Genomic DNA, 72,089 nt, shown 5'->3' with positions numbered 1-72,089 from the left:
TTTTTTATTTGCGTTGTCATGTGCACAGTGCAATAAGAATTTACATTTTATTTCCGGGAGAAGACGCCGGCCGTGAAAGCCTACACGCTATGATTACATTTTATTTGTTTATATGATGATTGGCATCCAAAACACTGCACATCTTGTAATGAAAATTACATTTTTGACACCCATACAGTCAATATGTATATATTATTTCATCTTTTGTTTTTAACCGATGAATCAGCATTTTCAAATGTTTAAATATTGTAATAGTAATGTCATATGGAATAATGTCATATGGAGTAATGTCAAATGGAATAATGTTCTTGGGTACTCATCCTTACGAAAAAAAGTCTTAATGCTTAAAAACGTGCTGTAAGAATAATATGTTGTACTACCCTACAGGCATGATAAAGATAATGATATTTCCAATTGGTAAAAGTGATAGGAAGAAGGAATGAGAGCAACTAAAGAATTATTAATATGCTAATGAAAATGACGGATCTGAGCGTGGTATGTCAGATCCCTTAATCAGGCAGGTAGGTTAGAAAATTTAAAAAGGGAAATGGATAGGTTAAAGTTAGATATAGTGGGAATTACTGAAGTTCGGTGGCAGGAGGAACAAGACTTTTGGTCAGGTGATTACAGGGTTATAAATACAAAATCAAATAGGGGTAATGCAGGAGTAGGTTTAATAATGAATGAAAAAATAGGAGTGCGGGTTAGCTACTACAAACAGCATAGTGAACGCATTACTGTGGCCAAGATAGACACAAAGCCATGCCTACTACAGTAGTACAAGTTTATATGCCAACTAGCTCTGCAGATGATGAAGAAATTGATGAAATGTATGACGAGATAAAAGAAATTATTCAGGTAGTGAAGGGAGACGAAAATTTAATAGTCATGGGGGACTGGAATTCGTCAGTAGGAAAAGGGAGAGAAGGAAACATAGTAGGTGAATATGGATTATTTTGCACAGAGCATAACCTAATCATAGCTAACACTTGGTTCAAGAATCATAAAAGAAGGTTGTATACCTGGAAGAATCCTGGAGATACTAAAAGGTATCAGATAGATTATATAATGGTAAGACAGAGATTTAGGAACCAGGTTTTAAATTATAAGACATTTCCAGGGGCAGATGTGGATTCTGACCACAATCTATTGGTTATGATCTGCAGATTAAACTGAAGAAATTGCAAAAAGGGGGGAATTTAAGGATAGGGGACCTGGATAAACTGAAAGAACCAGAGGTTGTACAGAGTTTCAGGGAGAGCATAAGGGAACAATTGACAGGAATGGGGGAAAGAAATACAGTAGAAGAAGAATGGGTAGCTCTGAGGGGATGAAGTAGTGAGGGCAGCAGAGGATCAAGTAGGTAAAAAGACGAGGGCTAATAGAAATCCTTGGGTAACAGAAGAAATATTGAATTTAATTGATGAAAGGAGAAAATATAAAAATGCAGTAAATGAAGCAGGCAAAAAGGAATACAAACGTCTCAAAAATGAAATCGACAGGAAGTGCAAAATGGCTAAGCAGGGATGGCTAGAGGACAAATGTAAGGATGTAGAGGCTTGTCTCACTAGGGCTAAGATAGATACTGCCTACAGGAAAATTAAAGAGACCTTTGGAGAGAAGAGAACCACTTGTATGAATATCAAGAGCTCAGATGGCAACCCAGTTCTAAGCAAAGAAGGGAAGGCAGAAAGGTGGAAGGAGTATATAGAGGGTTTATACAAGGATGAAGTACTTGAGGACAATATTAAGGAAATGGAAGAGGATGTAGGTGAAGATGAAATGGGAGATAAGATACTGCGTGAAGAGTTTGACAGAGCACTGAAAGACCTGAGTCGAAACAAGGCCCCGGGAGTAGACAACATTCCATTAGAACTACTGATGGCCTTGGGAGTGCCAGTCCTGACAAAACTCTACCATCTGGTGAGCAAGATGTATGAGACAGGCGAAATACCCACAGACTTCAAGAAGAATATAATAATTCCAATCCCAAAGAAATCAGGTGTTGACAGATGTGAAAATTACCGAACTATCTGTTTAATAAGTCACAGCTGCAAAATACTAACGCGAATTCTTTACAGACGAATGGAAAAACTGGTAGAAGTGGACCTCGGGGAAGATCAGTTTGGATTCCGTAGAAATGTTGGAACACGTGAGGCAATACTAACCTTACGACTTATCTTAGAAGAAAGATTAAGAAAGGCAAACCTACGTTTCTAGCATTTGTAGACTTAGAGAAAGCTTTTGACAATGTTAACTGGAATACTCTCTTTCAAATTCTGAAGGTGGCAGGGGTAAAATACAGGGAGCGAAAGGCTATTTACAATTTGTACAGAAACCAGATGGCAGTTGTAAGAGTTGAGGGGCATGAAATGGAAGCAGTGGTTGGGAAGGGAGTGAGACAGGGTTGTAGCCTCTCCCCGATGTTATTCAATCTGTATATTGAGCAAGCAGTAAAGGAAACAAAAGAAAAATTCAGAGTAGGCATTAAAATTCATGGAGAATAAGTAAAAACTTTGAGGTTCGCCGATGACATTGTAATTCTGTCAGAGACAGCAAAGGACTTGGAAGAGCAGTTGAACGGAATGGACAGTGTCTTGAAAGGAGGATATAAGATGAACATCAACAAAAGCAAAATGAGGATAATGGAATGTAGTCAAATTAAATCGGGTGATGCTGAGGGAATTAGATTAGGAAATGAGACACTTAAAGTAGTAAAGGAGTTTTGCTATTTAGGGAGTAAAATAACTGATGGTGGTCGAAGTAGAGAGGATATAAAATGTAGACTGGCAATGGCAAGGAAATCGTTTCTGAAGAAGAGAAATTTGTTAACATCGAGTATAGATTTAAGTGTCAGGAAGTCATTTCTGAAAGTATTTGTATGGAGTGTAGCCATGTATGGAAGTGAAACATGGACGATAACTAGTGTGGACAAGAAGAGAATAGAAGCTTTCGAAATGTGGTGCTACAGAAGAATGCTGAAGATAAGATGGGTAGATCACGTAACTAATGAGGAGGTATTGAATAGGATTGGGGAGAAGAGAAGTTTGTGGCACAACTTGACTAGAAGAAGGGATCGGTTGGTAGGACATGTTTTGAGGCATCAAGGGATCACAAATTTAGCATTGGAGGGCAGCGTGGAGGGTAAAAATCGTAGAGGGAGACCAAGAGGTGAATACACTAAGCAGATTCAGAAGGATGTAGGTTACAGTAGGTACTGGGAGATGAAGAAGCTTGCACAGGATAGAGTAGCATGGAGAGCTGCATCAAACCAGTCTCAGGACAGAAGACCACAACAACAACAATGAAAATGATGTGACACAGGAACAGAAATTTAAAAAATATGTTTAAACCAATTAATTGAATAAAAATAGTGACCAAAATCATTCTGAAAAAAAAATAATAAAAAAAAGACATTCTAAGCACCTGACTGCATTCAAACCCTTAACCTTTCGCATGTGAGGACAGCACAATAACCATTATACTACGGCAACAAACTGATTAAATGTATTAATTTTAAAGCTGTGGCGGATCACACAAATTCCTGAAATTTTTTTGTTGGTTACTCGTAAATATTGGGCCACCAGGGTGAGTGGCTTGTTTGTGATACCTTGGATCTTAACCTACATGACCATATAAATGGTTTCAAAAAGTCAGTCCCACCACTGGGGACTCCTCCTTGTTAGTAACTCAGCCAGTGTAGTTCAGAGACATTATTTGGACAGGTGAGAGATTACATAAGGAGCTCCACAAGACTCAATCTTAGGTCTGCTAATTTTCTTCATTTATGTAAACAATCTTCCATCCAAGTAAGTTCATCTAATTACTCCTTTTTTCAATCCTACCATACATATGGCAATGGAAGAAATGGTAAACAATGTTCTTAAAAGTATCAGTGACTGGTTTTCTGCAGATAGTCTCATGCTCAATTTAAAAAAGAAGCAAAATATTGAGTTCTGCACACCTGGAGTTGCTACACCAATATAAGCATAACACGTGATGAGGAAATAATAAATACAGTGGAAACTTCAAGAATCTTAGGTGTCCACATTGATGAGAATTTAAACTGGAAAAAGCACAGTTTGGAACTCCTGAAACAACTTAGTTCAGCCGCATTTTCACTTAGAATCATTGTCTATTCTGAGGAGAGAGAAGTCAGTAAGCTGACAGTGTTTGCATATTTTCATTCAGTGACATGACCTCAGAAGTTAAGTCCCATAGTGCTCAGAGCCATTTTCATTCAGTAATGTCATATGGAATAATGTTCTTGGGTACTCATCCTTACGAAACAAAGTCTTAATAGCTTAAAAACGTGCTGTAAGAATAATATGTTGCACTACCCTACAGTCATCTTGGAGACATCTGATTAAGGAGTTTTGACTATTTCAGTTCAAAAGAAACAATGATGTGCTTAGTTAAAAGACCAGAAGAAGAAAATGACATTCATTATGCCACATTAAGGTTGTATGTAGAACAAACAGGAGATGCAAAATGCTGCAACCAAAATTTTTGATCATTTACCCACTGCCAGAAAATGTAAAATTTGAAAATAAACTGAAAAGTTTCTCCTTGACAACTCTTTTTATTCCATAGAGGAATTTCTGTTATTGTAATGTGTAAAAGGTGGTGGGTAGGGATTACTATTTCACATCTGTATGTGTAGCGAGATTTACTTTTATGATCTGATGTGGTCACCATGTCTGATGGGTCCAGATTCAATTCCCAGCCGGGTTAGAGATTTTAGCTGCTCGGGAAGAGAGTGTTGTGTAGTCCTCATCACCATTGACACGCAAGTCACCCAGTGTGGCGTCAGCTGAAGAGACTTGCAGTTCAGTGGCCGAACTTCCCCAGAGGAAGACTCCTGGCTGTTGCTGCCACAAGATCATTGCATACTATGTCTTTTAGATCTAATTCAACCAAAATAGTTTTGTCTAAAAAGAGATAGCCATTACATTAAAACCTTCATTCATCAATGACAACTTTATTGTGAGAAACAAACAAAATTTGCACATAATTAACTCTTACTATACTCTATCAGACAGAAAGTGTTTAGAGTTACCAAAGCTAGTGAGTGTCTAGTTAAGTCAGTGTAGCCTATTGACATTCTCTTTAAATGCTTGATGAGGTGTAAGATAGTTCCTGCTGGTGGCTTGTGAACTGCATGCACTACTAGCATCTGTATTTGCAGATTGTTTGATTTGCCATATCCTTTGAAGAGCTATTTTAACACACTATTTCCTAGCGTCTATGGTCCAGTACTTAACACTGCTTTTCACATACAATGCCACTGATTACATTCTTGTTTTACTAGTGGTCCAGTAGTTCTATATTACGCTACATAGATCAGTTAAATTTTAGTAATCCCCAAGTATGTTTCAACTAGCATAACACATCTGCTGATATTCCACTTGTCATTTCATTCCTCTTTTGTAATTTCAGAAGCTCACACTTTTTATTTGTAAGCCTTCTTATATTTTGGTGTAAGATGTGAAATGAGCATTCTTTCAGATGTACTGATTTGTCCACACTTTAATATTTTGCTATGTTTTCAGCTGCCTCAAGCATAATTATGTTTATTCTGCACCTATTTCTTCTAGAATAATTTGCCTTAAAATGACTGAGTGATAACAATAGTCCATTCAGTATTATTTTAAGATTGACATCTACAAAGGATGTAGGGCAGTGAGGTTCACAAAGAAAGCACAACACGCTTTCTGACAATACCGTGATACTTGTAATTGCAGCTACCACCCATGGTTGCCAGATCTTCACTCTCATCAGTACAATATTGCAGCTTGGACTAAGCTTCAGGCTGCTTGCTGTCCTGTGGAACTGTTTGCTCCATGCTGAGATTTTATTTGTTTTCATTATTGTTGGTTTAATATTTTATCTAATATTGCTATTATTTGTTGTGTGATACTGAATAATGTCAGAAGCTACTTAGTAAGCCTTTACTCAGTGAAACGTTAGCCGTACGAAGTCAGTCAAGAGAAATGGTTTGCACTTTACATGTATGCACAATCAAGAATTGGTCTAGGGAATATTGCCAACCATTCTGTTGTTGTTGTTGTTAAGGTACCTAACATGCCAAACTGAGAGGATGAGATGATTGTCCTCAGCATTAAAATTTTAAAGTAACAGATAAATTTTAAAATGTGGAGCTTATGGATATAATATCTCTCCAAACACCACAGTTTTCCAGACACAAAACTGAAACTGAAGAGCTGGGAAAAGCATATGGGCATGGGGAAAGGGAGACAGAGAAGGGAGGGGGTGGGACTAGACTCTAGAGTACCCATTTTCTATATACCTGAGTTGGTCACTTTCAAAATATGTCACGCCACAAGAACTAAATTTTATAGGTGATACAAAAGGTCTGCACCTGCTTCGAGCTTAGGGTCATTATAAAAATGGAGCTGTGACAAAAGACATGGCATAATTTTTGATAAACATTGTGAAAAGCAAACAAATGCAAGTGATACACCAATTGCTAAGAGCAGAGGTTGTCACACTACAATCGATGATTTAATGCTACAATCACCTAAATAAGAGGTACAGCATAATCACTTTCAGAAGTGTGTGAAAATTCCATTGTTGTGGTCTTCAGGCCGAAGACTGGTTTGATGCAGCGCTCTGTGCTAGTCTATCATGTGAAAACCTCTTCATCTCTACATAGCTGCTGTAACCTATGTCTGTTTGAACCTGCTTGCTGTAATCAAGTCTTTGCCTCCCTTCAGAACGTTCATCCCCTCCTTCCCCTACCCACATTGCCTTCCATTACCAAACTGACAATTCTTTGTTGCCTCATGATGTCTCATATCAACTGATCACTTCACATTGTCTCATAAATTTCTATTTCCTCGATTCCATTCAGTACCACCTCATTTGTTTTTCAATTTCCCCAGATATCTCTAACGTTCTTCTATAGCCAAACATTTCAAATGCTGGTTGTCTGAACTACTTATCACCACATTTTGCTTTTGTATAAAGGTACGCTACAGACAAATACCTTCAAGAAATACTTCATAACATTTAAATTTATGCTGAATGTTAACAAATTCCTTTTTTTTTTCATAAATGCTTTTCTTAGTGTGGCCAGTCTGCATTTTATACCCTTTCTACTTTGGCCATCATTGGTTACTTTGTTGCTCAGATTGCAAAACTCTATTACTTTTAGTGTCTCATTTCCTAACCCACATACCACCGGTGGAAAAATGCTCCTGTTGGGAGCACAAAAAAGATGAATGTATGCCTATTTAAAAAAAGAGGACTCAAAAGTGGGGTACCAGCTGCCTCATTCTGCCTTCCTTAGCACCTTTAAATATCTTCCCAAAAATTTTGGCATATGAACATATTCACACTCTAATATGCAACTCAGCTGTCACTCCGACAAGCTCTCCTAACTGTAACCCACTCAGACCTGCTAGCCCATCGCTGAGAGTCATTCATACCATCAACTCCCATTAGCCCATTCTCACTCATTTATTCTGCCCAACTCAGTGTTATCTCTTTGTGTTTCTCTGTCAGTGTCTCACAGTCAGTCTTCTATGTTCTGTCTTACAACTACTGTCTCCTGTCACTGTCACTATTTCCCCCTTCCCCTCTCTCTTATTACTGGTATCTCATTCATTCCTGCCCACTAGTTCTATCTCTTCTCATTGTCACTATCTCTCTCCTCCTCAGGGTCATTGTCACAGACACATTCTTTCATTATCACTGGCTCTCACCCACTTCCACTTTCTTCTTCTCATTATTCCTCTCCCACTGGCACTGTATCCTTCACTCTTTTCTTGTCATTGTTCTGTCACTAACAACTATGTTCCACTGCCACTGTGCCCCTCTCTTTCTCTCACACTGCCATTGTGTTCTTCACTCTTTCTATACTATAACCACTATCTACTATTGTTCATTACTTTTCCATCTCTTTTCCACTGCAATTGTCTCCTCTTTCAGCATAAATTAGTGCAAATATGCTTCCATGCTAAAATTTCTGAGATTTTTTTTTTTAAAGTGCTGCTACTTTTCAGCCAGTGTCTTTTAAACAGGATCATATTTGTATCTTTTGTGCTCTGATAGGAGCATTTTTCTCATTGTTCCCTTCTTTTCCTTGTTGCAACAGGGCATGTCACTCATATGAAAAAGAAATTTGTGGATTAATTAAATGTTGATAGTTTACTTATGTGAAATGGAAATAACACAAAACTAATTTTATACCTCAGATCAAATTTTATGGACACAAAAAATTTTGCATGTGCTTCAGTACTACAACACGGAGTTTGCAGAACACTTCTGAGAATAACAAACACACCTAACAGCACATTTCTCTGTACTAAATCGCTTTATAAACTGCATTTTCACATTTCACCACATTTTACATGTGCAAGTAGGGTAATTTGAACTTTTGTTTCTCAGAAATGAGTAAAAATATCAGCAAAATTTCCAAAGTTGTTCGATATAAGGTTCTTAGGAACATATGGTAAAAACTTCAGCCATTTTCTGTACGTAACTTTCTTGGAATCCACAGCTCAGTTTCGGTACCCAAAAAACCAGCTTTTGGGGTGTTTCTTGGTAATGGATAAAGATGTTTGAAAATAAGTAGACTGCACTTCTAGATAAATGCCTAGAGAGTATACTGTTCAAATTCAATCGATTTGCTGCAGTTAGTTATTTAGATATCCGTTGCTGATGGTGAAAAATACTTTCCTCAGGAAATGGCCATGAATTAAACTGGCCCTCCATAAGCCTCTTAAAGCACACCATAAACCACATCTAATGCAAAAAGAACCAACCAATTTGCTCCATTTGCCAAAGCTGGATGAAGTGTGTAATATTCAGACTTTGACCCTTTACTGTAGGATAGTTGCAAAAAGACAATCCTTCTGCCAGGTGTACAAATGGTCAGCCCAAGGGGTATCCAAAAAAAAACTTGACCCAACCTTTCTGGCTCCAACAGAACACGAGGCAGAAACCCCTGAAAAATCCCATTTTACATGCTGTGTTTTGGAACATATTGGTAGTGCATGTTGTGATGTGCGTACCATCTACCCTTGTTTTATTTTTACTGGTGGTCACTGTATAAGATCTTTTCAAGGCTCTGTCTATTCCACTGAACTGCTTTTCCAGTCCTTGGCTGTCTCTGACAGAATTACAATGTCATACACAAACCACAAACTTTTTATTTCTTCTCCCTGAATTTTAATTTCTTTTTCAAATTTCTCCATTGTTGTACTCTGTCTCAACTACAGCTTTCCTTTCATATCCTTCCTTATAATTGCAGTCTGGTTTCTGTACAACGTACAGTTAATTAGTAAATAACCTTTTGCTCCCTGTGTTTTATCACTGTTCCCTTCAAAATTTCAAAGAGTGTCCTGTTCCCATGGATTTTACATGCAGGTGGCAGCTCAACTGTAGCTCCACTCAGCTCTGTAGAGTCAAAATGGTTGCCTGTCACGCCAGGGCCTACGAATCAACGATTGGCTGTCTCTGTACAGGTACATTTTTAAAGTGCTCAACAAAGGTGCACAGGTGGTGCTGAGATTGTTGCCAAACTAGTGAGATGGGAGGGCAATCTTAGAGAGACCCTTTGCTGTTTTATTCATGCGTATGTTAATGTCGGATTACCTGTGATCACACCACAGGCAGTTGTGAAACAGGAGGGCTGAAAATGCATAAACACCCATTGCAGCTACAGATCATATTACAATGGTTTTGAACAGATCCTAGTGGTAGCACCCTTTACACTAGAGCAAAATTTGTGGTTTTGCTACACTCCAAAAGGGTGCAGTCTTGCTCAGTGACATTGCAGGCCAATGACAATGTCCTTAGAGAAGGGTTGAATTGTCCAGGAGAGGGGAGCCAACAGTATCAAAGGTCATCAAGAATGTTGTCCTGCTGCTCTCTGCACTGGAAAACTGTTCTTTTCGTCTGCGAAAAGTGTGGAGAATCAATACCCTAAAGTGGTTTCATTGATGCCCTTTCTACCACCCCGTGAGCCCTGTTCATGTTGATATTGAGTGGTGGCATGTCTGAAATGTTTTCTTGGCCACCCATAAGAAAACTGTGTGATTTCAACAATGTTGGGCTTGTGATTCTAACCTCCATCACAGAGGTGTCAAAAGAAGGAGTATGTGATTACTCTCCCATTGTGTGATACGCCCACAGTGGTATCGGGCAGAATTGTGTTGAAATTTGGTGCCAACTTACACCTTGTAGAAGCATCTGAGCTCTGGCCTTTCTTTTTCACATGTTGACACCTTGCTGTCTGAAACATTGTGGAGCCTGAGGGTGACATTGCAAGGCACCAGGCTTTTGCACCACTACAGAGAAAGGTTGTAGGCACCTTTGAGTCAAATTTCAAACTTCTGAGTCACAGTGGGATAGAATTATAGGGTTTCGGAAAAGTGACTCTTTGTGTTGCACAGTGTCTTTTTCTGTGTTACAAGTAGAAAGTTTGATCAGAAAATGTAGTATCAGGTTAATTATAAACTTAGTCCTCTGTTTTCTGGAAGGAAACTAAACAGGTGGCTGCTGAGGTTTCCATGCACAAGTGCAGCTTCATACATCACACTTAATCCAAATTATGTATTTCTGAAAACTATCCTTATATCATCTTAAAAATTTGCTGCAAATAAAACTGAAACGAGAACATACTGCAGCTCTTCCATAAGAAACTGATGCCAGTTTTGTCTCTGTACATCAAATAGTTTGACTGGGGGATGAAATGTAGATTGCACATTTGTTGTGATCAGAACATGGCAACTCTTCTCCGCACATCCACGTGTTCCTGTTGAAATGTTGATCCTAAAGTATGGTACTTTTGAACAGACTATAGTATAGAACAGATATTACTTTGACCAGACTGGATGCTTCCAGTAATCAGCAGTCCAAATAGCTTCCTACCACAAGCATTCAGATGTAAACTACATTGTGTAGGATGCAATTCAGTGGCATCCATGTGGGAATGCTCCTCTCTTCTTTAGTGACTCTTGCATGTCTGCATTACCAAATTTCACAGAATATTACCTTCAAGGTCTCAGTTGTATAGCTGATGTCACGCTGCTGCTGAGATATCTAGTCTGAAGCTCTCAGTCTTGCAGCATCTCCAGGAACTTTCTGCTAGTTTAATATGTTTCTTGGCGTGCTGAATTCTTAATTGTATGTCTCATTTGGAGTCACACTGTTGATCTAAAATGGTGCCTATGCATTTGAAGACGGGCACCAGACTTCTGATATATCTCAAACATTACTGCTGCCACCTGAAGGTGACCACATAACAGCTAACTGCCAATTTGTTAAGAAGTTTCAAGATTAAGTGCTCTTTCTTGTAAAGCAATACTGAAATCACTTCATTGCCAAAAATGACAAGAAACACTAGGTTACAGCACTCCACATGAAAACAATTCTGACATTGGTATCACTGACTTTAAATCCTTATTATTTTGCATTAGTTTTCACACAAAAAACTGGTTGAGGTAAGTGATTAATGATAACTGTTCTGTCATCAACAAGCATTTTGCGATTCTTAACACCAGTAAATTGCCTAAATAGCTAAAAAAAATTAGAGTTGTCATTGTTTTGTTGTTGTCTTCCGGTTAGTCTGTTAACGTCTCTTTCATCTCTGCATAACTACTACAACCTACACCCATTTGAACTTGCTTATTACATTTGAGCCTTGGTCTCCACAATTTTTACACCCCACACTTCCTTTTATCACCCATTAATCCATTGGTTGCCATATTGTACAATGGAAAAGACAATTCATAGTGAAATGTGTGTTATTGTAACTGTATTATTCAAAATAATTCAATCAGTGAGACCTCAGTTATCACTGTTGATTAACTGATTCATGCTATCCTGCACTTCACCTCAAAGTAGTCATCATTCAATGATTTAACTGTCCAAAATGAGGTCCATATTTTGCACTTCTATCAGATCTAACTCCATTCACCAACTAGTTATCAACTATTATGAAAGATAAAATTGCTTTCAAAGATGAAATTATTCTCCTTTTTCTCCACGAGATGCCGTCTCTTAGTGAAAGTTGGTGGTCCACAGAACTTGCTCTGATCTTAACAGTGCAGCATGAAAAGCTTCTACTATACCATATTTGAATGTCTTTCAGCCACATATTTCTCAGTCTTCAATGGTCTTTTGCCCTGTATCATTCCTTCAGTAGTAAATTGTAATAATTTTTGTCTCGCCTCTCATATGTCACAAGTGTTGCGTCTTTCTTCCTTTTACAAGGTGCAGATGTTATTTTTGCTTTTTTAGCCAGTGAAGGACCTCGACATTTTAAATATCCCTGCATTCAGGTGACATTGATAAAAATACCTTTCAAGGGCTCCAGTTTCTTTTCCAGTACTTACAAGGGAACCTCCCCATCGCACCCCCCTCAGATTTAGTTATAAGTTGGCACAGTGGATAGGCCTTGAAAAACTGAACACAGATCAATTGAGAAAACAGGAAGAAGTTGTGTGGAACTGTGAAAAAATAAGCAAAATATACAAACTGAGTAGTTCATGGGAAGATGGGCAACATCAAGGACTCTAAGAACACAGGAGCGCCGTGGTCTCGTGAGCAGCTGTGGAACGAGAGGTCCTTGGTTCAAATCCTCCATAGAGTGAAAAGTTTAATTTTTTTATTTTCAGTTTATGTGACAAAATATTGTGTTTTCATCACTTTTTTGGGAGTGATTATCACATCCACAAGAAAACCTAAATCGGGCAAGGTAGAAGAATCTTTTTACCCATTCGCCAAGTGTACAAGTTAGGCGGGTCGACAACATATTCCTGTCATGTGACGCACATGCCGTTACCAGTGTCGTATAGAATATATCAGATGTGTTTTCCTTCCTGTGGAGGAATCGGTTGACCTATGACCTTGCGATCAAATGTTTTCGGTTCCCATTGGAGAGGCACGTCCTTTCGTCTACTAATCGCACAGTTTTGCGATGCGGTCGCAAAACACAGACACTAAACTTATTACAGTGAACAGAGACGTCAATGAACGAACGGACAGATAATAACGATGCAAAAATAAAGAAAGTAAAATTCTCACTGGAGGGAAGACTTGAACCAAGGACCTTTCGTTCTGCAGCTGCTCACGCTACCACGAGACCACGGCGCTCCTGAGTTCACATTGTCCATGATGTTGCTTATGTGGCCCATGGACTACTCAGTTTGTATATTTTTTCACAGTTCCACGCAACTTCTTCCTGTTTTCTCAATTGATCTGTGTTCAGTTTATCAAGGCCTATCCACTGTGCCAACTTATAACTAAATCTGAGGGGGGTGCGATGGGGAGGTTCCCTTGTTAGGTCCAAGGTCCAACTCGTGTATCCATCAAGCAGAACACAGAAAATGTTGCACAGAACATTCTTGTTCTCAGTTCTGACGTCATGAGGAATTTTCTCATGTTGAATTGCTTCTTCACCTGTTGAATTCTTAATTTTATGTCTCATTTGGAGTCACACTGTTGATCTAAAATGCTGTCTCTGCATTTGAAGGAGGGCACTTGTTCAACTGTATTAACTTTTACTGAAAGATCTGTTTGGATCTTACTTTTAGAGAAAACCATAATTTTTGTTTTGAATGGGTTAACAGAATATCTGAACTCTTCGGTTCTTGATATAAAGTAGAGTGGATTAAATACTATCAAAATATCCAGATAGAGTTGTCTGAAAATTCTTCGAACATGACAACTGGATAATATATTGAACACACAGGAAGATTTTAGGGCATTTTATTATTATTATCAATTGTATACTGTGCATGGCAAAATGGCACTATCCAAAACCAGCTCTGAGCCAAGTGTGGTGCACCATGGGCCATGTAGGACAGATGTTAACAATGGTTGCAAAGATATGCAAGAGTGAATAGACATGCAACTGATGAGCAATTGACCATGCAGATGAACCAGGGGGCTACCAACAATGTCTCCCCAATGACTATTCAGCGAACATTGTTGCATATCGGCCTCCAGAGCAGGTGTCTGGTTCACGCACCCAATCTGACTGCTGTTCATCATTGACGAAGGCTAGAATTTGCACACCAATACTGCAACTTGACATCTGCTGAGTGGTGACAGGTGGCCTTTTCAGATGAATCATGTTTTACACTTTGTTGGACAGATGGTCGGTGGTGTGTACAGTAGGAAACGTCTGCTAGAAAACTCCCTGCAACAATCAGCGGAAGGGCTCAAGTCAGAGTAGGGAGCATTATGGTCTGGGGAATGTTTTCTTGGCATTCCATGGGTGATATCATCCTTGGCGTGATCACATTCACCAGCAGGACAATGCTACATCTTACAGTGTTTGTGGTTCTAAGAGCATCAGGATGAGTTTACCATACTCCTCTGGCCACCAAACTTCTGTGGTTCCACCCATATCAGTCTATAAAAGCCATAGATCTTCAACTCAAAAATGTCACCGGCATGGCTCCATATTCCTATCGGTACCTTCCAGAACCTCACGGACTCTCTTCCTCCATGTCTCACATTGATCTGCACTGCAAAAGGTGGTTATTCAGGCTTTTGACAGGTGATTGCATCAGGGTGATGAGAGAGTGTAGTTGTGATAGACTACCAATCACCCACAACTTCCCATCCTACATAAATATTAATAACCACTTTCTTGAAGGGCTTTCTTGTTTTAACGCCATTCTCATGGGTCACATTTCCTTTTCCTCGCAAAAAAACAGGTGATGTTATAACACTATCAAAATATGCCATGATTCGGTGTACCACCATTGGGCACACGTACAAGAAAGTAAAGTAGCCATGACTGTGTTGTAGTTAACCTGATTTCAAGCAGCCATTGGAAATAAGTCAGGTAGGAAATCAAAGAGCAAAGTAATAATGTCACTTTGGAAATGAACACACTTTTCTATCATACTTGTGAGCGGGATTTGCAGCATTTTGGAAACAAAACGTTGTTAACACGATAAAAGAGACATATGAGAATGCGAGACAAGTAACTCAATTTTTTTTTTTTTCAAAAAGTGGTTATAAGTCACTCTGCAATTCCGTCTCACAATTTGTTATTTTCTCAATTGCATTTATTTATTTACGTTTTTAAACTATTTTTCATGTTAGGTTCACCACCTGTCACGCTATTTATGATACGTTATCTGGTAGGTTTTTTCATCTACCATTTTATTTTTTTTCCTTGCTCTTGTTAAGTTATCACTTTATCAGCCCCTACTACCATCTCTAAACAGAAACATGCGCAGTGTAATCTGAATAAATGTGTCCCAGCTATGTATGGAATATACTCCCACACTGTAACACAATCACCTCTGGCCTGGATTACTCCTACACAGTCTGCATGTTAAACACCTCGCTGGACCATCAGTGAAAAATCTGACACATAATTTGAAAATTGGCAAAATTGTGACTAATCAGACTATACTACATGCCTCCAGTCAGCTACTGTCCAGTTTATGTGTTGTTAAGTTTAATGTAGTGTTATGTGCCGCTGTGAGCAATGGCCTTATGCAAGGTATCAAACATCAAGTGATCAATGCAAGCAGTTCCCTCCACAATGTTCACTCAGAAATTGATTGTGATGGTCCTACATTCACTGACAACACTACTGGGTTTCAAACCAGTTGTCACTGAAAAATGTAACTCTCGTCTCCAGACTCTGTTGGTTATGATCTTTTCCTCTGATATGTTACACGGCTGCAAGTGATACACCATTCCTTGAAAATACATTACAAATGGTTCAAATGGCTCTGAGCACTATGGGACTCAATTACTAAGGTCATCAGTCCCCTACAACTTAGAACTACTTAAACCTAACTAACGTAAGAACATCACATACACCCATGCCAGAGGCAGGATTCGAACCTGCGACCGGTCGCGTGGTTCCAGACCGTAGTGCCTAGAACCGCTCGGCCACCCTGGCTGGCAAAATACATTACAGTCCACATTCATACAGCAAATAATTGGGAAGGTCCCCTCCTGGTGTGGTCATGAGCACCAGGGTAGTGTAGAATGGCCTGCTGCGCAGCACTCTTGAGCTCGCAGGATTCTCTGGCCCGACCTGCAGCATCTGAAGTGCCAGCTCATGGCTCTGTGCTGCCTCAGCCTGCCGCAGCCCACCACAGTGGGCAGGCTGCATCACGAGCAACTCTAGGTAGACATCCCGACTACTGAGCCCACGGGAGCAACACGTCAAACTTTACTATGCGGCATGTGTGTCCCACCATCACCTGCTCTCACAAAAAGATTTTTTTATTCACAGTTGCCTTGCATTTGTTAGATATTTTAAATGGCCACTGAGTGTGTGATGACGACTCACATGTTACTTTCCATTACTGGCCCTGCTGCTCAGTAATCTGACGTAAATCAAACATACATAACAAAATGTGCAATAAACAAAAACTTTTTCACCACTACAAACAATGGAGAATGAAACTTAATGTCCAAAAATAGTTTTAGTATGTTTTTTCACTTATTCTACTCTGATAGAATTATCATTAACAAAAAAGAGGCTGCAAAAGTGACCATCTTGCACTGAGAATGAAACCAGCAGAACTAAAATTTCTTTCAGATGCAGAGCTAGATGCTTGTATACAAAACCTTTTCCTCGTGAGCTTCTGAAGAGTTGGAAAATTTTGCCCACTCGTTTTCCAGTAAGAAGCCACATTTTCTTCCATTTTGCAGTTCTGATTGAAATATCTATCCAGTTTGTCTATCAGAGTAAGACTGCCTTTGACATCTGCCCACAAAGCACACTTCTTTACTTTCGCTGGTAGTGTTTTTGTGGAATTTGATGAAAGAACTCTCTCTTCATGGCTCATACATGCCTCTTTCACCAAAATGTCTTTTACATGATTGGAAAAATACAAAAATCTTCTAATATACCATTTTGCAAATCAGCAATAATGTGAGCCCTATTCCGAATATGGAAGTTTATTGAAAATAAAACCCAATGTCCTGTTGTTGAAGCTATTTGAAGTATTTCACTGAATTTCAGAGCTCCACTCAGGTCACTCACAAATTCGATCGGGTGATCTGATGACATTTTCTCACATATTCGGCTGTTCTGTAGACAAGGGAATATCGAATCTGAGCCTATTAGGCCTATACTCGATTCTGTGAATGACCTTGTTTTTGATCGGGAGTCTGTAATGCCCTTGAGAAAAGGCCACTGGGGAGCTAATGATGTAGCAATAAATGGACTGTATGTCTCACCTCTGCCATGACTTCATGTCTCGTCCTCAAATATCATTTTTAAATGATGGTTAGCGAAAAGTTGCTACTTCTTGGCACTTCTGTTCAATTATGTTTACCTCTGAGTAGAATTTGAGATGTCTACAAAAAGCTCCAATTTCAGAGGCTCATCTGTCCTGAGGTGCCCAAGCCAAATAATGTAATAGTGTCATCGTTCATGGCAACACAAGGTGCAGTGCATGTGAATTCTCCAGTTCTAATTTCTCGGATGCCTCCCTGAAGGGCTGCAAAAATCCTAATCTTTTAAAAGACTTGCTATAAATTAAATGATAGCGTATAAAAATTACAGTACAGTAAGAAGAGGAATTAGTTTGTTCATCAGCGTAATATATATTCCTTCAATTCAAGCCTTTCATAAGTTTTCACACACAGTCAAATACTGACTTTCCTCCTATTCTAACATTATCAGCCAGATATTCCAGAGAGTATCACAGGACTATTCCCATGATCTACCAACAATATTGAGAAGACCACTTTTCTTTGCATAAATGACAAGTTCTTCTCCCAAAGTAAAAATACAATGATCTTGTGGACAATTGATGCATATATACGCTGGGTTAAAAGCATTTCATACCTCTGTATTTAGCATATGGCAACAATAATTCAACTACGAATAATTACGCAGGGCAAAAACAATGTTGGAACCTTGATCAGTCGTAAAAGGCTTCTTGTCTTCCAAGCAGTGCCATGAATACCTAGTGGCATACATAGTCTTGACAATCCTCTTCAAATTGTTTTCGGTTCATCTGTGAACTGGGTAGTAAACAAAACACGATATCAGAGTTCAGTCAGCAAAATAGGAGACTACATGTCAGATAATGATTTCTTCTTGTGCTACATCTCCGCATGTCCGTAGTGGCTGAGCATCCATCTTTTAATATACAAGGAATTACCTCATGCATAACAACATCTCTTAGGCTTAGCACTATCTGCAGTGTGTTGTGACACAGTCAAGGGATACTTTTCCATTAGTTGCATGTGTTGACTAATGTCTCAATAGTTCCATATGACCTTACGTCTTGTGCACATACATTCATGCATTTATTGACAATTATCTTTTGAGCAGGTTTAGAAAAGCATTCGTCATCCTCACAAGACCTTTGTTTATCTCTCTCACACACGCACACATCACAAGAAATGTGCGAAGTGACACTTGGCCATTCTGCACGAGTGTAAATTTCACTGAACACTGAACAGCACATGAAGTTTAACGTTTTTCAGATTGCAGTGCTCTATAGGCTTAAATACTGTCCAAATTAAACTTCTGAGATTTGTTTCAGGATGTGAAGTTTGCACTCTGGATTGATTAATTTTTCTTTTACTTCCCTTTTTCTCAACATGTTCTCCTTCCTCCACAAACAATGTTTAGTTCCTGTGCTCATTTTCTGTGTTAAGGAACAAATGGAGAAGTTTCACCACTCCACTAAGCACTGCTGTACTCATCACTCATAAACCAAAGCTCACAGCAGCATCAAAGCTAACATTAGCCCGTAGTCTGCAGCATACCAGTGCTTGCGCACAGCACTACTCGGCCCACGTGGTAACATAATGGGTTTACTCAGTGCAGAGCTGTGCAGCCACAGTCTAAGGGCTACGTCTCTGTGTGTGAATACTGAACCCATAGCACACTGTTGCTTACGTGCCAGACGGCTCAGCCCATGCAGTGATGTCATGGGCTCGCCTCATCAGAAAAGGTTTTAGTCAAGTGCGCCTGCAGCTCACAGGCCAGGCCTCTGTGCACTACTCTGATGAGGACATCAATCCATGACAGCTCCCATCTATCATATTCATGTCACTTGAGAACTTATGGTTGAGTATGTTTTCTATATATACACTCATTGGTTAGACACCTCTACGAACAAATCACATCCAAATTAGTGGTAAAATAACAATTAATCAAATATACGAGGTATGTCCACAAAGTAAGTTCTGTTTGGTTATATACAACAAACGTGTACAGATACAGAAAAAATATTTATTCTATAAAAATCTACAACTGTTGAACTACTTTTCTACATAGTTTTCGAAATTTTGTAGGCACTTGTCATAGCGTGGCACAAGTTTTTGTATGCCTTTTTCATAGAAAGTTGCCACCTGCTCATTCAACCATGTGGTAACATGTTATTTCAGCTCATCAAGTGGTGACCACCAAGGACAGATTTTAGGTGTAAGAAGAGATGAAAGTCGCTAGGAGCAAAGTCCAGGCTGTACAAAGGATGATCAAACATGTCCCAGTGAACCAGTTCATCAGTAACCACAGACAGGCGTCCACTTCGTTCTTCGTTGTGCACTTGATCATGTCCTTCATTGAATAGTCTGACCCATCTTCTAACCACTGAATCACTCATAGCATTTTGTCCGTAAACCTCGCAGATTTGCTGATGAATTTCCTTTAGTTTAACTTTCTTTGTATTTAGAAAACAAATCACAGATCTGATTTCACATGCGGCGGCATTTTCAATTACAGCTGACATTACAAAGAAGCACTACAAAGCACATATCAGCAGCAGCAATCTGAAAATGGCGTCCATGTCTTCTCCTTGAGTCAGAGTAACTGCCGCATATGCTCAGAACTGCGATCGTAGTGCTGGCGCGGATAGAAATAGAAACGGAGCTTACTTTGTGGATGACCCTCTTAATTGCTCAAAATTAAATCACCTTCTGTTACACTGTTCTACTTACTACCATGAACAAAGCCTACAGCTGGAACTGCAACACAGATAATTTTGGTGTCTGAATTCCTGTCACTATAATAGTTATCAGACAGATTAATGGGAAATAGACAAAGAAGGTAATGGAAAGGTAGTGGTATCATCGTGATCCAAGATATCAGCCCAAAGGGTTGTGTGCAATTAGTGCAGTCTGTGGAATGATTCATAAGATGTGAATAATTATTGTAATATTAAATTTTTAAATTAATCAGGCCTGTAAGTAATTATGCAGCCACCTGCATGTTTGTAAACTTTTAATTAGAAGTCAGGCCGCAGTGGCCAGGACCAGAGACAGCGGCCGTGTGGTGGGAGTTGTAAGTATGTGAGTTTATTTCCGCAGGCCTTTTGACAGAAAGCTAAAATGTTGATGTCTTTTCAGTATGTCTATCTGTGACTCAGTGCCTCCTCTATGTGGTGAATAGCAATCTATCCTTTTCATAATATTGTTTTTAATTAGAATTATTGTGATATTAAGCTGACATGCCTATTACTGTCCAAAGATCTGTGGACAAATAAACAGCCAAGTATAAAATTACTATGAGATACAATGGCTGGGTCACATTAATGAGAACTAATCCTGGATTTCGGAACCTTTAATTCATTCCTTAAGACAGAGGACAAATTCTGGAAGGTTGGGAAGAAGTGGCAATTGATCAGACCATGGATCAGATTATCTAGCTAAATTTTGTATTAAAATTAGTAACACAACACACAACTGAATAATGCAAGTTTCATAGGTTTCAGGCCACAGTGATATTGATAGTGTTCTTTGAGTTGAACAATAAATGGAGCAATTTGAAAATATAAAAGTTTTATGAAATGAGCAGTAAATTGCTCCATTAAGTTTAGCAAGCCTCTGCTAGATATCAAGATGGATTGTAAGTGGGAAGGACGTCTATCACATACACACTAAAATAATTAAGTTGATGGGAAGAATATTTACCACAGCAAGGGAGAGAGTTCCAAGAGACTAATGATGTGACTGACCATTACCTACTTGCACATAATCAAAGGGATAGGGATACGTATGTACTCAAAACTGAAAGTTGAATTTTATTCTGTACACTCAGACTCTAGTTTCAATTTAAACATCTGCTTTGTTAATAAAATTGTCTGCTACCTCCCTCAATGACTCCCTGAATGTAAGCAATCTTATTGAATACCACTTCATTAGTTACCTAATCTGCCCATCTCATCTTCAACATTCAGAAGCTTCTATTCTCTTCTTTTCTGTCCTGTTTATTGGTAAAATGTATACACGGCACAAATAAAATTTTGTACTTCACTTTGTGTCATTTATTTTAATCATGTCAGTTAAATTTATAATTTGCCTTCAATAATGAAATGGAAACATTTGATAGATCTTGTCACCATACTGCTAGCACTGCAATAAAAACACACAGATTTGGCACAATACATTAAACCATTTTTCATCACATAGTAACATTGATGATTTGTGTGTAGAACATAGTACACAAATTATATACCACAAAATTTTGTTCTTTTCTACAGGAAAAAATGTACACTGTATAAAAGAAAAAAATGCAATTAAAATAAATGCAGTTTATATATAGCACGATTATTAGGTACATAAACAGGTTTTCTAAATAAGTGTGATTTCTAGCTGGCTCCATGCACTCAGCTTTGCACATAAAAATATTTTTTTTCAAACTATTGCTAAATATTTTTCTTTTTGTTCTTTGTCTGATACTGCAAATAACATAAATGTAACAATTCTCAAATGGTGAGCTCATAGATAAAAGCCAAACATATACATGCCCAATACATAACCACATACATACCCAGTATATCATAATTATGTAAATAACACAACAAAACTGAATACACATCAAAGGCAAAGAAATAACTGTTTGATGCAAACATCAAGTTATTCAAAGAATTAAATACACAAGTATTTTAACATGAAATTAATATCAACATCATTAAAACTGCCATTGATATTTTGCCAGGAGCATTTTTCTAGGATTTATCTCAAACATAAAAACCTGGAAAAAATTTAATAAAAGACATTCTGCTTGAAAATAAGACATAAGTTATATCAGAGGGGCAGATAAATTAATGTATTTGAAAAGCACCCATTTCTCTGCAAATTTTACGTCAGCACAAAAAAATTTCATTCCAAACTTCTTTATTCCTTTCTAATATTGTATATAAAATAGAAATTATAGACTCCAATTGATAATCTACAGACGATTTTCTACTAGATGAAAAACTTGCATCAACTGCAAGCATTCTGAATATTAATCCATATATGAGCATGATTGGTGCCAATTTACATGATAAATGATGATACATTTATAGTGGTTTGCTTCTATACATAAAGCACATTTAATATTTTGACAGTCTGAAGTAACAGAAACAAATATTTTACAGCAACAATATCAAATAGTGCCCTGCTCCTCCTGAAGCATAACACCTGGACCTGCAATCCCAGTTTCAGTGTAATGGAAATTATGCTGTGCAAGTAATCTTTTCAGCAGCTGAACTCTGTTGTCTTCTACTGATGGTGACAAAAACACAAAAGCATATCCTCCACCACCAGCACCAGTCAGCTTTGCATGTAATCCAGCAGTTGCAGCTAACTGTACAACTTCATCAAGACGAGGATGAGATACACCAAGAGCTTTCAACAGCGACTGATTTATGTCAACCAGTTCCTGAAATTAATTTTTTAAAGTTGTTTCACTTCATGAAGACCGGCCATGTAACAATATTATAATTATTATTATACTTCACACAAGGTTCAGTAAAACAAATGCCAACACATCCAATTCAGTGAAATAAATACACTCTTTGCTGTAATTTCCTGCTACAGTCAAGTTTCCAAACTACTGTCAGGCACTGTATGTCAGTGTATATAATTTAATGATAGAGTGATTGAAGACAGCAGCTTGTGGTAGAAATAATGTGCAATGTTTTTTGAAAGCATTAATGGTTCTTCCCTTTTTAGATATAAATCAATCACAAGGGCTCATCAAACAGGTAGCAAGGTGAGGGGTACTCTAATATCTCCAGATGTCATCTCTCTAGTATTTTTGCATGTCACATTGAAAATGACACTGCAATATTATGGAGGATAATAGGGAACATTTTTCATGATTTAAGTCTGTGTTATCTGTTTCACTTAACAACGTGGGAAAATATGGAGGTTGGGCACAGGATATATTCTAGTATACAACAATGCCTGTTGATCCCACATGAAAAAACTGAGTACAGTGTAACATCCTGACAGTCACAACTAGTGTGATAACCATTTTCACATCTGTAGGTTCTTACGATCAATCATTCGATTGTCAATTCAACTGCACTTCAAAAACAGCTCTAACTGCAGAAATTGCAATAATTATTAAAGTAATACTTTCTATCTCATGACTTCGCTGGTGAATGTATTAATCTATCTAGATTTTTCACCTTCTGAAACAAGACCTAGGGTTGCTAAATGTCTGGCTTTTTCCAGACAGGTCCAGCTTTTCAATGTTCCTTTTAAATTTCTGGTCAGAATTTTTGGTTTTTCGAGAAGTCCAGTTTTCTTGTAAAAGAGCTGCATTTCATCATCTAATGAATTTCAGTGTAGCATAATTGGACTGAATTATAAGCAGCACACATATAGCTATATATTTTTAGTGAGGTTCGGGTGTCACTGGAGAAATGCTGCATTCATAGTTGATGGATACAATATCTTGATTCGAGGTACTGCAGTTTGTCAATCACTGTCCTGATATTTCCTCTGTGTGTCAAAGACAAACTTCACAATGTGATCTTCATGAATGTATATGCATCAACAGAAGAATCAGATGAAGACATGGCAGAAGATTTCTACAATTAGCTACAGAAAGTTTCGGATAGAATACCTAGATGTGACTAAAACATTCCTTGGTGACTATAATGCCAAAGTATGAAGGCTTTCACGACCGGATGACATATCTTCTGGTAAACCTTCCGGGATGTAAGGTCGTGGTCCATGAAACTCTTCGGCTCCTAACGTTTCGTCCAGAGCTGCGCTGGACATCTTCAGAGGGGTGTTTCTCCTCCGGTGAGTCTTGCCGACTGACGGGTCGGACGTCTGAGAGCGACTTATATATCGTAGAAAGTGGGCGTGACCAGAGTTACACGTGATATGCAGAGATAATCTTTGTCAGAGATAAAACTTAACTATCAATCGTAATCTCGTCACGGATAAAACTGTCTAGCTATTCTGTAGTGCTACTGTCCAAATATCACTGAGTTTCATGGTCTCTTCTTTCCGATTAAAATTATCCCTATGTTTATATATTTCAATTGCTTCTCTACAAAGCCGTGGGTAATAGTTCGTCGTCGTAGATAAAATTTTTGTTTCGGAAAACCTCACTTGATGATTTCCTGACTGAAAAGCATGTACTGCTAAAGCCGATTTATCTGTTTTTCCTATTCGGCAAAGACTTCTGTGTTCTTTTAACCGTGTATTTACGCTTCTTTTTGTTGTTCCAATATAAACTTTTCCGCATGTACACGGAATTTTATATACGCCACTGGCTGATAGAGGAGTGCGTTTATCTTTTACAGACCGGAGAACGAAGAGACCATGAAACTCAGTGATATTTTTACAGTAGCACTACAGAATTGCTAGACAGTTTTATCCGTGACGAGATTACGATCGATAGTTAAGTTTTATCTCTGACAAAGATTATCTCTGCATATCACGTGTAACTCTGGTCACGCCCACTTTCTACGATATACAAGTCATTCTCAGACATCCGACCCGTCAGTCGGCAAGGCTCACCGGAGGAGAAACACCCCTCTGAAGATGTCCAGCGCAGCTCTGGACGAAACGTTAGGAGCCGAAGAGTTTCATGGACCACGACCTTACATCCCGGAAGGTTTACCAGAAGATATAATGCCAAACTCTACAAAGAAGAGACACTCAGAAGCATGTTGTAGAGTAAGGAACGTCTGCATGTTAAAACTAGTAATAACAATATGATGGTTGTCCAATTTGCCGCTGCCAACAAGTTAAAGGTAGTGAGTATCCATTTCCCGAGGAAAAATGTCTACAAAGTGACCTGGAAAACACCAGAAAGAAATGAAGCAAATCAAATAGACCATAACTGGTACCGAAGACACAAGCATCTGGCAAGGGAAATGTGTGCACTTTTTGAGGAGCTAAATCAGATTGTGGCAGTTACCTAGCAGGAGGCAAAATGAGGCAGAAACTTGCTGTAGCTGCCAAAGGAAGTAGTACCAGAGTAAAGAAATGGAATATAGAACAATTGAAAGATAGGTCCACTGTTCAAGAGTATCAGAATGGACTGAGACAGGAGTTACAAACAAAAGATTATTAAGACAATATAGACAAAGAATGGAACTCAATCAAAATCGCCATTCTGACAACAGCACATTAAATACTCAGGGAAACACCAAGACTAAGAACTGAAGACTGCTATGATGAATGTAGACAGGCAGTGGAAAAGAGAAAGGAAGCAAGACTTAAGTGCTTACAGTGAAAGACTATATCAAATTAAGCATTTTATAATGAAAAGAGAATAGAAGCAACAAGGGTATGTAGCAGAAAAAAAGGAAGCCATAAGGAGAAAGGCAGAGGAGATGGAAGAGCACTATCAAGGAATGAGAGTAGAATACTTCATACGAAAATTAAAGAAGGAACTCAATAACATAGACCAAAGATAATAGCATGTAAGGACAAAGAGGGAAATTTGCTGACATACAAACAAGACGTTCTGGACAGATGGAGAGAATACTCAAGGGAATTCTGGAGGGCAATCATAACAGGATTGTGCAGCCACTCTGTTACGCTGCAGATCCAGAGATATATGAACCGACATTAGAAAAGGTAGAGCATTATCTAAAAAAAAACTCCAAAGCACCAGGACCTGGTGGAAAAACTGCAGAACTATTGAAAAATGGGGGAACTGGCCTTCATAAGTGATCCACAAACTTATGAAGTTGATACGGAATCAGGAAAGAATCCCAGAAGGGTGGATCTTAGGGGTAATCCAACCAATCCATAAGAAAGGAGACAAGACTTCTTGTTTGAATTACCATGGAATTGCCCTGCTGAATGTAACCTATATGATTCCCTCTGGCATTACCTACAACAGTAGTAGTAGAGGGGTTTGGTGGGCGCACGACAGCAAGGTCTTCAGCGCCCGTTCAGTATCCTAGTGAGACGGGCGTCAAGAAAAAAAAAGCTTAGAACATTTACATAAAACGGAACATAAAACACGGGGAACAATCATTGGAAAATATCTGCTCACCCACACCGAAGCGTGGGATGAAGCAGGGCGTCAGCAGTAAAACATGGACAACACAGGAAGAAAATGAGAGAGGGAGCTAAAACAATGTAGCAGATGGAAGTGGCTGGCTGACCGCAAGGAAAAAAAGGGAGGAGTCAGCCGCTCTGCAATACACTAAAACCTCCAGCCTAAAAGTTTAGGCCAGAGTCCAGACACATCACAAAACTTAAAAACCCTAGACACACACGTCTCATCGTCAGCTAAAACACAAGGCAGATCCCCATCAACTTGTGCTGCTGCCCTTGCATCACGGTATAAAATGCAGTCTGTTAAAATGTGCCGGACAGAGATGTGCACACCACAGGCATCACAAAACGGAGGATCCTCCCGCCGTAATAAATAGCCATGCGTCACAGGACGGTGCCCGATCCGCAGACGTGTGAGGGCCACCTCCTCCCGCCTGAGCAACCGGCAGGAGGAACGCCACGGCCGAGTGGTTGACTTTACCGACCGCAGTTTATTGGCCGTCACCGCCAGCCATTCGTCCTCCCACAACTCCATGCTCTTCCTGTGGAGTGCAGCGATGACTGACTGCAAGGGGATAGGACACTGGACCACATCCTGCTCTCTGCAGGCCTCCTTGGCAGCCCGATCAGCCTGTTCATTGCCCCATATGCCGACATGACCAGGCACCCAGCAGAAGGACACCTCTTTACCCCGCTGTTGGAGCAAGTACAGTTGGCCATGTATCAGCTGGACCATCTCCTCAGTCAGGTATAGGTTCTGCAGTGATTGTAAGGCACTAAGAGAATCGGAGCAGAGAAGAAATCGATCGCCCCAAACACGATTCATCTGCTCCAGTGCCTTCAGGATCGCGTGGAGCTCCGCTGCGAAAACGGTATATTCAGCAGGGAGGCGAATCCGGGTAACATGATCAGGGAACACCACAGAACAGCCAAGGGAAGTCTCCTGTTTGGAGCCATCGGTATAAACGACAGTGAAACCGTGATGCACATCTAAAATGTTAAAAAACAGTGACTGGAATGTAAAATCTGGCGTGCCATCCTTCTTAAAACGAGTCAAATCTAAAATAAGTTTGGGTCTTCGGAGGAGCCAAGGTGGAGATCTGCTCCAACCGCGACGTAAAACACGAAGACCAGCCATAGACATTGCAGCGAGGCAATCCTGTGCGCGAATCCCATAGGGCTGCGTCGCACGTTGCCGGTTATGAAATAACCGTGCCAGAGGAGGCTGAGCAACGGTATGGTATGCAGGGGTGTATGGTGTGGACAAAGTTTTATACGCCTGGCGGACCGTAAGTAGCTGTCGCCGCATATGAAGTGGCGGTTCACCAGCCTCTGCACAGAGGCTTGGTATGGGGCTAGTTCGGAATGCCCCAGTGGCCAACCGAAGCCCTTCATGGTGCACAACGTCCAACATCTTTAAATAAGAAGGCCTCGCGGACCCATACACCGTGCACCCATAATCGAGCCGAGATCGCACAAACGCCCTGTAAAACTGGAGCAGACAAGTTCTGTCAGCTCCCCATGTACTGTGGCTAAGACATTTTAAAATACTTAAAGCCTGAAGCGACCGCCGTTTCAGGTCTTTAAGATGAGGTAACCACGTGAGCCTCGAGTCAAAAATGAGCCCCAGACATCTCACCGTGTCTTTAAAAGACAGAATAGTGTCCCTCAAGCGCAACTCAGGAAAGGTGAAAATCGAACGAGAACGGTTAAAAAGAACACATACAGACTTCTCGGTGGAAAACTTAAATCCACTCTTCAGCACCCAGTCATCCAAACGCCTAATCGTAAGTTGCAACTGACGAGTTGTCGTTGCAAGGCTTGAAGAAGAGCAGAACAAAGAGAAATCATCCACAAACAAAGAACACTGGACAGGACTTTTCACTATGGACGTAATGCTATTAATAGCGATGGCAAAGAGAGTCACACTTAAAACGCTACCCTGAGGGACACCATTCTCCTGCTCAAAGCGATCAGACAGGACGTCACCAATTCGGTACCTAAAATATCGTGGCGAGAGAAAAGACTGAATAAAAAGAGGAAGACAACCACGAAAACCCCATTCGTGAAGCTGCTCCAGGATGAGACGCCTCCAAGTGGTATCGTAGGCCTTCTCGATGTCGAAAAATACACCTATAAGGTGATGACGGCGTAGGAAAGCTTGTTGAATAGCCGCCTCCAGGAGGGCAAGGTTATCGAAGGTGGAACGAAACCTCCTGAACCCACACTGAAAGCGACTAAGTAGTTGCCGGGATTCTAACATCCAGACAAGGCGGCGGTTGACCATCCGCTCCAAGGTCTTCCCTATGCAACTAGTGAGGGCAATACTACGGTAGCTACTTGGGCGCGTGCGGTCTTTCCCAGGTTTTAAAAAAGGTATTAAAACTGCCTCACGCCACGCGTCAGGAAAGTGACCCAACGCCCAAATGGCATTAAAAAGTGCGAGGAGGATTTCTTTGTTGCGCATTGTGAGGTGCCATAGCATACTGTAATGGATCCTGTCGTGACCAGGGGAAGTGTCACGAGCTCCAGACAATGCAGAATCCAGCTCCCACATAGAAAAAGGGCAGTTGTAAACTTCATGAGAGGTGGGCTGGAAGTTCAGACTACACCTCTCAGCAACCGCTCTATGGCGCTGGAAACCTGGATCCTGACTGGTTGTGGCAGTAACTGTCGCAAAATATGCTGCCATAGTCTGGGCAATGTCTCGCGGATCTGTGTAGAGAGTGCCGTTATTCATTACAGCACCTATGGGGCACCTCCCTCCTCTGCCAGAAATTCTCCTAATGGTCTCCCATACAATGGAACTTTTGGTGGAACGATTAACGGTGTTCAGGAACGTTTGCCACGACCTCTTCTTGCTCTCACGAATAATGCGGCGACATCTCGCCCTCGCCACCCGAAAGGCTGCAAGATTCTCAGCAGTCGGCCGACACTTGAACCGCCGCAGGGCCGCACGCCTGGTCCTGATTGCAGAGCGGCATTCGTCACTCCACCAAGGCACAGGTGGCCTTTTCCGGTGGCCTGTGGACTGTGGAATGGATGCTGCAGCGGCGTGGTGGACCGTTGTGGTAATATGATCCACCCACACCTCAACATTCACACAGTGTTCGAATTGGGCCAACTGGCTATAAAGTGTTCAGTCAGCTCCACTGAGCACCCATCGTGGTGGTCTCCTTTCGGGGCCCACGCCATCTGGCAGGTGAATCCAGATTGGGAAATGATCACTGCCGTGCAAGTCAGCGACCACTTCCCAGTGAGCACTAGCGGCAAGAGCTGGAGAGCAAAACGAGAGATCTATGGCAGAGAACGACCCAGTCGCCGTGCAGAAATGAGTACTCTGTCCTCCATTGAGCAAGTAGGCACAGGATGACAGGAGAAGCCTCTCAATTGCTCTACCTCTGGGGCAGGTAATTGCAGAGCCCCAAAGCACATTGTGGGCATTAAAATCACCACAAATAATGAATGGCTGGGGGAGCTGTGTAAGAAGGTCGGTGAGGGCCGCTTCATCAAGAGCATCATGTGGGGGCAAGTAAAGTGAGCATACAGTCAATGGATGACGCACGTGCACGGACACAGCGACGGCCTGTAGAGCCGTCGTAAGTGAGAGAGGCGAGGAATGGTAGTCCGTCCTGACGAAAATACCTACGCCTCCTCTAGCTCTCTCTCCACTCAGGTCGTCCTTTTTATGGAGTGTATAGCCTCGTATCTCAGGGGAGTATGATGGATGGAAATACGTCTCCTGGAGACAGAGACACAGTGGTCTATCCTGAGAAAGTAGACGAAGTTCCTCCACATGCGTCCTGAACCCTTGCAAGTTCCACTGGAGTATGGGAGCCATCTATGTTGGGGGTAGCACCTTCATCCTGTCTCTCCGACGGGGTGGGGAGACCGCAGCAGGTGGAGGGGCAGGCGTGGGACGAGATGATTGCCCCACACATACATCGTACTCCATCAACTCTGGGGAAGAGTCAGATGAAGCCTCGCGTAAAACAACATCCGCATGGTCAGATGGTTTACCACGAGATTTGACCCGCTGTTGCTGCTGCACAGTAGCTTTCTGTGGCTTGGTGGACTTTGGGGGAGCGGATGTGGGAGTGGTAATTGGCGCACTGGGCTTGGGGACAACCTCAGCTGTTGGAGGCGCGAGGGGCTGGACCAAGTCTGCCACTGTACCTTTGTCTGCCGTGCGAGGAGGGGCTACTGGCTCTGGAACACTGGCTGCGCTGCAAGTGCACTGACAGCTACAGGTGTTAGTGCCAACACTCACCACCTCAGTCTGCGTTGAGGCATCGACTTTTGGAGTAGGCTTCTGTACCAGGGATGCAAAAGATGTAGCAAATGTGGGAGGTTGCATCGACTTATAAATCTTCTTGGCCTCACCATAGCGGATACGCTTGGTTGTTTTTATTTCCTGGACCTTGCGTTCCTCTAAAAATATGCGGCAGTCCCTACTCCAAACAGGGTGGTTCCCAGAGCAATTAATACATTTAGCCGGAGACGAGCAACCAACTCCTTCATGAGCAGCCTGACCACAGTTTCCACAAGTCGCTTCGCCTTTACAGCCTAAGTTGGTATGCCCAAAACGCTGGCATTTGAAACAGCGCATTGGGGCCGGGAAATAAGGCCTCACACTAAGGCGAAGGAAGCCAGCTTTAACATGTTCAGGAAGTTTTGTGCTACTGAAGGTCAGAATAAAGGAGTCGGATTTGACAAGAGTGCCATCAACCCTCTTCATGATGTGTTGGACATCAACGATACCTTCCGGAGCCCACTCACGTTGCAGTTCTTCCTTGGGAATATCAGCTAGATCCCGGCATGTCACAACACATTTGCTATAGTTCAAGGTGCTGTGCAGTTCAGTGTCTATGGCATACTCTCCAAGGCATTTAGCAGATTGGAGGTTAGTTGCTTGCTGAGAAGTGGAAGTTTCCACTAGCAAGGTCCCATTACGTAAGCGCTTCACCGATTTTAAGGAGCCACATATTCCCTCCAATCCCTTTTGAATATAGAAGGGCGAAACCTTCTCGAAACACTACCCTCCTTCCGTTTCACAATGAGAAACACATTCGGATTACCAGAATGCATTCTGTTACCTAAGACTGGACTTTTCAAAGAAGCGCCGGAGTCAGGGGGACTGACTGCACGGGCCCTCTTAAGAGACTGGGTGTTAGAACCTTCCAGCGGCCCACCCTTTCCGCTGGGAGGAAGAAAAGAGGATTTCGAAGGATCCATCTCGGTCCCATGAGCAGCTAGGGAACTAGAAGTCCACCTAGACAGAGCCCCGCGTGCCTAGGTAAGCCTTATACAACTGAGGTGCGGCAGGTTCCCCAGAGGTTGCCCGCTATCGACTGTTCCACCTCAACAGCCATGCATCTCATCGGCGCGCAGCACACCTTGAGATTGAGGGGTTTTTTATAGAGGTTTATTCCATCCTCGCGATCAGGGCGGTCAAGCCAAGATCCCCATTCCCTGAGACACACAACGTTCCACCGCCGCGCCGCACGGTGGTCGTTGAAGTATGCCCAGAGGTTATGGAGACAGGGGACTGGCGGCGCTTACCAGTCCCCAGCTCAGGAACCCCGGGGTCGCCAAGCCCGTACCCAGCAAATGAATGCTGAGCCCCTGGGGGCATTACCTACAACAGGCTAGTTCCATATGCAGAAGAGATTCTAGGACAATGTCAGTGTGAATTTTGGCCTAATAGGTCAACAACAGATCAGGTATTTGTGCTGAGGGAAATACATGAAAAAGTATTTGAGTATTATATTGAACTTGATAAACTCTATGTATAGCTAACAGTGTGTGTGTGTTGGGGTTTATGGGCGCTCAACATCGTGTATAGCTAACACTTGGTTCAAGAATCATAAAAGAAGATTGTATACATGGAAGAATCCTGGAGATACTAGAAGGTATCAGATAGATTATATAATGGTAATACAGAGATTTAGGAACCAGGTTTTAAATTGTAAGACATTTCCAGGGGCAGATGTGGACTCTGACCACAATCTATTGGTTATGAACTGTAGATTAAAACTGAAGAAACTGCAAAAAGGTGGGAATTTAAGGAGATGGGATCTGGATAAACTGAAAGAACCAGGGGTTGTACAGAGTTTCAGGGAGAGCATAAGGGAACAATTGACAGGAATGGGGTAAAGAAATACAGTAGAAGAAGAATGAGTAGCTCTGAGGGGATGAAGTAGTAAAGGCAGCAGAGGATCAAGTAGGTAAAAAGACAAGAGCTAGCAGAAATCCTTGGGTAACAGAAGAAATACTGAATTTAATTGATGAAAGGAGAAAATATAAAAACGCAGTAAATGAAGCAGGCAAAAGGGAATACAAACGTCTCAAAAATGAAATAGACAGGAAGTGCAAAATGGCTAAGCAGGGATGGCTAGAGGACAAATGTAAGGATGTAGAGGCTTGTCTCTCTAGGGGTAAGATAGATACTGCCTATAGGAAAATTAAAGAGACCTTTGGAGAAAAGAGAGCCACTTGTATGAATATCAAGAGCTCAGATGGAAACCCAGTTCTAAGCAAAGAAGGGAAAGCAGAAAGGTGGAAGGAGTATGTAGAGGGTCTATACAAGGGCGATGTACTTGAGGACAATATTATGGAAATGGAAGAGGATGTAGATGAAGATGAAATGGGAGATACGATATTGCGTGAAGAGTTTGACAGAGCACTGAAATACCTGAGTCGAAACAAGGCCCCGAGAGTAGACAACATTCCATTGGAACTACTGACGGCCTTGGGAGAGCCAGTCCTGACAAAACTCTACCATATGGTGAGCAAGATGTATGAGACAAGCGAAATACCCTCAGACTACAAGACGAATATAATAATTCCAATCCCAAAGAAAGCAGGTGCTGACAGTTGTGAAAATTACCAAACTATCAGTTTAATAAGTCACAGCTGCAAAATACTAACGCGAATTGTTTACAGACGAATGGAAAAACTGGTAGAAGCCGACCTCGGCGAAGATCAGTTTGCATTCTGCAGAAATGTTGGAACATGTGAGGCAATACTGACCCTACGACTTATCTTAGAAAATAGATTAAGGAAAGGCAAACCTACATTTCTAGCATTTGTAGACTTAGAGAAAGCTTTTGACAATGTTGACTGGAATACTCTCTTTCAAATTCTGAAGGTGGCATGGGTAAAATACAGGGAGCGAAAGGCTATTTACAATTTGTACAGAAACCAGATGGCAGTTATAAGAGCCGAGGGGCATGAAAGGGAAGGGAAGCAGCGGTTGGGAAGGGAGTGAGACAGGGTTGTAGCCTATCCCCGATGTTATTCAATCTGTATATTGAGCAAGCAGTAAAGGAGACAAAAGAAAAATTCGGAGTAGGTATTAAAATTCATGGAGAAGAAGTAAAAACTTTGAGGTTCGCTGATGACATTGTAATTCTGTCAGAGACAGCAAAGGACTTGGAAGAGCAGTTGAACGGAATGGACAGTGTCTTGAAAGGAGGATATAAGATGAACATCAACAAAAGCAAAATGGGGATAATGGAATGTAGTCAAATTAAATCGGGTGATGCTGAGGGAATTAGATTAGGAAATGAGGCACTTATAGTAGTAAAGGAGTTTTGCTATTTAGGGAGTAAAATAACTGATGATGGTCGAAGTAGAGAGGATATAAAATGTAGACTGGCAATGGCAAAGAAAGCGTTTCTGAAGAAGAGAAATTTGTTAACATCGAGTATAGATTTAAGTGTCAGGAAGTTGTTTCTGAAAGTATTTGTATGGAGTGTAGCCATGTATGGAAGTGAAACATGGACGATAAATAGTTTGGACAAGAAGAAAATAGAAGCTTTCGAAATGTGGTGCTACAGAAGAATGCTGAAGATTAGATGCGTAGATCACATAACTAATGAGGAGATATTGAATAGAACTGGGGAGAAGAGGACTTTGTGGCACAACTTGACAAGAAGAAGGGACCAGTTGGTAGGACATGTTCTGAGGCATCAAGGGATCACAAATTTAGCATTGGAGGGCAGCGTGGAGGGTAAAAATGGTAGAGGGACCAAGAGATGAATACACTAAGCAGATTCAGAAGGATGTAGGTTGCAGTAAGTACTGGGAGATGAAGAAGCTTGCACAGGATAGAGTAGCATGGAGAGCTGCATCAAACCAGTCTCAGGACTGAAGACAACAACAACAACAACCTCTATGTAGAGCCAAGCACGCCTTTGATAGTCTTGATAGGACAGAAATGCTCAATGATTTGCAACTGATTGGTATATCACATATGTTACACTTGTCCAAGAAAAAATGGCTGGTACAAGGCTGCAGTGTGAGTGGGTGGAGAAATCAGTAAATGGTTTGGCATTAGTAAAGGAGTCAGGCAAGGGGATGCCCTCTCTACAGTGCTTTTTAAGCTGACTCTCAAAGCAAGCATTAAAAAGCTTCAAAGATATGGTTACATATGCATAAAATCAACCTAGATATGTGCATATGTTCCTGATGTAACAATTATTAGTAGAAGAGCCCCAGTAGAGAGGACAATAAGAGCTGAAAGAAGCCACATTACCTAGAGGCCTTAGTAGTAATGAAATGAAGACCAAGTACGTGAGCTTCACCAGGAAGGAAAATAACAACTTGAATAAACTACCAGCAGCTGGTTTCAATTCTGAACATTAGCGGAACATTAACCACCCTAAGTGGTTATAGATGCTTCCATACTTTTAAGAAATTGTTGGCCTCTAGGTTATTAAATACACAACTGAAACTTCCAAATTTATAAGATCAAGATCAGGCTAGTTGTAACCCATGGCTATGAAACATGGACAATAACAACTACTGATGAGAAGTAGCTCAGGATATTTGAATGCAGTGTTCTGTGCAAGATCTATGGCCCAGTCGAATATAACAATGGTTTTTGGAGATCTAGAATGAACACTGAGCTAGATCACCTCATGCAAGGAGCTGAAACTGTAAGAGCAATAAACAGTAGGAGAACAGTCTGGCTTGACCACATCCCTACAATGGATACTGGACACACACTTAAAAATGCTTCTGCATGAAGACCAACTGGAAGAAGGCAGAGAGGGAGGTCATGAAAACGGTGGACAGACAATGTGGAAGAAGATATAAAATCTCTCAGAGTTAGATGATGATGACGAATTGTGCTGGAGAGGGCAGAATGGAGGAAACTTGTTGAACAGGATAACGCCGTGAAAAGTAGCAGTACAGGACATACCCTAGTACACAACAATGCCTGTTGATCCCATGTGAAACAGTGGAAATCAGGGTAACACCCCGATAGTCAGAACTCAGATTCTTCGGGTCATTGTCAATTTTACTGAACTTCACAGAAACAAGCTCTAATTAAAGTAATTACCAAAGAAATACTCTGCTTTCTATTTTATGACTTTGCTGGTGAATATCTGTACATCTTAATCTATCTAGCTTCTTCACCTTTTAAAATGTGATGTCAAGTGACCAACTGTCTGACGTTTTGATTTTTTTTTTAAATCTCTGGTCAGTATTTTTTATTTTTTAAGAAAGTCCAGCTTTTTTGTAACGAAGTTGCATTTCATGATCTAACAAATTGCAATGTAACACACCTGTACTGAATTATAATCTGCACACACTCAGCTACATAATTTTTTTATGAGGTTTGGTAGTAATTGGTGAAATGCTGCATTCCTATTTGACATACACAATATCTTGATTTGAGATGTAACAGTTTGTCAAGCATTATTTTGATATTTAATGGCCTTGAGACAAAAGCTAGTTAGTGAATATTTGAAGTTGGAGTTTTTGTAGATTTTCACGATTAGAAGTGCTGATTCACTGAGAAATTTAGAGAAGTACTGTCACTGTGTATGACTGCATCCTACTAATTAGAAGTCCGTTGCCTTCTCAGGCAGATAGTGATACCAGAGATAGACAGTGCACATTCTCAAACTAACAGTGATATTCTTTGTTTAAAAAGCATCAAAATGTTGAAACATTTTCTGAAATTTTGGAAATTTGCCAATTTTTTTTTGCAGTTCCTGGAAGCAATGTTCCTATTGAACGTGCGTTTTCTCTCATAGCTGCTCAGTGGACCAGTTTGTTGACAGACTCAGTCAAATGATTTTTACTGGTCAAGTACAATTTCTAGGATATGGCTTGTGAGGAAGTTTGTAATTATATTATTCAACATAACATTGGACTCTTCTCCCAGTAGTGCGTTCTACTGAAAAATACACTTTCAGAGGAAACACAACTGGAAGAGACTAAAACTTACTTCAACACAATTGCATTGTATTTGTAACAATTAAATAACATTGTTTAATACTACAGCACAATTTCAGAGTATTATTTTCCACTCATATTGAGATTAGAGCATGTTTATTACCCCACTTCGTAAAATAAAAACAATTTATTGTTCTAATATAAATTCCAGGCTTTTTTTAAAAATAGTCCTGCTTTTTGTGAGATACTGTCCTGCTTTTGATAATTTTGAGTTGGTAACCCTAGCATCACTCATTTCACTGTTTCTCAAATGGTTATGTCTTTCCTTCACACATACTTATAAAGCATGCATGCTACTTCACACATCCACTGTCAATCATTACCCAAAATCTTCTGACATGCATCCACATGTGCGTGGAGCTTTTTCCAATACGATTATGCTCTCTGATGTGTTTGGTATCTGGCCACTATGGAATTCTGCCCATTTCACCAAGGTCTGGTAGCTAGACCCGCATCACTACTAATCTCCTGTCATTCTGTGTTGCTTTCGTAAGTGTTTATTTCTTACGCTTTAAAATTTAAGAGTATTTGCTTTTCTTGCATAAATAATTACTGATATATATATCAGTAATTAAGAGAACCTGCTCTCTCTGGTGTGTGTGTGTGTGTGTGTGTGTGTGTGTGTGTGTGTGTGTGTTTTTGATACTTTCTGATAGAGTACATATGATTTATAAAGACAATGTAGCAATCAGCACTGCAACAAACATGTCAATAGAACACTAAGTAACAATGTATAGGATGGTTACAATTTAGGTTCCAATTTCAAAACACTGTAGAAAAAGAACCACTTCTCAGAATGGCATCAAATTTGAATGGAATATCATCAAAGAAGGGGGAAACATTGTGGAAACAAAAAAATTAGCAACAATTTGATCCCTAGATGGCACTATAAGCAGCAGTTAAATAAAAGAGACAGGGTATGCAGCTGTTCCTCTGTATGCTTCTGAGACACTCGACATGACTATCCCAATGCAGAACTGCGCACTGCTGGTAATGCTCTTTTTACAAGAGGAGTGACCACGTACCAGTAGCCCTACAGAAGTTCTGGATATTCAAGGGTATGAAACAGGGTGTTGATCAGATGTCTGCTAAGGGTCTGGAGAAAACAACCACAAAATTCAAAAAGACATGTTCTTTTGAAGTGCAATGTGGCAGAGGGAGGAAAGCACTTGATTCGATGTCATTAGGGATCAAGCGGTGATGTGCAAACATGCAGTGCACAGGGAATTGCCGGAACTATGAACATGCCTATGAGAATAGTGAATAAAATTTTACAAAACATTCTGCATTGTTATCCGTACAAAATTACCCATGTCCAGGAGTTGCTTCATGCTGACCTGCCAGTAAGACAAATGTCTGCTCTAGAATTTATTGCTCTCTTGGAAGTGGACAATGAATAGCAACAGAACATTCTGTGGACAGACGAAGCCTATTTCTATCTCCAAGGATATGGTAATCCACAATACTGCATAATATGTGCCACAGAAAATCCACTTGCACATCAATCGTTACAGCTTCATTCTGCAAAGGTAATTGTTTGGTGTAGGTTGATGGCATTATTTATCGTACGACAATATTTTTTTGAGGAGATAGATCCTGTGAGTCCTGTTACTTACAATGTCACTCATAATTGCTATGTGAATATTTTGCGTTACCAACATCATTCCAACCCCTCAACAGCTTGGATGTGTGGGTAGAATCATTTTTCTGAAAGATGGCACTCCGCCACATATTGCACAGTTAATAAAGCAACTACTGCAGAGGCATTTTCAAAATGCTAGAATTATCAGCTGTCATTTCCCTACAGCCTCACTCTCCAGATAAACTGAACTTAATCTCTGTGACTTCTGGCTGCGGGACTATCTGGAAGATGCTGTGTTCAGTGCTCTGTTTACTAATGATTTGAAGGCACACACTGTGCAAACACATTCTGAACTTGACCCCTGAGACACTACAATCTGTTGTATAACATTTTGTTTCTCAATTTTGACTTCTGGCAGAAAACGGTGGACAGCATACCAAACACGTCTTGTGCCAGTTTCACAACAATTAAAAACCCATTTCATTTGTTGCTTTTTTTGTGGTTATTGGTCTCAGGACAATCTAAACCCAATTTTTCCCACCCGATGTGGTACAACCTTGCCAAGGTGGGTGGGCTAACAGCGTCATAACTGTTGAATGCCAAACTTGTGCATGAGTGCAAATTACACAGCATGGTTGGTTTAATGTACAACTTTCAACATAGACATTGTATTGCGATTCATCTGTCATTTACAGCCGAACCCATTTACATTATGACTCTTACAGCATAATTTAGTGGGAAAATTTTCGTTAAATTTTTTTTTGTTTCCTTAAAAATTTGTTCTTCTTTGATAACATTCTGTTTAAATTTTATGTCATTCTGAGCAGCTCTCTTTATCAACAAGGAAATAACATAGCAACAACAGACATTTTGAATTGTCTGTTTCAACAGGTGTGGCACAATTTTCATTGAGAATACAGCACTGTGCCTCCTACAGCTCAAAGCAGCCATAAGGAGTGCACAGATTTCACACTACACTGGCCTCCAAGGTCACCTGATCCCACCAAATGTGTCTTTCAGAATTCTTACGACCCTGTGTATGTGCCTCACCCTACCAACAACTCCAGGTTACCACCACCACCACCACCATTATCCCCGTCAGTTACAACAGCAAAATTGTTTCATATACCTGACCAAAAAATACATATGGCAACTGTTTACACTATATAAACATTCAATGGCCAAGACAACAGTCAACTGTCAGAAGACTGAATCCAGTGCAGCACAGCATCAGTGCTGAACACAGACATGCTTGTAAAAGTGTGGGTGGGTTATAGCCTGGATGTTTGTTGCACTTTCGGTGAAGGACACACTGGAGATTTGTCAAAGGTAAATGAAAACTTTGATCATATATGCCTTGATCATTTGACTTCCATGCAGAACAACTTACTATTCTCACAGTTACAAACTCTAATATTGAACAGGGAGGGAGTCCTGGGACCCTCATGGTTACCACCTTCTCAGCACACACCATAGGTATCATTTGTTTTAATGTTTGTTACTCAATAGGGACCTAGATTCTTAACCTTCAGCTTTAATTTTGGCCCAGTGTGTGCTCGTTTTACTGCCATCAGGTTGTTTAATTATCACTAGGTCATCAGCTTTGTACCTGAAGGCTTTCTTCCAGCCTCTGTAGAAGCTAGCGTGGTTTTCTTCTCGCAACTTGCTGATTTGTAGCTTACAGTTTCCTTTAGTTTTTTGCATCTTTCTTCAAATGAATTAATAATTTTCTCTTCAAATAATATTGTGATGTGAAGATCAGTCTGTGAGTGCATCTTAACTCCTTGTTGTTGTTGTTGTGGTCTTCAGTCCTGAGACTGGTTTGATGCAGCTCTCCATGCTACTCTATCCTGTGCAAGCTTCTTCATCTCCCAGTACCTACTGTAACCTACATCCTTCTGAATCTGCTTAGTGTATTCATCTCTTGGTCTCCCTCTACGATTTTTACCCTCCACGCTGCCCTCCAATGCTAAATTTGTGATCCCTTGATGCCTCAAAACATGTCCTACCAACCGATCCCTTCTTCTGGTCAAGTTGTACCACAAACTTCTCTTCTCCCCAATCCTATTCAATACCTCCTCATTAGTTACGTGATCTACCCACCTTATCTTCAGCATTCTTCTGTAGCACCACATTTCGAAAGCTTCTATTCTCTTCTTGTCCAAACTGGTTATCGTCCATGTTTCACTTCCATACATGGCTACACTCCATACAAATACTTTCAGAAACGACTTCCTGACACTTAAATCTATACTCAATGTTAACAAATTTCTCTTCTTCAGAAACGATTTCCTTGCCATTGCCAGTCTACATTTTATATCCTCTCTACTTCGACCATCATCAGTTATTTTGCTCCCTAAATAGCAAAACTCGTTTACTACTTTAAGTGTCTCATTTCCTAATCTAATCACCTCAGCATCACCCGATTTAATTTGACTACATTCCATTATCCTCGTTTTGCTTTTGTTGATGTTCATCTTATATCCTCCTTTCAAGACACTGTCCATTCCGTTCAACTGCTCTTCCAAGTCCTTTGCTGTCTCTGACAGAATTACAATGTCATCGGCGAACCTCAAAGTTTTTAATTCTTCTCCATGAATTTTAATACCTACTCCGAATTTTTCTTTTGTTTCCTTTACTGCTTGCTCAATATACAGATTGAATAACATCGGGGAGAGGCTACAACCCTGTCTCACTCCTTTCCCAACCACTGCTTCCCTTTCATGCCCCTCGGCTCTTATAACTGCCATCTGGTTTCTGTACAAATTGTAAATAGCCTTTCGCTCCCTGTATTTTACCCCTGCCACCTTCAGAGTTTGAAAGAGGGTATTCCAGTTAACGTTGTCATAAGCTTTCTCTAAGTCTACAAATGCTAGAAACGTAGGTTTGCCTTTTCTTAATCTTTCTTCTAAGATAAGTCGTAAGGTTAGTACTGCCTCACGTGTTCCAACATTTCTACGGAATCCAAACTGATCTTCCCTGAGGTCCGCTTCTACCAGTTTTTCCATTCATCTGTAAAGAATTCGCGTTAGTATTTTGCAGCTGTGACTTATTAAACTGATAGTTCGGTAATTTTCACATCTGTCAACACCTGCTTTCTTTGGGATTGGAATTATTATATTCGTCTTGAAGTCTGAGGGTATTTCGCCTGTCTCATACATCTTGCTCACCAGATGGTAGAGTTTTGTCATGACTGGCTCTCCCAAGGCCATCAGTAGTTCTAATGGAATGTTGTCTACTCCCGGGGCCTTGTTTCGACTCAGGTCTTTCAGTGCTCTGTCAAACTCTTCACGCAGTATCTTATCTCCCATTTCATCTTCATCTACATCCTCTTCCATTTCCATAATATTGTCCTCAAGTACATTGCCCTTGTATAAACCCTCTATATACTCCTTCCACCTATCTGCCTTCCCTTCTTTGCTTAGAACTGGGTTGCCATCTGAGCTCTTGATATTCATACAAGTGGTTCTCTTCTCTCCAAAAGTCTCTTTAATTTTCCTGTAGGCAGTATCTATCTTACCCCTAGTGAGACAAGCCTCTACATCCTTACATTTGTCCTCTAGCCATCCCTGCTTAGCCATTTTGCACTTCCTGTCGATCTCATTTTTGAGACGTTTGTATTCCTTTTTGCCTGCTTCATTTATTGCATTTTTATATTTTCTCCTTTCATCAATTAAATTCAATATTTCTTCTGTTACCCAAGGATTTCTATTAGCCCTCGTCTTTTTACCTACTTGATCCTCTGCTGCCTTCACTACTTCATCCCTCAGAGCTACCCATTCTTCTTCTACTGTATTTCTTTCCCCCATTCCTGTCAATTGTTCCCTTATGCTCTCCCTTAAACTCTCTACAACCTCTGGATCTTTCAGTTTATCCAGGTCCCATCTCCTTAAATTCCCACCTTTTTGCAGTTTCTTCAGTTTTAATCTGCAGTTCATAACCAATAGATTGTGGTCAGAATCCACGTCTGCCCCTGGAAATGTCTTACAATTTAAAACCTGGTTCCTAAATCTCTGTCTTACCATTATATAATCTATCTGATACCTTTTAGTATCTCCAGGATTCTTCCAGGTATACAACCTTCTTTTATGATTCTTGAACCAAGTGTTAGCTATGATTAAGTTATGCTCTGTGCAAAATTCTACCAGACGGCTTCCTCTTTCATTTCTTCCCCCCAATCCATATTCACCTACTATGTTTCCTTCTCTCCCTTTTCCTACTGACGAATTCCAGTCCCCCATGACTATTAAATTTTCGTCTCCCTTCACTACCTGAATAATTTCTTTTATCTCGTCATACATTTCATCAATTTCTTCATCATCTGCAGAGCTAGTTGGCATATAAACTTGTACTACTGTAGTAGGCATGGGCTTTGTGTCTATCTTGGCCACAATAATGCGTTCACTATGCTGTTTGTAGTAGCTAACCCGCACTCCTATTTTTTTATTCATTATTAAACCTACTCCTGCATTACCCCTATTTGATTTTGTATTTATAACCCTGTAATCACCTGACCAAATCTTAACTCCTATCAAAAGTGAAATGTTGTTTTCCCAAAGCATCTGTGGCACATTGAATTTGTGGCCCTTTAGACTGACGGTACAACCTTATGCTAGTCATTGGCATTATCCCCATTAAGCTTATCAATTATCAGAGCCTAAGTAGAACTAATTCTCTCAGTCTGTCCATTGGCTCTAAGGAGCCCTGTCATTATTCAAATGTGCTCAATTACTTCTGTAAAGTAGTACTCCTTGAATCTTTGAGAAGTAAAGGAAGCCCTCTATCGGTAATTACTTAGATTCCAAAAATTACCTTGCTGTAATTCCACCTTACTAATTGCATCTGTTGATTTTGTAGTGTTCACAGTATATAACCGAGCAAACTTGGTATGTGTCCATAATGCTCAGAATGTGAATTGACGTAAGTGGTCCAATACAATCCATGTGATAAATATATAATAGTGCACTTTCTTTGAATAAGGGATGAAATAAACTTTGCTTGTTACCTGATTTCTTATTCACAATTAAACATTTTACACAACTAGAGATCACTCTTTTCACCTTGTCAGTCAAATCTGGTATATAATAATCTTGTTTTACTTCCTCTTCAGTTCCCTTAACTGTGTATGTCCTTTGTTATGCACAAGCTTAACCATTTCACACTGCATAATGCATATAATACTAAAACTCTTCCATCACAGAACTTTAAAAGAATTCCAACTCTCATTAAAAAATTTTCATAAGACAATTCTTTGACAATGCTCTTGATAGCTGCCAAATTATGATCCTTCCTTGAGCTTTCCTGATTCTAGCAATTAAACTATCTGCAAAACCAAACAGTACATTTACACAATGACATAAAACATCTACATGCTTCATCCTAGTGCCATATTTTTGTTGGATGGTGTAGGTATGCTCTTCCAAGACTAAAGCCTATTTTGCTCTTCTTGGTGACAGGTCCTTCTCATACATAATCTTTTGGAATCCAGCACAGTCCATTCAATTTAAAAACATATTCCTAGTATATACACCCAGAGTGGCATGGACAATAGGCACAACTTCAAGCTTGTAACTTCTGTATTTTTCCTCTTGTGGTGGTGGTGTTTTTTTCACTCATATATGAGACTGGATGGAACTTGTCATCATCTGGAGATTTTTGTAATAACATAGCTCTGAAAAATTCTTTGCCTGCATCTTGATGTAGTTCAGTTTTGCATTTTGGGTTGTTGATTCTTAAAACTGAATCTGATGAAACGACATCACGTAGTGTCTTAAATTCTTACCTCTGCTTTCCTTCAAACACCTATTTTTGATTATGCCTCAGTATATCACTCAAAGGCTTGGCAATTGTAGAGTAATTTAAGATGTTTTTGTTGTTGTCTTCAGTCCTGAGACTGGTTTGATGCAGCTCTCCATACTACTCTATCCTGTGCAAGCTTCTTCATCTCCCAGTACTTACTGCAACCTACATCCTTCTGAATTTGCTTAGTGTACTCATCTCTTGGTCTCCCTCTACGATTTTTACCCTCCACACTGCCCTCCAATGCTAAATTTGTGATCCCTTGATGCCTCAGAACATGTCCTACCAACTGGTCCCTTCTTCTTGTCAAGTTGTGCCACAAACTCCTCTTCTAACTAATTCTATTCAATACTTCCTCATTAGTTATGTGATCTACGCATCTAATCTTCAGCATTCTTCTGTAGCACCACATTTTGAAAGCTTCTATTCTCTTCTTGTCCAAACTAGTTATCGTCCATGTTTCACTTCCATACATGGCTACACTCCATACAAATACTTTCAGAAACGACTTCCTGACACTTAAATCTATACTCGATGTTAACAAATTTCTCTTCTTCAGAAATGCTTTCCTTGCCATTGCCAGTCTACATTTTATATCCTCTCTACTTCGACCATCATCAGTTATTTTACTCCCTAAATAGCAAAACTCCTTTACTACTATAAGTGCCTCATTTCCTAATCTAATTCCCCCAGCATCACCCGACTTAATTCGACTACATTCCATTATCCTCATTTTGCTTTTGTTGATGTTCATCTTATATCCTCCTTTCATGACACCGTCCATTCCGTTCAACTGCTCTTCCAAGTCCTTTGCTGTCTCTGACAGAATTACAATGTCATCGGCGAACCTCAAAGTTTTTATTTCTTCTCCATGGACTTTAATACCTACTCCGAATTTTTCTTTTGTTTCCTTTACTGCTTGCTCAATATACAGATTGAATAACATCGGGGATAGGCTACAACCCTGTCTCACTCCCTTCCCAACCGCTGCTTCCCTTCCCTTTCATGCCCCTCGGCTCTTATAACTGCCCTCTGGTTTCTGTACAAATTGTAAATAGCCTTTCGCTCCCTGTATTTTACTCCTGCCACCTTCAGAATTTGAAAGAGAGTATTCTAGTCAACATTGTCAAAAGCTTTCTCTAAGTCTAAAAATGCTAGAATTGTAGGTTTGCCTTTCCTTAGTCTATTTTCTAAAATAAGTCGTAGGGTCAGTATTGCATCACGTGTTGCATCATTTCTGCGGAATCCAAACTGATCTTCGTCGAGGTCGGCTTCTATCAGTTATTCCATTCGTCTGTAAAGAATTCGCATTAGCATTTTGCAGCTGTGACTTATTAAACTGATAGTTCGGTAATTTTCACATCTGTCAACACCTGCTTTCTTTGAGATTGGAATTATTATATTCGTCTTGAAGTCTGAGGGTATTTCGCCTGTCTCTGCTCACCAGATGGTAGAGTTTTGTCAGGACTGGCTCTCCCAAGGCCGTCAGTAGTTCCAATGGAATGTTGTCTACTCCCGGGGCCTTGTTTCGACTCAGGTCTTTCAGTGCTCTGTCAAACTCTTCACACAGCATCGTATCTCCCATTTCATCTTCATCTACATCCTCTTCCATTTCCATAATATTGTCCTCAAGTACATCGCCCTTGTATAGACCCTCTACATACTCCTTCCACCTTTCTGCTTTCCCTTCTGTGCTTAGAACTGGGTTTCCATCTGAGCTCTTGATATTCATACAAGTGGCTCTCTTTTCTCCAAAGGTCTCTTTAATTTTCCTGTAGGCAGTATCTATCTTACCCCTAGTGAGATAAGCCTCTACATCCTTACATTTGTCCTCTAGCCATCCCTGCTTAGCCATTTTGCACTTCCTGTTGATCTCATTTTTTAGACGTTTGTATTCCCTTTTGCCTGCTTCATTTACTGCATTTTTATATTTTCTCCTTTCATCAATTAATATACAATGGTATGACAGAGATTTAGGAACCAGGTTTTAAATTGTAAGACATTTCCAGCGGCAGATGTGGACTCTGACCACAACCTGTTGGTTATGAACTGTAGATTAAAACTGAAGAAACTGCAAAAAGGTGGGAATTTAAGGAGATGGGACCTGGATAAACTGAAAGAACCAGAGGTTGTACAGAGTTTCAGGGAGAGCATAAGGGAACAATAGACAGGAATGGGGGAAAGAAATACAGTAGAAGAAGAATGGGTAGCTATGAGGGATGAAGTAGTGAAGGCAGCAGAGGATCAAGTAGGTAAAAAGATGAGAGCTAGTAGAAATCCTTGGGTAACAGAAGAAATATTGAAGAAAAACTTCCTAAAGTATTCTGTTAGTCCTAGAAAACTTTGAATTCCTGAAACAGATTTTTGTTCTCGACAGTTCTGAACAGCTACTGTCTTTTCAGAAGGCCGGATTTTTCCACATTGTGAAACATATCAAAGAAACTCAACAGTGCTTTTCAAGAACTGGCATTTTGAAAAACTAATTTCCAAGTTGTATACCGCTTTAGTTTTTTAACAGTAAACCAAGCCTCACTGGCTTGCCTCATCATCACTCTTTGTTGGTCTTGTAACACTGCCCATGCAAACAAACATAATGTTCTCTTAGAGCCACTGCAAAAAAAGTATTTATGAAATGGTGGAACACTGCATGCGTATTCGATAATCAAATGCATCATCTATGAGAGGCATTGGGTAATGATCGTCCACTGTGATTTCGTTTAATTTTCTGTAGTCATTGCTCTCTTCATTTTTCTTTTTTACAATTACAACCTAGCTAGTACAAGGTCTGTCTAAAAAGTATCCGACCTTTGATTTTCCCGTGCAAAGCAGAGACGATAGTACGGCATAAACTGTACACAGTAAAGGAAGAGACCTTTATGAGCATGTGTTAATTTTGTCCCCGCCTTCCAGCGCATCAGTCGCTGCCTGTCGGTCACTGAGTGAGGTGCTACAAAATGCGTTCGTCGGATTACCGATTCTCTCAAGATGACTGAACTTGTTGAGCAAAGATACGGCATCAAATTTTGTCAAAAACTTGGCAATTCTCAAAGCGAAACAATTCGTAAGATTCAGCAGAAGTTTGGAGAAGAAATGATGGGTAACATGAATTAAGGGGTGGTTCAACCAATTCAAAAATGGCCGCACATCAGCAGCGAGTGACCATCATTCTGGCAGGCTCCAGGCTGCTGGGAGTGCAGCTGTTGTTGAGAGAGTGCAAAATTTGGTGATGGCAGATCGTCGTTTGACCATGCAGGAGATGGCCCAAGAGGTTGGAGTGAGTAAATATTCTGCACATGCAATTTTGGATGATGATTTGAACATGCACTGAGTGGTTGCAAAATTTGTGTCTAAGTTGTTGTCACTGGAACAAAAAGACCTCCATTCTGATGTTGCACAGGACCTTCTGGACACCACCAATACTGATCCTGGGTTTCTGAACACCATGATAACTGGAGATGCGTCATGGATGTATGGATACGACCCAGAAACAAAAAGACAGTTGTCGCAATGGACGCACGCAGAGTCTCCAAGGCAGAAGAAAGTGCAGCAGGTGCGAAGCAAAATAAAGGTGATGCTGACTGTTTTCTTTGATGTCCATGGTATTGTGCATCACGAATCACACTGGAAGGACAAACAGTGATAAAGGAGTACTATCAAGATGTTCTCCAGCGACTCCGTGATGCAGTTTGGCGCAAAAGACCAGACATGTGGATGGCGAAAAACTGGCAACTGCATCGCAACAAAGCCCCCACACATTCGTCCCAGTTGATGCAAAATTTCTTGGCCAAACATGGAATTACAGCTGTTCGTCAACCTCCCTACTCTACAGACATGGCTCCTTGCAACTTCTGGTTGTTTCCAAAATTGAAGACGCCACTGAAAGGGTCCCATTTTGAGAGTAGAGAAGAGAGAAAGGGGAACAGAACGACAGAGCTGAGCACCTTTCCAAAAGGTGACTTCCACAGGTGTTTCCAGCTGTGGAAGGATCAGTGGGCTAAGTGTGTGAAAGCACAAGGGGCCTACTTTGTAGGGGATTAGGGTCCCAACCCAGTCAGGTATTGGAAAAATTTTTTCTGGCCAAAGGTTGGATACTTTTTAGACAGGCCTTGTATATTCACATGAACTTTGTTATATTATTCCTTGATCAAGCCTCATGTGGACATCGTTGTCAACAATTTCTTTCCATTCTGGTGACAATCTTCTGGGTTTAGTATATGTTGGTTGCTCTTTTCTCACAATAACCTTCATTGTGACTATCTTTGTCTGTTGGGGTGTAATCAGTTACTAAATCATTTATATGTTCCTTTGTTTCACTACTACCACAGCTTTCAGTATCTAAATCTGGTTTGTCTGCTATATGGATTGATATAAGATGAGCTTCCCTTTCTGGCTTTCTAATAGTAACTCCATCCCAACTTCCATGGCTTTCTAATAGTAACTCCATCCCAACTACCATTTCTAAATTCCTACTCTCTAGAAACAACTTAAACATCTGATTGAATTTTCATATCATCAATCTCAACAATTCCCATAAAACACCCTTGCAGACAGATGAAGTTTTGCCCAAATCATATTACACCTGCACCTTGGAAACTTGGAACACTCATAATCTCATAAACCTCTTGTCATAACAAACTTTGACTGCCCACAACCAATTAACATCTTCATCTCTCAGTTACTCATCTGTACATTTTTAAATTTACAATTGTCAATACTCATCTTAACACAATTTGCATTCATTGTCACCTTTTGATTTTATTTATTTATTTTATTTACACGTCATGTTCCGTAGGATCAAATTGAGGAGCAAATCTCCAAGGTCATGGAAGTGTCAGTACATGAAATTACAACATAAAAGTAGTAACAGATAAAAAAAAAATGTTTATGAACCCGAAAAAGTCAAGCCATGAGTTTAAGTAAATGAAATCAACAATACAACAAGAATCAGCTTAATTTTCCAAGGAACTCCTCGACAGAATAGAAGGAGTGACCCATAAGGAAACTCTTCAGTTTTGATTTGAAAGCTCTTGGATTACTGCTAAGATTTTTGAATTCTTGGGGTAGCTTATTGAAAATGGATGCAGCAATATACTGCACACCTTTCTGCACAAGAGTTAAGGAAGTCCGATCCAAATACAGGTTTGATTTCTGCCAAGTATTAACTGAGGTGAAGCTGCTTATTCTTAGGAATAAGCTAATACTGTTAACAAGAAATGACAGTAAGGAATATATATACTGAGAGGCCAATGTCAAAATACGCAGATTCATGAACAGTGGTCAACAAGAGGTTCATGAACTTACACCACTTATTGCTCGAACCGCCTGTTTCTGAGCCAAAAAATCTTTTTAGAATGGGAAGAATTACCCCAAAATACAGTACCATATGACATAAACGAATGAAAATAAGAAAAGTAGATTAATTTTCATGTTGAACGATCACTTACTTCAGATATCATTCGAATAGTAAAAATAGCAGCATTAAGTCTTTGAACAAAATCCTGAACTTGGGCTTTCCACAACAGTTTACAACCTATCTGAACACCTACAAATTTGAACTGTTTAGTTTCATGAGAACACATGCCCATTCCGTGAAATTAAAATGTCAGGTTTTGTTGAACTGTGTGTTAGAAACTGTAAAAACTGAGTCTTACTGTGATTTAGCATTAGTTTATTTTCTACAAGCCATGAACTGCACTATTTGAAACTGAGCCAATGTTACACACAACATCCTTTACTACCAAGCTAGTGTCATCAGCAAACAAAAATATTACAGAGTTACCTGTAATATTATAGAGCATATCATTTATATAAATAAGTAATAGGACTGGCCCCAGCACTACCCAATGACCTTTTGCTGTCTGTTGCGAAAGTAAGAGGTGAACCAATTGTGATCTACTCCCTGTATTCTGTGATGGTCCAGCTTCTCGAGCAATATTTTGTGATCAACACAAACACCTTAGTTAAATCAAAAGATATGCCTAGCATTCGAAACCTTTTGTTTAACCCATCCAGTACCTCACAGAGGAAAGAGAATATAGTGCTTTCAGTTGTTAAACAACTTCTAAAGCCGAACTGTACATGTGATAGCAAATCATATAAAATGATCAATTATCCTTACATACATAGCCTTTTCAATAACTTTAGCAAACACTGATGGCATAGAAATAGGTCTAAAATTATCTACATTATCCCTTTCTCCCTTTTTATAAAGCAGATTTACTACTGAGTACTTTAATCATTTAGAGAACTGACCATTCCTAAAGGAAAAATTACAAATATGGCTAAATATAGGGCTAACATGTGCAGCACAGTACATTAATATTCTGATAGGCACTCCATCACAACCATGAGAGTCCTTAGCCTTCAGTGATATAATTACTGACTCAATCTCCCCCTTGTCTGTATCACAGAGGAGTATTTCAGACATCAATCTCGGAAAGGCATTTGCCAAGAGAGTTATATGATTCCCTGTAGAAACTAAATTTTTATTTAATTCACCAGCAATGCTCAGAAAGTGATTGTTAAATACTGTAAATTGTTGATCATTCTTCTCCTTCATGCATTCAGATGAGATTGACCAAACTTGTTGCAATTGAAGCATCTCTTTCCCTTGCTCTTGTGGTTGCAATCAGTTGACCTGTGGGCACTGGCACCACAAATGAAATACTTTCTGTTTGGATCACAAGCTGTGCTTTTAGTGTTTCTGTTACCAGAGTCTTTAGCATCTTTCTTACTGGAATTTCCAAAATTTTCATTGCTGTAACTTTAGTTATTTCTATTTGGCAATGATTTCACAATTCTTTTGCAATGCTTCATTTTTCCCTTAAACTCTTCCACACTTCTAGCACTACAAAGTAGAAATTTTGTGCCTGAATCTAGAAGTTTCGTACCTCAATCATCTTCTATCCTGTCAATCACATACTGCAACAGCAAGTCATTATCAATATCAGCATGGCTGGAAATTTCTTTCATTATGACAAAATATTTTTAAAGAAAGACTTCCCATTTTTCCTTATCACTGAAACAGCAGTTGGTGGATCTCCACGCCATTTTTCACGCCGACTTGTTCTTGCAAAGCTTTCTTCAGTGCAGACCACAATGTAAAGCCTTTCTCACCTTGAATAAAAGGATTAGCCATATCGTCAAGTGATTTTTTTGCTAAAACAAGCATTTGCAGTTGACTCCAGCCCATTAAAAATGCTGTTTCCTCAAAATCAATGATCCACTTTTTACATGGATATCTGTCACTACTGATAAATGATGTAAGAGAACACTCAACATCACAAAATGACAGAGAAAATTTACATTGATCTAGTGAATGAGGTAAGAATTGTTTTGCTTTTATCACCTGTTTCTAAATTGGAATTTCTTCTGTCTTTTTTTGAGAGACTGCATCATCTCTTCATAATCATTAGCATTCTCTTCACATTCTATGTCATCATCAATTTTTCACCGCAAGTTTGTCAATGTTGAATAAATAATAACAAATTTCGATAGTCATTTCATTTTTTGTCCTGCTATCTATACAAAATACGAGGGTTGCCTAGACATTAATGCACCCCTTTTTTTTTCTTCAACTATTTTTCACTGAACATAATGAGAATACACACACAAAAGAATGGTGTTTTATGTACACACCATATTTTTCTACATAATATCCATCCCGTTCTATGGCCTTCCTCCAGTGTGAAAAAAGGGCGTGTATGCCCTGTCAGTACCAATCCTCATCCTGGTGGCAGAGCCAGTGCTTCACTGTGTGAATCACCTCCTCATCATCATCATCCTCAAAATATGAATGGCATCCTTTAATAGCCCAAAGAAGTGGAAGTCTGAGGGGCCAGGTCAGGGCTGCAGGATGGATGGAGTAACACTGTCCAACCCTGTTTTGCGATGTGTTCAGCAATCCTCAATTTGTGTGGGGTTAAGCAATATCGTGTTGCAGCAAAACATCTCCTGGGTTGCAGTGGTTCTGAAGTCACCGGAAGGGCGTCTCGAGTTTTGTCAATATGTTGCACATGCTTCTAAATTAATGGTACTGCCTCTTGGCATCACATCCGTGAGAATCACACCTTGCTGGCAGAAGCCGTTGCTTTGAATTTTTTCTTCTGTGGGGAGTTGGAATGGTGCCATTCCATCGACTGTAATTTTGTTTCGGGCTCAAAATGGTGAACCCTGATTTCATCATCTGTACAATCCAGGCCAAGAAGGCCTTCCCCTCAGCTTCAAAATGTTGCAGCATATCAAGACAAATGTTTTTTTCTGTATGATTTGTGATCCACCATTTGACACCGTGGGACCCATCCTGCACACTCTTTTGAATATCCAAGAGGGCGGATAATTCCAGCCACACTTGCTTTGCTGATTGACAGATGCCGTGCCCATTACCAAGTCATAATGCATCTGTCCTCGCAAATGACTACATCATCTCACCGCAAAATGTCAGGTGTGACAGCTATGGATGGTCTCCCCGATTGTTGCAAATCGTGGAGCTCTGTGGAACCGACTTCTGATGACCTTTGTATGTTGCAGATTGCTCCCAACTCCACTTCTGAAAATGATGCTACAATAAATGATGTCTTACCTTTAAGTTCACCAGCTACTGACTGGAAAGTAAAATAAGGAAATTCTCTCAATCATTTCCAATTCCTTCTGCCAGCTGGAACTGTTCCCAAAATTAACTTATTTAGAGATTTAATGGATTCAAGCATCACTTTTTCAATTTCACTTAATAATGCCATTTCTAGAGTTTCTCCCCTTCTTTGTCGGTTATTTTTCCTTCCGTCGCATTGTTTAAAATTTCTCCTTGTGTAACTCTGTTACTGCTAATTGTCATTAAAATGTTGATCCTCCTTGCAGACCTAAAATCAACACAATTACACATCGCTACATCACTGCAGGCAAAACAGCCCTCAGAAATGTTCCATCATAAAAGTCACAGATATGGCAGCAAAAGGTATCATCATTCTTCCAGTTGATCAGGACAGACTTGCCAAAATTTGTAGGAAAAATGTTTCTAACTTGCACATAGAACTGTTAATTATTCTCTGGGTTACAAACTAATAGTGAACAGTCACATAACCAAAACTATCAAACTCAAACTCTCTCTCTCTGTCTTTTTTCATGAACATTGTTTCTCAGAGAACACACAAAACCACTCTCCAATATTTGGCTTATCCAGTGTGCCACCTGTCTCATCAGCAGGAAAACCCATACAAATCTCACAATGTAATTGTAAACTATACCCAAGGCTGTATGGCATGGACATAAAAGATATACTCTTGTAAAATTGGACAATTCTTATAAGAATAAAAACTCCATATAGTCCTACACATAAACTAAAATTTACTGCAAGTTCCTTTCTTCACTCATATGTAAATTAAAATTCTGTGAAGTCAGATGAATCTTTTTGAAATGTGCAGTATTTAAGACTGAGCAAGTCAAAGAGTTTTAAAGCATCTACAGAGAACACGTTACACTTCAGAATTCTACAGTGCATCATGATGTCCCCTTACTCCTACAGGAAAGAACAACATATTGAGTTTTATGGCTTGTCAACAGGACAGTCTCTTAGAAAAGGATGTGTGAAGCACCAGCCACAGTACATTTAAGGGTCTCGCCTGATGACTGTCTGCACTGAGTTAAGGAAACCATGCATAATCTAAACCCACATAACTACTTGGCAATTTCAGTCTGTAACGAGAAGCCTGAGTCTTAACCATCACAGTTTTTTCAGGCTCATAACAGTGGTTCATTTGTGGTGAGGGTTTTTACACTTGCTAAATTCGATGAGCTGACACGTCTTATGTCAGAGACTGTAATACATTTTGCTCTACATAAAAATTATATCGACTGCATGACAGACCAAAATGCAGTTCCAAAAATTAATTCAAAAAGACCCAGGCCAAATGGCCATAAGTAGAGAAATATATATGCAAGGTAAATACAGCAGTCACACCAAATCACAGTGTAAAGGTTATTTTAGATACTAACACTGACATACAAATTTGTCAATGAAATGTGAAAGTACATTGGTTGCTAACTTCTTCAGTGTAAATGTACAACAAGCTTACAATTACTATGATGTGCAACAACCTGGTTAAAGTTGAACTTGTTATATGTGCTTCTGCTGGAGAAGTCAATAATGCTATATTGCACAAAACTTGTCTTTATATTCTACAAAATAACAGAAAAATATTTCTTGAAATTCTTGCAAACTGCTCTTTACCTGCATATGTAAGGAAAAATACTTACCTCCAATAATGACATGCTAGTAGAAACTATATCTCCGGCAGCACACATGTCATTCAGTACTGCTACAACTTCAACAGCAACAGATCCCATAGCATCAAGAATTGAAGAGATAACACTGTTTAGGCGCTTGCACTTTTCAGCAACACTAGCAACAAGTTGCAAAGTATTTCTTGGTACACCAGTATCAATGAGAAGAACCTAAAAATGTAAGATGATTAACTTCAAAACTAAGCTGCAACAATATGCTCATAGTACGTGTATGATTAACATACAACTGAAACAGTTTAGTAGACTTGTTGTATCAACATTACAAGCTAATGAACACACCCTTACAAAATGCAGGTGTTTTGTCACATCTAATTTGCACAGCTTCACCCATTTCATCGCTTGTCTTTGATGCAGTATATCTAATTCTCTTAGTAAGAAGAGCATAGTGACCATAAGTATGCAAAATTAAATGGAAATGCAATTTATTTAATTAGGCAAACACTACTCGAAGTCACTTTTTGAAACTGAGTACACATCCTGCTCATCAAAAATGTGACAGTATCTTGTGTTAAATTCTAAGCTTTTGTGTGTTACACTTATCAATTAGCATCGATAACTTGTTAACTTATACAGGCTTTCTTAACTTATACAGGATCACCTCAGATATGATGATGCACTGGTATAGTTTAGCTAGCATTTGTAACACGATTAAATATGAGGCCCTTTTCTAGCCCCAAACCCCAATAGAGTAGACTTGAAATGAAAATGAATGAAAATAAGTGAATATGTTTATTTACAACTGGATCACAACAAACAATTTTAGTCTACAATTTAGTCACATATTGTGCAGCTGTAAACACATGAAAGGACTGGAAACAAACAGCAATGATACCGTATTAAATTAATTTCCAGATGTACAGTTTCTAGGAGTGTCACCTTGCTTAACAAATTATGCTGTCAAAAGAAACAGATGACAGACAATCAGACAAGATATAACACATAATATAACACCCGTTTAATTCATTTTGATGTCATAAGTATGTTGTTGTTGTGGGGGTGGTCTTCAGTCCAGAGACTGGTTTGATGCAGCTCTCCATGCTATTCTATCCTGTGCAAGCTTCACATCCAAGTAACTACTGCACCCCACATCCTTCTAAATCTGCTTAGTGTATTCATCTCTTGGTCTCCCTCCACAATTTTTACCCTCCAATACTAACTTAGTGATCCCATGATGCCTAAGAACATGTCCCATCAATCAATCACTTCTTCTAGTCAAGTTGTGCCACAAATTTCTCTTCCCCCAATTCTATTCAGTACTTCCTCATTAGTTACATGATCTATCTATCTAATCTTCAGCATTCTTCTGATATAGTATAACTGAACTGTATCAAACCTTCATCTGCGAGATGAGAAAGACATTTCAGGAAGCTATGTGTAGTGAGCTAATGGCTGGGAAAAAGCTATTAACAGTTTTCAGTCAAAATATCTTGCACGAAGACCACTACATGAAGATGTAAATTGTCATATAGAATGCCCAGGTATAAATATGCTCTTCTCTCGATATATTCTCAAGTCTTGCCTCAAACACCTAAGACATGATGATCAACATCAGCATGGCCTCAATGTGGCTTGTCATCTGCCCAGGTTTTCTTTTTTTCTTCTCAAGCTGAAGCAGGGTTCTACAAATAACAATAAATGCTAGATACTTTCTGATCATAGGCATAAAACCAACATGTATTATCAGTGGCAATAATAGAAGTCTATATTTTTTTGAACTTGTTACTGGAATTCTCTGCAGATCTCCAAGTGACACTGCTTCTGCTAAGCAATCAGTTGTTGAAGTACATACAAACTCCACTGTAGTCCTCTATCATTCTGCTGTTTTGATAGAATTCATGACTGCATTTTAAAAATGTCTTGGATAGTGTATGTTTCAGATTCAGATCCCACATTTTATGCAACAATTACAGGTATGATGCCAATTGAAGGTTATCCCAAACAATGACTATCAACAATCAGTGTTCAGCTGTTTGTGATAAGGCTACACCAGTCTTAATTACTGTGTGAATGCACGCCAAAAGCTCATGTCCTTTTTTTTATTTGCTTTTAATTTCTGGAATTCTTTCTCTGTAGTTTAAAATGAGCTATACAGAAGAGCCTTTGCATACTGTCACTTTTTAGGGTTCTGTACCTCAGTTGGTAAAAATGGCATCCTTATAGAATCACTTTGTCAATTAAGTCTTTTTTCCCAGCCAAGAAGTCAAATACACATATAAAAAAAAAGTTTTGCATTACCCCGGTTCCCAGAACTCCTGAAGATAGACATTGACTGTGGATATTGCATCACAGACACAGTCCCTTTCACTATTCAGAGATGTCACTAAACCCGCCCAAAGATGTAAACATCCATGATGAGCAGCGCCTATTAGACAGCCGATCACTTCCAGTCATTCCACCAGGAAGGAGGTACACGGCTCATGTTGTCTGTTGTTCAACCACACCTAGACAGTCAATACCATGGATCGATCGCGTCTGCATTGTTACTTTGTGCCAGGGAGGGCTCTCAACAAGGGAAGTGTCCATGCGTCTCAGAGTGAAACAAAGAGATGTTGTTCGGACATGGAGGAGACACAGAGAGACAAGAACTGTCAATGATATGCCTCGCTCAGGCCGCCCAAGGGCTACTACTGCAGTGGATGACCGCTACATATGGATTATAGCTCAGAGGAACCCTGACAGCAACGCCACCATGTTGAATAATGTTTTTCCTGCGGCCAGAGGAGGTTGTGTTACAACTCAAACTGTGCGCAATAGGCTGCATGATGCACAACTTCACTCCCAATGTCCATGGTGAGGTCCATCTTTGCAACCACAACACCATGCAGTGCGGTACATATGGGCCCAAAAACATGTCAAATGGACCGCTCAGGATTGGAATCACGTTCTCTTCACCAATGAGCATTGAATATGCATTAAACCAGACATTTGTCGGAGACGTATTTGGAGGTAACCCGGTCAGGCTGAACGTCTTAGAGACACTCACTGGGCAGTGAGTGCAGCAAGTTGGAAATTCCCTGCTGTTTTGGGGTGACATTATGTGGGGCCGACATATGCTGCTGGTAGTCATGGCAGATGCCATAATGGCTGTACAATACGTGAATGCCATCATCCGATCGATAGTGCAATCATATCGGCAGCATATTGGTGAGGCATTTGTCTTCATGGATGACAATTCGGACCCCCATCGTGCACATCTTGTGAACGACTTCCTTCATGATAACAACATCACTTGACTACAGTGGCCAGCATGTTCTCCAGACATGAGCCCTGTCGAACAGGTCTGGAATAGATTGAAAAGGGTTGATTATGGATTACATGACCCACTAACCACGCTGAGGGATCTACGCCGAATCGCCACTGACGAGCGGGACAATATGGACCAACAATGCCTTGATGAACTTGTGGATAGTATGCCACGACGAATACAGGCACGCATCAATGCAAGAGGACATGCTACTGGGTATTAGAGGTATGCAATGAGTGGTTTTCATGAGCAGTGAAAAGGGTGGAAATGGTGTTTATGTTGATCTCTCTTCCAATTTTCTGTACAGGTTCCACAACTCTCACAACTGAGGTGATGCAAAACTTTCTTTGGTGTGTGCATAAATAAATTGTACCAAAAGAAGCAAAGCAGTATTGTTGAGTTTTTAATGCACACAGCAGAATCAGTAAATCCGTATAGCTTAGCCAAGTAAATTCAATGTTAATTTTTATTCCTAAAAGTAACATTGTGGTGCTCAATTCAGTCACTGACGTAAAATTCTGAAAAACCTTCTGCCACTGAAGTAAAGAAAAAACTAATAGTGTCATCTATGGTATTTTGGTGTACTACAAAACTAACAGTGCCATCTATTACTTCTATGGTGTACTACACTTTGATTTCATGTCACGAAACTAAACATCCGAACTACTAAGCTGAGCAGAATCCTAAAACTTTAAATGTGGTATTTTTTCCATGATTTAATTTTGATAAAATAAAGCCTATTTGATTCCCCAAGCTTCACACAAGTTACCTGTAAAAACTCTATGCAAATTTGTCTAGTTTTTCGAGATTAGCATGTTCAAACAGGCAGACATGACAGTGTTACAGTTTTATTATTAGTATCAATACAACTTATTACAGACTTGCCTCTTTAGCAAGACAATGATTCTCAAACCATAAACTCTTGACACACAACAGTAGAAATATGTTCACAATGAACATTGGGACTACATTCTGCAAACTAAATTTTGGGCATAAATGTTAACAAATATACTGAACTGCAACTACCATATGCCTCCCCATATATCACTCTTGAATGAGAAACAAAGTTACTCATAATCAATCATTTGTACACAGACCTTAAGGTTTTGTAAAATTTTGGAAAGCATATGATACTGCATGAAACTTACATTAATCATTAATGTCACTATTTTAGCCTATCATTACTAGACTATACTGCAATGACTGACTGAACAGATCACCTTTCATAATTTAGATCAAGTTATGAGGGGTTAATTGCTAAATGTTTGATTTTTTGGTCTTTCTCAGTGAAGGAAATTTAAATCTACATAGTTACAAGGAATTCACCACAATGGCTATGCAGTCTTATAAGGCAAAATGACTGTGTTCAGATACCTACTCAGAGGAACAGGAGCAACAAACCTGCAGCCATTGTGATGAAAGGTAAAATAAACTGTCCATAGCAGAACACACTGCCAATTAGAGTACAGCATTTTCAATAGTAGGTTTACACTTGCTGCCACTTGAATAGTCCCACTCTATACCAGCTCATCTCTCTTAAAGGTAATCTGTTGTCAATTAACCCTTCACTATCTTATCTATATAGGATTCGATATTTTTTATCATCATAATACACAACAAAATATACATCACAAAGCAGTGATTTAAAAGAGGGTCATCAGAATCCATACCTTCAAGTTAGAGGGCATTAAAATTGATACTGGCTTCTTTCCTTTGCAAAACTGGACAGCAGAGCCATACGTGCAGACACTATTATCCAATCCAGATGGTTTTCCATGCATGACTACCTCACTGATGAACGCCCATTGTGACACCACACTCATTTCTTCAGAAAGAGAACGGGGAGCTTGCGATGGACAGTAGCCATGTCTTGATATATTACCACTGGTACGACCTAGTTGTTGGGTCCTGTGTGATAAAAACAAGAAATATATACCAGTACTAACACATTATTTCTCAGAAAGGGAACAGATTTACATCCAATATATGTTGTGAGGCACTGTGACCCAAATAACTGCTGTCAGCAGTATTAATTTCAGGAGCAGTCATCTTGCTGTCTGCACTGTACTTAAATGGAACCATATATTAAGAAGTATATCGGCTGAAATGCAAAACTGACTGAAATGAACATTAAAAAAATGTATTATAGGCATGTCTATTTCACCGATGCTCAACGACCCCATCTGCAAATGCAGAGGAGAGATTCACAATTAACACTGCAATAACCAAAAGTATTTTGATTAGATTGGTGATTAGAAATAAACTATAAAGATAAGTAATTAGATGCAAAATGCAAAAGTCATGAATAAGGGCATATATGTATCTCTGAAATTTGAGCGACTCTGTTGTAAAATCTACCACACACCTGCAAACATAATCTGACTAGTAGTTCTGTGATATTTGTGCAATTGCTAACAAGCCTTCCCTGAGAATGAGTGGCTGCAGTAAAACTGCTTGCACTGCCGATACCCCTCAATGGAATAACCATTTCACATCCAGCTCCTTTGTGTACTTTTAAGAAACAGGTGTTTCAGAATTCCAAAGATGGGAAATGTCTCCTCAGCATATACATGGGCTATCACTCTTATCTTAATGTAAGTTGGCCACATTTTCATTTCTCCAGTCTCTGTAGTTTTCCTTTTGATTCTGTGTTACAACTGTGTTTCTGCATCAGAGAATTTTTTTCCATCTTGTAATTTCTCTCATAGCTCTAAGCTTTGATCATTCCTATCACACACATGTATTGTTTAACAGTTTTCTCCAAATATGTGTGCAACTAATTTGATTGGATCCTCTTGTTTAATTTACATCAACAGAGTAATATTTGGTTCATTTATTAGTTAAAGAGTTTGATCTATCATTTTATTATTAATGAGTCTAGGGTACTAGTGACTAATAACAATGCTGACAGAGTGAAATATCAGGTTTCTAGATGTTTATCAAACACGATATACAATGCAAGTATCAAGTTTTTACAGCAAAATTGCTGGTTCTTAAATGTCATCATTTAAATTATACAATCTAAAAGAAAACACATAAAACACGTGTGCGCACTCTCTCTCTCTCTCTCTCTCTCTCTCTCTCTCTCTCACTCACACACACACACACACACACACACACACACACACACACACGTGGGTGGGAGGGAGGGAGAGAGAGAGAGAGAGAGAGAGAGAGAGAGAGAGAGAGAGAGATTACTCTATGCTGCTGCAAATTAAAATGGCAAGAGAGTATGTCTGTGTGTCAGTCCAGCACAAAGTTTCAAACTATTAAGTATCTTCATTACTCTCACTGCTTGAAAAATGCAAAAGTAAACTCTGACTGAATCACTTCCACTCAGTACACAAGCTATGGAAAAAATTATACATTTATCAGTGCTAAGAGAAACTTTCCTCTTACAGCAGAGCAGTAAAAAACAACTATTAACACTCAAAATATAGTTAAATCTGTAAAAATTTTACAGAGTTGCACATGCAAAACATTTACTTTAACTTTCTGTAAATAAAGAATAAAAAATATCTTTTCTGTGCAACAAACTAGACTGTCAATATACAAATCCAGTTGCAGATTAAAATCTAAAGTTTGAAGGTCTACAATAATATGTGAAAGCAAAGACAATAAGCTGCAATAGCAAAATACCTGTTTCGCAAGAACTCCACCAATGCTCCAGAAAGAGAAACACCATAGGCTGCAGAACTACCAAGCCCTGCACGCATCGGCACATCAGACTCCACACGGATGAGGAGGCCGCCGAACTGTGTCAACTGACCCTCCAAGTCTACTCCCAGAAGCATCCCAACAAACAGCATTAGGAATGCTGTTACAGAGTACTCTTGCTCTTCATTTGAATGCACCAAGTTATATGCTGAAGTAAGTGAAGATATGGTTTCCTTCAGGAGATTCAAATTAACACCTTCAGGACATCGCCACGAAAATTCATATGGTGGAATTTGAAGTATGCTGTTTGGATGGCTAGCCATACTCTCAATCTTTTCAAACAGGCCATCAAAAGTCACATTGACGTCCAACTGTGGCAATTCCAGTCTGACAGTGCCTTTCGACTCAGAAATTTCTTGCACATAGGCTCTTGTCCGTACACCTAAAGTGGCTGCCACAGCTTGTTTCCCATATACAACTGAGTGTTCTCCAAAGAGAATCACTTTCCCTGGAGCCGAGACAGAATAACTGAACTGTCTGCGAGTAGAATTCTCCATTACTGCCCGACTGAAGTGCACAACAAAGCTGCTCCACTCAGGTAACCTTTACATCTGCTTGACAAAGGTATGTAAAGTAGGACTGATGTTGCTGGGCAGATAACTACCAGGGCATGACCTATGAACTCGCCATTTATTTAAATAAGCCTACATTAAATACAAACGTAAATTACAACATTGTTCAATAATGACACCTATTGAACAAAAAGATTATGTAGATTTCTGTTCCTGCCACTGCTTTGTTGTTAATGTCTTCTGTGAGAAAGCGTGTATTGTTTTCAGTTCCTCTTCAAGTACTGAATTGACCAACCTGAAGAAAAAGCCAAACATTATAATCATCTACTTCCCAACAACAATGATAAGATGCAAACAACAAAGAAAACAAAGCAATAGTTTGTACCTTCCTTAATGAATTTGCAATTCACTTAGTTTTGACAAACTGCTCGCAAGTAGTAGATTTTTCAAACAGAGTTATTATATTAATAGTCTTTTATTACCACAGACTGTATCTTGTACAAACATCTGGGCAAATTAATGAGACAAGAGCTTAGGATAGTTAGATCAACACATAATTTAGTACAAGTAATTTCTATCCAGCACAACAGATAGCAGGTAGCCTTTTACTTAAACACACCTGTGCCTTTGAAGAAGAGGCTTCCCTTCAAATTTATCTGACACTATTAGAACACTAAATTTGGCACCACAACCATCAGATTCATCATGAACTTCCTGAAACAACAATAATTAATACCTTGAAAGAAAGAATATAATGCTAATAACATAAAATACATAATACTTAGCACTTGTCAAGTGCTATACATTAACAAGATAGGAAAGTTCAAAATTTTATACTACTAAGAAAAAAAAAGGAATTCCACTTAAATGTGATATGAGCTTTCCAATAGCTTAACCAATGCAAGTATCAGCTACATGCATGGCTGTTTCATTTGGTGAGAAGGCAAATAATACTCCTTTTCAGTTCTGGAAGTAATCCTCCGGGCTCATAGCTCAGCCATTTCTAGGCAGTATACTCCCTTCCACCAGTGTTAGTTCAGGAAAGAATGTAAGAGATCTTCTGTGAAGCTTGAAAGGTAGGAGAGGCACTTAACAGCAGTGAGAAAGGGTTGTAAATTGTGTCTCATTAGCTCAGTCAGTAAGAACACAACCTACAAAATCTAACATTCTGGGATGAAGTTCCCAAGCAACATAGCTTAAATTTGACACAAATTGTTAAATTACATGCAACACATTAAGAAGCAAGAGTAGCATGCACTCCCAAAGCACAGACACATAATACAGTATAAAGTCATCAGTCTGCAACCCGTTTCTTTCCCTTTAATCTACATCAAATGTATCAGCTGATCTCTGGGTAAATGACAAGCTGGTATATGCTCCACACGGGAAAGTGTTTTTACTACTGATACTCCACAAAAAATCATATTTGTGGAATACTATACAATTGTTTGTTTGCATCAAATCACATGCATAACAACATAATCACTGCTCGATCATCAATATGTGCTCCAAACTGTATGCACGAAACACTAGAATGACTGTTGGCTGAACTGTGACAAGCCATATTAGCTCTTCCTACTGTACACTTTCCCTCCACCCATCCACCCTCTTGTAAGTACACTACTAGTAAATAATTGTAGTGGTAACAACTTTCTAAAGGTTTATAAGTGTTTAATGATTACTTCACGGCACACACCAATTTAATTTTTGCACTCACGAAGTCCCAACACCTGGAATTGTTTCAGACAACACTTCACACTGTAAGTTGCAACAACATGATTAGTTATACTTTCTGCATTTTATAACTAACCTTTACAGACTTCATGTCTAATACCATGGTGACTATGCAGCACGTTAATTTAATTTAAGTTTCACCCATTACAACAAAATGTTAGATTGCTTAATGGGAGTGTTAAAATCACACTAATAATAAATAAAAACTACAAATTATTTATGACACAGAAATTAAACATTCTGTAAGCCAGAAACCTTTCACAGTTTAAACACATCACTGATGTATTATGAAAAATATATGCATTCTGATTCTCAAATATTTTGCCTTTCTACTAATTTTTTTGAAATCTTTCTATTGTTTCACATTTGTGTTATAAATGACATCCTTTGAAATTAACAAAGTGCATCAGATAATATATGAATGTACATTTTTGCGAAATATTGAGCTGGTTGCCTTAGTTTCCAGAAACTAGTGCATAAATTGATTGCTGGATACAAATATTGTACTCTTGCTACCACATACACAAAGACTGACCTCTGTACAGTATCTTGGTCAAAATAAATTTCTGCCATGTTAAATTTATTGTAGCCTATACTGAAATCTTCAAAGTTGTTACATTCCTTTCTTGTTTTTAAGTTAGTACACGGAGGTTGTTGCAAAGCCAGATTACTCTCCCCATGCAGCTAGAAACTTAAGATTTTTTATTCATTTAGGTCAGATATAATGAAGTGTGTTACTTTTTGAACACTGAATATCTTAACTAAAAAGGGGTAAAAGCAAAGGCTATAATAAAATGTCACACTGCATAATTTCCATAACAATAATATTTAATTCATTTGGCTTATTTACATAATTGTACAGCCTTTTATGTATGTACACAACAATAATGCAGTATAAAAATAATTTCAGTTACAGAATGCTTTGGTCCAGCATATATATATCAAAATTAACTTTGACACACAAATCTGCCCATCAGCTACAAAAGTGCCCTAAACTACTGAGATCAACACACTTGAATGGCGTTTCAAATTAAAAGACAAAATAAAACAAGATTTTTATGTACTACTCTTACAAACTAGAAGGTAACATGTGATTTGCGCTAGTGGCAAATTGCAGAACAGTGTACATCAATATAAAACTACACAGATAACTTTCTATTCCTGAAAAAGTCCTACAGAAAAGTAAATAATTACCAGCAATCCACATGAAATAACAAATGCAAGTTTCTCATAGTCTTTTTCCACAGGGCTTCACCTATCTGTTCATAAATGTTAAATCCACCAATTATTACAATATTCAAAATTTATTACTGTGATTAAAAAAAACTAAATAACTGATCAAATAAGAATTGGTGATTGTTTTGCCCTCACAGAATGTACCATAATCGAGAAATTCCGTGTAACAAGTTTTACTAAAACCTTAACAGTGAACAGTAAAGTAATTTTTTTAGAATAGGTATCACAAAATTCAATGATTAATCACATTTCAAACAAACATGGGTGTCTGGTGATATTTGGCGATACATGAAATACAAAAAGAAGAGCAAGAAGTGAGCACATGAATACACAGACACAATAAGGGGAAATAAATCAGGATACTTCTGGGGTGGCTTTATAAATATGCTACAGACAGTTAATACAACACAACCGATTATTGAAGCCATAAATGCATAACTAAGCCATTTTTCATTTGACAACTGTTTCTTCAATTTCACTTTCGTCTGTGATTTCTGATTCACATTACTCTTTGATACTACAGGTCCACTGTCAGATTTCAACCTCATCCCATCACAACCAAATTCTATGTCAACAATAACTATTACGGACATGAAATAGAATATTGTTAATGCTACAAATGGTATAAGAACATTATCTTTCAATATTAATGGCAACATACTGAAATTTGACACTAAAAGAAACCAAAATACTGGGAATGGTTCAATTGGAAAATACAGAATAGCAGGAATGGCTGCAAGGAGGATGCTTTTTTCATGGACATGGAAAGAAAACAGGAAAAATGCAAGTGAAGAATTAATTAGTGCCAGCAAAAATTTATTTTTTTCTGGGTGTAGCAAAAGATCAAGGCAGCTAGGCGTTACAGCAAGTAGAGTGGAAACGAGGCAAATTTTTGCCATAATCAGATGGTCCACATTCCGGAGTTTGTATACAATGTTTAAAGCACACCACACATTTGCTACTTTGTCTTCAAAAACACCACGATACAATGGGAAAAGACGGCGAAGAACTTGCAAGATCACATCTACATTACTAAGAAATGGAACCCAAACCAAAATAAAAGTTGGGATTACAACACTTGCAATACACAGTAATTTTTTTACTGCTAGCAGTTTTTTCTTCGTCGATAAACAAACTCCTAACATATAGCAGAAGAAAGGCAATGAATGGTATAATTCCATTTGCTTGTAATTCAATGCCAAACAGAATGCCATTGCCGCAACCAGCAGTTTACTTTGAAGCAATGCAGCAACAGCTGCAACCATAAATCCCAGAGAGACTCCATTGTATTGAAAGTGTCCATGGTCAATAAGTATAATACCAGGATAAATTAGTGCTAGAAAGAGTTCAGCAACATATGTGTCATGCCTTGCCTTCTGGCTGCTCGGTTTGTTAAATTTGTTTATCTGGCCTCTGCTTTTGTCTGAAAAATAACAGCACAGCGCAGGTATATACACAAGGAGATCTGCTACAACTACAGTTGCTCTCATAAATAACTTGTGTTCATAGCTTTCGTAACCACGTGAGACCTTCAGGGCCACAAATTCCGGATTTATGTATCGAGCTACATAGCCGCAAATTAAGCTGTGGTAAGCTGTCAGTGGGGGATAGTCAAGCCCCCAGTACTGTAAGTCATTGTTGGAAGTGTTAAAGTACCACTCTTTCGTAGGCAGATTCAAAGTGATTTCCATCCAATGTCTTTGAGCTTCATAGTCACCGAACATAGGCGGTTTATTTTGTCCTGAGTAAGAAAACAGTGAGACGCACCATCGTAAAAAGATCGCCACAGAGACGACCAAAATCAAACAAACACGTCTACTAACTCTGTCTGTCATTTTCAAAGCTGGAAAATTTCTATAAGTGTTTGAGTCTCAATCGTGAAGCTTCCACCGGCAGGACGCTTTAACACTGGTGTTCTTGAACAAGAATGTTACTTACAACATGTGATGCTTCAAGTTCTTTAATTAATTTCGATTTAATATATTCTTCTGTATAAACCATCTTACACCAACAATTACAGAAGAGCAGAAATCCTGAAAGCACGGCGCACGCAAATCTCAAATTGGTCGTTGTCGTGCAGTGAATACACGTTGCCACAACCCCACGCGCGCGCACTACTTCGTCTGCAACTATTTGCAGGTCTGCCAACATTGTGGACAGAAGTTTAATTAAGAGACATTTTGTGATAGAAAATTTTTGTCATTTTAAACTCATTATAAATCTTAAGCTGTGCGGTTATATGGCTGTCAGGCTAAGAGAAAGAAGGTCGATTCACGCTCGATGGAACAATACAAATAACAAAATATCCCACAATGAGTTTCATTACATACCGGCCGTAAACGGAGCGCAAGGAAACGTCAAGGTCAAGGTTGCACAGTTTTGGCGCTGTTGCTAGCATAGGAAGTTAACCTATTTTAGCCGCTTTTATTTGTGTTATGCGAGTGGATATTGTATTTTTGGTCCTTCTTATTCTTTATTTTATTATTTTGCTTATGTTTTGACGCCACACTGTAAATATTCCACAGGAACTAGTGTACTTTTTAGTAAGCAATCTTTATCCAGAGAAGCCAAACATCTTTTATATTTTTATTTTATTTTATTGGCTTTTAGCATGCAAACTTTTTAACCATCACAGTTTAAATGTATTGATAAACATACACGCTGCAAGGTAACAAATGGTCTTATTCATTCATATAGTATGTCCTCAGATCCAGATTGTTGTACTTTTAATACAAAGGCACAATAGATATCTAGCCACTTAGTTGTTAATTCGTTTCTTTAGTTAAGTTCAGTGGTCAAAATTCCGTTTAAATTTTTATGTCTTCATTAGCTATAAATCTGGATATCGCGTCGTAGGTCTCACTGGATGTGCCTCTGAGAATTGGGATCGTGCAAACTGGTTGGCAGTGACCAAGTCTTAAGGGCTCCTTTATGCTTTTTCGCATGTACTGACGACAGTTTGTATATGAGGAACCAAACTCATTCTAGAATCAAAGAGAATACCAAGAAACCTAGCCTGAGTTTTAGCGGTATTTTATGACCAGAGACCCTTACACTGTTCAAGAATCTTCGTATCGTTTGGCCCATGAAAGGGCAAGTACCGATTTTTCTGCGAAATCTGTAACCCACAGCTATGTAATGTTTGATCCAGTGCAGCCATCGTCTTTGATAGCTCACACACAACCTGATCCATCCCAGTGGTCGACACATACAAATATCATCTGTGTACTGGAGTATTTTAATGGGAAAAGTAATAATTCTCTAATGCTTGTTATTATGTAGTGCAAAGAGTATGGAGCTGACGATAGTTCCATGTGGAAGATGTGTTATAAGATGATGTAGTCCAATCCATTTATTTTGGAACTGAACCCAGATGTGTCCCTCGGTGAGGTTTTTTCTGCATCCATAAATCATATGTGGTGGGAATTCAATGGTTTCCAACTTCCATAGCAACACAAATATGTGAACATTATGATGAGATCCAACTATATCCAAGAAGATAGCTGCCACAATCTCTTTTCTTGTTGTTGCGTCATAAATATCTGAGGTTAAGATAATTAATCTACCTATTGTTCCTTTACCTTTTCTAAACACGTACTGACTTGATGACAGTATGTGACTTGATTCCAGCCACCATCCCAAATGATTTTTTTTACGAGACGCTCTAAGTTTGCTGATACAGAAAGACAGAGAAACAGGTCTATATGACTTGGCTTGGTCTTTATTTCGTTTCAGTCTAGTTACTCCTACCTCAGTTGCCCAATCTTCTATTAGTGGATCATTCATCCATATTTGGTTAAATGTCTGTAACAGTGTTCCCAGTGCTGCACTGGGAGATCTTCTGTCATCTGGTAGTGTATACCATGCTTACCAGGGGTGGATGGCACCCCCTTTTTAATGGCCTTCATCAGTTATTCGCACGAAAACGGTACCACAAGCGGATGACTTTAAAAGTATTATTGCTGTGTGTGTGTGTGTGTGTGTGTGTGTAGGGGGGGGGCAAAATGGCGGCGTGGCTGCAGAAACTGGTAAGATTAAATTCGCGAAATCTTCAAGCTATGCGTCACTTAATGGCTGATGCGTAGTGCAGTTCTTATTTTTTAAACACCTAATTTCCTCCAAACGTCAGTGGTACTAACATCTTTATTTAAAGATTCACAGAAATTCTGCCAGCTATTCTTTTTACAGTCTTGTAACTGCCTTCGAACTTTCACTGTTATTTTCCGATATGCAATGAAGTTCTTTACATTTTGTTGTTTACAGAATTTACTGTATATAAGTTTGTGCTGTACTACAGCTCCAGAGCACTTTGGTGTCCACCAAACTGGGGGGCCTCTGCTTGAGAACGATGACTTTCTGTTGTCTTGGAATGGAAGTTGTTGCAGCGTCGACAATAATTGAAATTAAATGTTGGTAGGCATCTTTTGGAGCTAACAAATTATTGAAAAATTGACACTTCCCCTGGGCTGTAGCAGTGTACTTCAGCAGTCAGCATCCTAAATTTTCCACCTACTGTTTGTATAGATAATTTCTGCTGTATTTATAGGTTAGTCTATTGTGATTTCCAGAGAGATGATTCGAGCCAAGAGGGTCTCGTTTGACTGTACACTCCATTACACAGTTCAAGTCAACAGCACACAGTGTCAAGCTGACAGCCAGCTAAACCAAACTGAGATGTTCGAGAACTGTGACCAATTCTCTGCCATCTGTGTCATCTCTTTCGTAACCCCATAATGTGTGATTGGGGTTGAAGTCTGCATAATAGAGAAATGGCGTTTAAGCTGGGCAATAATGTGATCTAGTGAAATATTTCGTATTTTGCGTGTAGGTGGTTTGTAAATGGTGATAATGGTGTATGTGTCATTAGGAGAATGCATTACAGTACCCACTTCCTGGCAGTCTGTTGTCCTAATATTAATGTCCAATTTTGTAAACTTCACTATATCTCTAATTAAAATGGCTACTCCTCCTCATTTTCCATCATCTCTGTCATTTCTAAACTCTGTATATCCTTTGAAATATATTAGTTGGGTTTGTTGAAACCAAGTTTTACAAATACAAGTACCGATATTTGTTTGCTGCTAAGCTCCCGATAAAGACTTCCTCTGTTTGAGATTGCTGACTGTGCATTTCATTTTAGTACTTTAAAGCCTCTGTCAGATTTGTAAAAGTCTTCAACAGCATTATGTATAAAAGCCTGTGTCGCTACCATGTCTGTTTCATTTTTAAGAGAAAGAAAGGTCTGCATTAGGAAAGCACAAAGGATTTTAGTAGCTATTTCTCGATTTGTGTGAGACGTTGCCAAAGGAGGAGGAAGGATAGAGTTGATTTTTATTGAAGTCTATGAACCCTGAAATTCGGATAACATATCAGAATAACCTTGCGTGTATGGACTTTGGATAAACGGTTTATTTTTGTAAGACCTGGGAGCTGGAACCCACAAAACTACATGTTTAGGTCCCTGTTGTAACCTTTTGTCTGTCATGTTCAAACTCAGTTGTTTCTCATATACAGTAGGCCAGTCACTTGGAGAGAGCCCTTGTGTTGTCGAAACATCAGCAGTAATCTGCGCAAATGATGGTCGCAGTGACGAGATGACAATTCTGTAAGAAACTCTGTAGGCTTTGTTGCTCTTTACTTCCATGTGCTGCTGATACATTGGGCAACAGTGATCAGTGGCAATGTGGTTTCTGTGGCAGAGCAAACACGTGGGATCTACGGGATGTGAGTGCTGTGAGGTCTCATGGGCACCCAAGTGCAATTATCATGGTGAGCACTACTACGACGGAAATATCTAAGGCAATTGTGACATTGCAAAACTGACTGGACATACAAGCATAGCATACCGCACAAATATACAGACTGGGGAAGTTGCTGCTGAATCACAGGGTCCCGGGTTCGATTACCGACTGGGTTGGGGATTTTCTCTGCCTGGGGACTGGGTGTTTGTGTTGTCCTCATTATTTCATCATCATCATCATTCGTGACAGTGGCTAGATTGGACTGTATAAAAAATTGGACTGTATACAAATTGGGACTTTGGACAGGTGCTGATGACTGTGCAGTTGAATGCCCTACAAACCATACATCATCACTGAGGTAGTTGCTGAGATTTAAATGTTAAATGTTACAACGCATTTCGGTGTGAGGAGCACTTTCATCTCCCCATTTTCTATTACTTTCTTAGTGAACTTTCGTACATCAGTTACTAAAAATTCCGAGTTTATTTCTGCAATGATATCTTCGTGGGATAATGAAATATCAACATCATTAATAACTCCCTGTCTCTTTGTTAGGTAATTAGGGATGTAAGCCTTCACATATTTCTATCGAAAAACATCTAGGAACCATAACCTATTTGCAGACAGCCCAGTTTTGATTTCAATCTCATATCTGCCGCTACCAAGATCTGAGATATTAACAATTTCATGTCGTAAATTGTTACTTTCTTTAAACAACATTCTTCCAAGGGCTGTCGGATGTAGATTTCCTACATTAGCATTTTCTCCCTCTACAAAGACGACATAGGGACCAATGTCTGTTGGTTGATATGTATTACATTTAGTAGCGTAGTTTCTGTTGCTAGTAAACATGTTATTTCCTGCAGGAGGAATCACTGTAGTCACTGAATTGTTCACGTCTCACTGAACTGTCACGTTGACTAACAAACTTTTGGGAAGTAGCCTGCCTGTTCCCATTCCTAGCTCCTATATTTAGCCTCATGTTATACACAGTTTATGTGAAATTATCAATATATACCCATCTACATTCCCTTCAGCATTGTTACTGTGCCTTTCATTAGCCTTTCCCTTCTTCAGTGCATTTGCATCTGGAGATGATAACTGTTTGGGCGATGGTGATTGGTGTCTTGCCTATTGTCACTGAGTGCCGTTTGTCAGACACTGCAAAGACACATCTGACTGTGATGCATGCTGGTCGAACTCCATCTGACCATTTAGTTGACAGTGGTCTTGAGAGCACATTTCGATAGCACCCAATTGATGACGTTCTGTAATTACTACTGTGAATGAGGGTGCATCACGACTGTTTAGATGTAGTGATGCGTATGCAGGGCCATAGCCGACCCTTGGCTGTTGTTGACTCGGATCTCATCTTTATTTTCCGTTTTTAAAAATAGCTGCTGAGAAGAGCCTTCCATTGTCGTTAATGATTTGTCAGTAACATATCCAGCAGCTTCACTAAGAACGCTTGATAATAGTTCCATGGAATACTGGATGCCAGCCATCATGTGAAGCACAAGCTACTGCTCAGCATGGCTGCCTCAGCTGCAAGCAAGTAATCTGTCACTGACTTCTCCCTTGAGGCTTTTTTTTCACTCCATGCATACAGTTTGAAGTCAAACTGTTAATAATTAATCAGTCTTTTGATTTAGGTTTTACAGTAACAGCTGATTCACAATAGATATCAATAGGCCATCACATCACGTCATGTCACCATCACCTCAGGATGTATTCACACTGGACGACAAATC

The 72,089-nt window shown here is 39.5% G+C and overlaps 3 protein-coding genes and 1 non-coding gene across 4 annotated transcripts; all 4 read right to left on the bottom strand.

Moving 5' to 3' along the window:
- Positions 1–15,825: 15,825 nt before the first annotated feature.
- Positions 15,826–15,904, bottom strand: Trnap-ugg (transfer RNA proline (anticodon UGG)). The gene has a single exon. It is a non-coding gene; the product is annotated as a tRNA-Pro (tRNA).
- A 5,330-nt stretch (positions 15,905–21,234) lies between these two features.
- Positions 21,235–61,612, bottom strand: LOC126203076 (mevalonate kinase). Its single transcript, XM_049937314.1, has 4 exons — positions 61,038–61,612; positions 59,069–59,306; positions 54,107–54,304; positions 21,235–22,624 (listed from the first exon to the last, which is right to left on the bottom strand). Exons 1-4 carry the CDS (start codon positions 61,610–61,612, stop codon positions 22,349–22,351), a joined length of 1,287 nt encoding a protein of 428 aa, XP_049793271.1. The 3' UTR covers positions 21,235–22,348.
- Positions 61,613–61,726: 114 nt separating this feature from the next.
- On the bottom strand, positions 61,727–66,727 carry LOC126203077 (bolA-like protein 2). The gene is made up of 3 exons (XM_049937315.1): positions 66,536–66,727; positions 62,247–62,341; positions 61,727–61,922 (listed from the first exon to the last, which is right to left on the bottom strand). Exons 1-3 carry the CDS (start codon positions 66,596–66,598, stop codon positions 61,823–61,825), a joined length of 258 nt encoding a protein of 85 aa, XP_049793272.1. The 5' UTR covers positions 66,599–66,727; the 3' UTR covers positions 61,727–61,822.
- LOC126203075 (probable dolichyl pyrophosphate Man9GlcNAc2 alpha-1,3-glucosyltransferase) lies at positions 64,210–66,540 on the bottom strand. The gene has a single exon (XM_049937313.1). It carries the CDS (start codon positions 66,430–66,432, stop codon positions 64,837–64,839), a length of 1,596 nt encoding a protein of 531 aa, XP_049793270.1. The 5' UTR covers positions 66,433–66,540; the 3' UTR covers positions 64,210–64,836.
- Positions 66,728–72,089: the final 5,362 nt, after the last annotated feature.

Source organism: Schistocerca nitens, chromosome 9 (genome assembly GCF_023898315.1).
Source record: "Schistocerca nitens isolate TAMUIC-IGC-003100 chromosome 9, iqSchNite1.1, whole genome shotgun sequence".
Lineage (NCBI taxonomy): Eukaryota > Metazoa > Arthropoda > Insecta > Orthoptera > Acrididae > Schistocerca > Schistocerca nitens.
The sequence above is the reverse complement of the archived record's forward strand: the minus strand, read 5'-3'. Positions and strand labels throughout refer to the sequence as shown.

Coding starts and splice junctions, on each gene's coding strand:
- LOC126203077 (XM_049937315.1), bottom strand. CDS start 66,598: ATGGTTTATACAGAAGAATATATTAAATCGAAATTAATTAAAGAACTT. Junction 62,342..66,535: donor AACTTGAAGCATCACATGTT/GTAAGTAACATT, acceptor TTGTTGTTTCAG/GAAGTTCATGATGAATCTGA. Junction 61,923..62,246: donor CCTCTTCTTCAAAGGCACAG/GTGTGTTTAAGT, acceptor CTTTTTCTTCAG/GTTGGTCAATTCAGTACTTG.
- LOC126203076 (XM_049937314.1), bottom strand. CDS start 61,612: ATGGAGAATTCTACTCGCAGACAGTTCAGTTATTCTGTCTCGGCTCCA. Junction 59,307..61,037: donor GTGGAGTTCTTGCGAAACAG/GTATTTTGCTAT, acceptor TTTATCACACAG/GACCCAACAACTAGGTCGTA. Junction 22,625..54,106: donor CTAGCATGTCATTATTGGAG/GTAAGTATTTTT, acceptor AATTAATTTCAG/GAACTGGTTGACATAAATCA.
- LOC126203075 (XM_049937313.1), bottom strand. CDS start 66,432: ATGACAGACAGAGTTAGTAGACGTGTTTGTTTGATTTTGGTCGTCTCT.